The sequence below is a fragment of the Manis pentadactyla genome, chromosome 15 (assembly GCF_030020395.1).
Source record: "Manis pentadactyla isolate mManPen7 chromosome 15, mManPen7.hap1, whole genome shotgun sequence".
Lineage (NCBI taxonomy): Eukaryota > Metazoa > Chordata > Mammalia > Pholidota > Manidae > Manis > Manis pentadactyla.
The window spans coordinates 76,105,122-76,177,210 of record NC_080033.1 but is presented as its reverse complement, the minus strand read 5'-3'; positions in this window follow the sequence as shown (position 1 = coordinate 76,177,210).

Here is a 72,089-nt window from a genome sequence, read left to right as displayed (position 1 = left end):
CTCTATCTCTCCCTCTCTCTTTGTCTCGAAGCAGCTTAGCATTTCTCTCCCTCTCTCTCTCTCGCTCTCAACAGTGTCAACCTTCTCACTCTTTCTCTCTCCAAGGAGTAAATCGTCTCTCCCTCTCCCTCCCTCCCCGTCAAAGTGTACTAGCATCCCTTTCTCTCTCTCTCTAAAGGGATTCTAGGATCTCTATCTTTCTCCATCTCGATAAGATACCTACCATCACACTCGCTCTCTTTCAAAGGAGACTGGCATCTCTCTCTCTCTCTCAAAGGATTCTAGCATCTCTCTCTTTCTCACTCTCACTAAGAAGACTAGCATCACACTCTCTCTCTTTCAAAAGAGCTTACCATCTCTCTGTCTAACTATCTCTCTTTTTCTCAAAGGAGACTAGAATCTCCGTCTTTTTTCTCTCTTTCTCTCAAAGGAGCCTAGCATCCCTCACTCTCTCTCTGTGTCTCTCAACGGAGCCTTGCATGTATCCCTTTATCTCTCTCATTCAAAGGAGCCGAGCATGTCTCTCTCACTCGAAGGAGCCTAGCATATCTCTGTTACTGTATATCTCTCTTTCTCTCAAAGTAGCCTAGAATATCTCTCCCTCTATCTCTCAAAGAAGCCAATCATCTCTCTCTCTGTCTCTCCCAAAGGAGCCTAGCAACTCCCTGTCTTTCTATCTCTCCTTCTCACAAAGGGGCCTATCATCTCTCAGTGTCTCTCTGTCTATCTCTCTCTCTAAGTTGTCTAGCATGTATCTCCCTCTCTCTCTCTCAAATGAGTCTAGTATCTCTCTCTCTTTCTCAAATGATCCTAGCATCTATCTCTTTCTCTCAAAGGTGTCTAGCATCTCTCTCTCTTTCTCACAGTAGTCTAGAATCTCTCTCTAAGAGTTGCATAGCATCTCTGTCTGTCTCTCTCTCTATAATAAGCCAAGCTTTTCTCTCTCTCTCTCAAATTAGTCTAGATACTCTCTCTTCACTGTCCCGCTGTCTCTCTCTGTAATGAGCCTAGCATCTCTCTCAAAGGAGCCTAGCATCTCTCTGTCTCTGTATATCTCTCTTACTCTCTAAGGAACCTAGAATCTCTCAATCCCCTCTCTCTCTCTCAGAGTGGCCTATTTTCCCTCTCTCTCTCTCACAAAAGAGCCTATCATCTCTCTCTGTGCATCTCTCTCTGTTTCTCTCTCTGTGAAAGGAGACTAGCATGTAACTCTCTCTCTCTTTCAAAAGAGACTAGCATCCCTCTCTCTCTCGAAGCATAGCATCTCTCTGTCTCTGTTTATCTCTCTTTTCTCAAAGGAGCCTAGATTCTCTCTCTCTCTCACTCTCTCTCTCAAAGGAGCCAACCATTACCCCCTCTCTCTCTCAAAGTAGACCAGCATCTCTCTCCCCCCTCTCTCTCTCAAAGAAGCCTAGCATATCTCTCTCTCTGTCCAAGGATTCTAGCATCTCACCCTTTATCTCTCTCCCTACGACGCCTAGACTCACACTCTCCCTCTTTCAAAAGAGCCTAACATCTCTCTCTCTCTCTTTCTCTAAAAGGAGACTATAATCTCCCTGTATTTCTATCTCTCTCACTTTACCTATTATCCCAGGTTCCTGGGAATATGTCCCCATGGGACCATCTATGGGATGTCCACATAGAAGGAATATTGGAAAAGCTTCCCACATACACCCAGAGAAATCTACCACTTCTCCCCAGAGTGGAGCTAAAGCCCCTGTGAGGAAGGAGCTATGGGGGAACACAAGGAGGGTAAAAATATCCACACTTTGGTTGGACGCCCAGGTTCTAAGTCTGTTCAAACTCACATTCGAATGTGGGGCTTGGTGTCATCCTTGATAACATAGCTGCCAGAAGAGTCATCCAGTTGATCTAGAAAACGCACAACAGAAAGCATCAAGAACACTGACTGGAAGTGATGCAGGATCCCCTTTTACCTGCTTTTGTAGAGCAGCTGAAAGCAGGGTTTCCAAGCTTGCAAGGACGGGAGCTCCCTCAGAACACTAACAGCAGAACTACCGTATGATCCAGCAACCACACTTGTGGTTATTGACCCAAAAGGACTAAAATCGGGCTCTCAACGAGACACCTGCACTCCATTGTTCACTGCAACGTGATTCTGAATAGCTAAGAGGTGGTAACAACCAAGATGCCCATCGACATATGAATGGGGAAAGAATATGTGGTTTATACATACAATGGAATCCAATTTATCCTTGAGAAAAGGAAATTTTGCAATATGCAACACCATGGATGAAACCCTTGAGAACATTAAATGAAACAAGCCAGTCACAGAAAGAGAAATACTGCATGAATACACTTAACATGTAGTATCTAAAGTAGTCAAATTCATATAACCAAATGGTGGAATGGTGTTGGCCAGGGTTAGGGTCATGGGAATTGTGGATTTACTAAACAAGGAGTGTAAAGTCTCAGTTAAGGAAGATGAATAAACTCTGGAGATCTGCTGTACGGCACTGCCAACAATACTACACTAAACACTAAAAAAAACATCTGGTAGACGGTAGGTCTTATGTTAACTCTTCTAGCCACAACAAATATTGTTTAAAAATCATGTGGAAGAGGACTGGGACTTCTAGAAAGACAAATTGTAAATCAACAAAGTAATAGGTAAAAATTACTTTTAAGGCCGTTATAGTCTCTAGAAGTTATCCTAAAGGTATACAGCATTTTAAGAAATATTCATTCAGGACAACTGAGTATTTGTCGGTAAGAATAGTGAGTTTGTGGCATCTGAGGCATGACTTGTAACCTTACCTACCAAACCCATGCACTGTGTATCAGAAGCTCTACTTGGAGTGCTCTACTCCTGGGAGGTGCAGGCAGGGACAAAGTGGGTACCTTTCCTCACAGCTCTCATACGTAAAGAGCTAAAGGAAGGTACAGTGAAAAAAGCTCATCAAAGAGAGAATACTATTGAGAGGTAGAAATTGTATTTTTTTAGAACCAAATGGAAATCTTGGAGTTAAGAACCATAACCAAAATGTGGATTTGAGCTGGCAGAAGTAACCAGCAGCCAACTTAAAGCGAGATCCATGGAGACTATGGATTTTGCAGAACAGAGAGAAAAATTAATGAGTGAAGCAAAACGAAGAGCCACAGAGAAATGTGGGGCATCAATAAGTGCAGCCACACGTGCATTGCGAATACAAGCAGGATTGGAGAAAGGAACAGAAAAATATTTAAAGTATTTAATGGCAGAAAATTCCCAAAATGTGACCAAAAAGCAATACATACATCCAAGAAACTCTATAAATTCCAAGTAGCATACACACAAAGAGCACTCCATCTGTGCACATCATAGGCAAAATACCGAAAGCCAAAGATAAAGATCTTATAGGCAAAAAGAGAAAAATAAAGTGATATACATGTACACTCCAGTAAGCTTAACAGCTGACTTCTCATCAGACATGATAGCAGTTGGAAGGCAGTGGGGACAACATGTTCTCATTGCTGGAAGTAAAAACTCAAACAAGAATCTTATATCCAGCAAATTACCTTTCACAGATGAAGGTGAAAAAAGACATCCTTAGGTAAATAAAAACTGAGGAAACTTGTTGCTAGCTGACATGTCTTACAAGGAACATTAAAGGGAGAGAATTATTCAGCCATGAGAAATATGAAGTTCTGATACACACAACATGGGTGAAACCCTAAGTTTTCATGCTAACTGGAGGAAAACACAAAGATTCACACATAGTATGATTCTCACTTATAGGAAATGTCCAGAAGAGCCGAGCCTACAGGACAGAAAGTAGATTCGTGATTACCTACGGCTAGGGACAGTTCTCCCTTGTGTCATAATGAAAATATCTGAAAATTGATGGTAGCAATGGTGGCACAGCTCTGCGAATATACCAGCCACCACTCTATTGTGTATTTTAAGGGGATGAATTGTATGACATGTGAATTACACCTACACAAGGAATATAAATGCTACAGGAATTTCTTCAGACTGAATAATTAAATTAAATGAGACAGCTATCTGAATCCAAACAAACAGAAAATACTGGGAAATGTACTTCTATAGGTAATTATAAAAGTCAGTATAATTGCATACTTTTTCTCTTTACTTAATTCTCTCAAAGAATCCTAGCATGTCTCTCTCAAAGGAGCCTATATCCTCTCTGTCTCTCTCTGTTTATCTCTCTCTCAAAGAGCCAGAATGTATTGCTCTCTCTCTCTCAAAGGAACCCAGAATCTCTATCTCTCTGTCTCACTCTGTCTCTCTCTCTCAGAGAAGCCTAGCATCTCTCTCTCTCTCTCTCTCTCTAAGATTCTAGCATCTCTCAAATTCTCTCTCTCCGTAAGAAGCCTAGCACCACACTCTCCCTCTTTCAAAGGAGCATAACATCTCTCTATCTCTCCCTCTTTCTCTCAAATAGACTAGAATCTCAGTCTTTCTATCTCTCTCTATTTCTCTCAAAGGATCCTAGCATCCCTCAACCTCTCTCTCTCTCTAAGGAGCCTATCTTCTCTCTCCCTCTCTCTCTGTCTCTCTGTTTATCTCTCTCTCAAGGAGCCAGCGTGTATTGCTCTCACTCTCTCAAAGGAACTTAGAATCTCTATCTCTCTGTCTCACTCTGACTCTCTCTCTCTCAAAGAAGCCTAGCATCTCTCTCTCTCTCTCAAAGGATTCTAGCATCGCTCTCTTTCTCTCTCTCCCTAAGAAGCCTAGCATCACACTGTCTGTCTTTCAAAGGAGCCTAATATCTATCGGTCTACATTTCTCTCTTCCTCCCAAAGCAGACTAGACACTCTCTCTCTCACTCTCTCTCTCAAAGAAGCCTACCATCTCTCTCTATCTCTATCTCAAAGGAGCCTACCAGCCCCCTCTCTCTCTCTCTCTTAAAGTAGATTAGCATCTCTCTCCCTCTCTCTCTGTCTCTCTCAAAGAAGTATAGTATATATACATATATACATATATATATATATATATATATATATATATATCAAAGGATATTAGCATCTCACTTTCTCTGTCTCCGTAAGAGACCTTGCATCACACTCTTTCTCTTTCAAATCTGCCCAGCATCTCTCTTTCTACCTTTCTCTCTTTCTCTCAAAGGAGACTAGAATCACTCTCCCTCACTCTGCCTCTCTCAAAGAATCCTTGCATATATAACTCTCTCTCTCTGAAAGGAGTCTAGCATCCCTATGTCTCTCACTCTCAAAGTAGAGTAGCATCTCTCTCTCTCTGTCCCTCAAAGGAGCTCAGCATCTCTCTCTCTCAATGGAGCCAAGCATCTCTCTCTCTTCCTCTCTCTCAATAAGATTTGCATATCTCTCTCTCTCTCTCTCTCTCTCTCTCAAAGGAGCCTACAATCTCCCTGTCTTTCTATCTCCCTCTTTCTCTCAAAAGAGCCGAGCATCCCTCACTCTCTCTCCCTCTCTCTAACGAGTCTTCCATCTCTCTCTGTCTGTCTCTCTCTCTCGCAACGGAACCTAGCATGTATCTCTCTCTGTCTCTCTTTCAAAGGAGTCTAGCATCACTCTCTCTATCAAAGTAGCCTGGAGTCTCTCTGTCTCTCTATATCTTTCTTTCTCTAAAAGGAGCCTAGCATCTCTCTCTCTGTCTCTCCCGGGCTCTCTCTCTCTCTCTCAAAGAAGCCTAGCAAATCTATCCCGCTTTCTCTCTCTAAGGAGCCTAGCATATCTCTCCCTCCCTCTCTCTCAAAGTAGCCTAGCATATCTCTATCTCTCCCTCTCTCTTTGTCTCGAAGCAGCTTAGCATTTCTCTCCCTCTCTCTCTCTCGCTCTCAACAGTGTCAACCTTCTCACTCTTTCTCTCTCCAAGGAATAAGTCGTCTCTCCCTCTCCCTCCCTCCCCGTCAAAGTGTACTAGCATCCCTTTCTCTCTCTCTCTAAAGGGATTCTAGGATCTCTATCTTTCTCCATCTCGATAAGATACCTACCATCACACTCGCTCTCTTTCAAAGGAGACTGGCATCTCTCTCTCTCTCTCAAAGGATTCTAGCATCTCTCTCTTTCTCACTCTCACTAAGAAGACTAGCATCACACTCTCTCTCTTTCAAAAGAGCTTACCATCTCTCTGTCTAACTATCTCTCTTTTTCTCAAAGGAGACTAGAATCTCCGTCTTTTTTCTCTCTTTCTCTCAAAGGAGCCTAGCATCCCTCACTCTCTCTCTGTGTCTCTCAACGGAGCCTTGCATGTATCCCTTTATCTCTCTCATTCAAAGGAGCCGAGCATGTCTCTCTCACTCGAAGGAGCCTAGCATATCTCTGTTACTGTATATCTCTCTTTCTCTCAAAGTAGCCTAGAATATCTCTCCCTCTATCTCTCAAAGAAGCCAATCATCTCTCTCTCTGTCTCTCCCAAAGGAGCCTAGCAACTCCCTGTCTTTCTATCTCTCCTTCTCACAAAGGGGCCTATCATCTCTCAGTGTCTCTCTGTCTATCTCTCTCTCTAAGTTGTCTAGCATGTATCTCCCTCTCTCTCTCTCAAATGAGTCTAGTATCTCTCTCTCTTTCTCAAATGATCCTAGCATCTATCTCTTTCTCTCAAAGGTGTCTAGCATCTCTCTCTCTTTCTCACAGTAGTCTAGAATCTCTCTCTAAGAGTTGCATAGCATCTCTGTCTGTCTCTCTCTCTATAATAAGCCAAGCTTTTCTCTCTCTCTCTCAAATTAGTCTAGATACTCTCTCTTCACTGTCCCGCTGTCTCTCTCTGTAATGAGCCTAGCATCTCTCTCAAAGGAGCCTAGCATCTCTCTGTCTCTGTATATCTCTCTTACTCTCTAAGGAACCTAGAATCTCTCAATCCCCTCTCTCTCTCTCAGAGTGGCCTATTTTCCCTCTCTCTCTCTCACAAAAGAGCCTATCATCTCTCTCTGTGCATCTCTCTCTGTTTCTCTCTCTGTGAAAGGAGACTAGCATGTAACACTCTCTCTCTTTCAAAAGAGACTAGCATCCCTCTCTCTCTCGAAGCATAGCATCTCTCTGTCTCTGTTTATCTCTCTTTTCTCAAAGGAGCCTAGATTCTCTCTCTCTCTCACTCTCTCTCTCAAAGGAGCCAACCATTACCCCCTCTCTCTCTCAAAGTAGACCAGCATCTCTCTCCCCCCTCTCTCTCTCAAAGAAGCCTAGCATATCTCTCTCTCTGTCCAAGGATTCTAGCATCTCACCCTTTATCTCTCTCCCTACGACGCCTAGACTCACACTCTCCCTCTTTCAAAGGAGCCTAACATCTCTCTCTCTCTCTTTCTCTAAAAGGAGACTATAATCTCCCTGTATTTCTATCTCTCTCACTTTACCTATTATCCCAGGTTCCTGGGAATATGTCCCCATGGGACCATCTATGGGATGTCCACATAGAAGGAATATTGGAAAAGCTTCCCACATACACCCAGAGAAATCTACCACTTCTCCCCAGAGTGGAGCTAAAGCCCCTGTGAGGAAGTAGCTATGGGGGAACACAAGGAGGGTAAAAATATCCACACTTTGGTTGGACGCCCAGGTTCTAAGTCTGTTCAAACTCACATTCGAATGTGGGGCTTGGTGTCATCCTTGATAACATAGCTGCCAGAAGAGTCATCCAGTTGATCTAGAAAACGCACAACAGAAAGCATCAAGAACACTGACTGGAAGTGATGCAGGATCCCCTTTTACCTGCTTTTGTAGAGCAGCTGAAAGCAGGGTTTCCAAGCTTGCAAGGACGGGAGCTCCCTCAGAACACTAACAGCAGAACTACCGTATGATCCAGCAACCACACTTGTGGTTATTGACCCAAAAGGACTAAAATCGGGCTCTCAACGAGACACCTGCACTCCATTGTTCACTGCAACGTGATTCTGAATAGCTAAGAGGTGGTAACAACCAAGATGCCCATCGACATATGAATGGGGAAAGAATATGTGGTTTATACATACAATGGAATCCAATTTATCCTTGAGAAAAGGAAATTTTGCAATATGCAACACCATGGATGAAACCCTTGAGAACATTAAATGAAACAAGCCAGTCACAGAAAGAGAAATACTGCATGAATACACTTAACATGTAGTATCTAAAGTAGTCAAATTCATATAACCAAATGGTGGAATGGTGTTGGCCAGGGTTAGGGTCATGGGAATTGTGGATTTACTAAACAAGGAGTGTAAAGTCTCAGTTAAGGAAGATGAATAAACTCTGGAGATCTGCTGTACGGCACTGCCAACAATACTACACTAAACACTAAAAAAAACATCTGGTAGACGGTAGGTCTTATGTTAACTCTTCTAGCCACAACAAATATTGTTTAAAAATCATGTGGAAGAGGACTGGGACTTCTAGAAAGACAAATTGTAAATCAACAAAGTAATAGGTAAAAATTACTTTTAAGGCCGTTATAGTCTCTAGAAGTTATCCTAAAGGTATACAGCATTTTAAGAAATATTCATTCAGGACAACTGAGTATTTGTCGGTAAGAATAGTGAGTTTGTGGCATCTGAGGCATGACTTGTAACCTTACCTACCAAACCCATGCACTGTGTATCAGAAGCTCTACTTGGAGTGCTCTACTCCTGGGAGGTGCAGGCAGGGACAAAGTGGGTACCTTTCCTCACAGCTCTCATACGTAAAGAGCTAAAGGAAGGTACAGTGAAAAAAGCTCATCAAAGAGAGAATACTATTGAGAGGTAGAAATTGTATTTTTTTAGAACCAAATGGAAATCTTGGAGTTAAGAACCATAACCAAAATGTGGATTTGAGCTGGCAGAAGTAACCAGCAGCCAACTTAAAGCGAGATCCATGGAGACTATGGATTTTGCAGAACAGAGAGAAAAATTAATGAGTGAAGCAAAACGAAGAGCCACAGAGAAATGTGGGGCATCAATAAGTGCAGCCACACGTGCATTGCGAATACAAGCAGGATTGGAGAAAGGAACAGAAAAATATTTAAAGTATTTAATGGCAGAAAATTCCCAAAATGTGACCAAAAAGCAATACATACATCCAAGAAACTCTATAAATTCCAAGTAGCATACACACAAAGAGCACTCCATCTGGGCACATCATAGGCAAAATACCGAAAGCCAAAGATAAAGATCTTATAGGCAAAAAGAGAAAAATAAAGTGATATACATGTACACTCCAGTAAGCTTAACAGCTGACTTCTCATCAGACATGATAGCAGTTGGAAGGCAGTGGGGACAACATGTTCTCATTGCTGGAAGTAAAAACTCAAACAAGAATCTTATATCCAGCAAATTACCTTTCACAGATGAAGGTGAAAAAAGACATCCTTAGGTAAATAAAAACTGAGGAAACTTGTTGCTAGCTGACATGTCTTACAAGGAACATTAAAGGGAGAGAATTATTCAGCCATGAGAAATATGAAGTTCTGATACACACAACATGGGTGAAACCCTAAGTTTTCATGCTAACTGGAGGAAAACACAAAGATTCACACATTGTATGATTCTCACTTATAGGAAATGTCCAGAAGAGCCGAGCCTACAGGACAGAAAGTAGATTCGTGATTACCTACGGCTAGGGACAGTTCTCCCTTGTGTCATAATGAAAATATCTGAAAATTGATGGTAGCAATGGTGGCACAGCTCTGCGAATATACCAGCCACCACTCTATTGTGTATTTTAAGGGGATGAATTGTATGACATGTGAATTACACCTACACAAGGAATATAAATGCTACAGGAATTTCTTCAGACTGAATAATTAAATTAAATGAGACAGCTATCTGAATCCAAACAAACAGAAAATACTGGGAAATGTACTTCTATAGGTAATTATAAAAGTCAGTATAATTGCATACTTTTTCTCTTTACTTAATTCTCTCAAAGAATCCTAGCATGTCTCTCTCAAAGGAGCCTATATCCTCTCTGTCTCTCTCTGTTTATCTCTCTCTCAAAGAGCCAGAATGTATTACTCTCTCTCTCTCAAAGGAACCCAGAATCTCTATCTCTCTGTCTCACTCTGTCTCTCTCACTCAGAGAAGCCTAGCATCTCTCTCTCTCTCTCTCTCTCTAAGATTCTAGCATCTCTCAAATTCTCTCTCTCCGTAAGAAGCCTAGCACCACACTCTCCCTCTTTCAAAGGAGCATAACATCTCTCTATCTCTCCCTCTTTCTCTCAAATAGACTAGAATCTCAGTCTTTCTATCTCTCTCTATTTCTCTCAAAGGATCCTAGCATCCCTCAACCTCTCTCTCTCTCTAAGGAGCCTATCTTCTCTCTCCCTCTCTCTCTGTCTCTCTGTTTATCTCTCTCTCAAGGAGCCAGCGTGTATTGCTCTCACTCTCTCAAAGGAACTTAGAATCTCTATCTCTCTGTCTCACTCTGACTCTCTCTCTCTCAAAGAAGCCTAGCATCTCTCTCTCTCTCTCAAAGGATTCTAGCATCGCTCTCTTTTTCTCTCTCCCTAAGAAGCCTAGCATCACACTGTCTGTCTTTCAAAGGAGCCTAATATCTATCGGTCTACATTTCTCTCTTCCTCCCAAAGCAGACTAGACACTCTCTCTCTCACTCTCTCTCTCAAAGAAGCCTACCATCTCTCTCTATCTCTATCTCAAAGGAGCCTACCAGCCCCCTCTCTCTCTCTCTCTTAAAGTAGATTAGCATCTCTCTCCCTCTCTCTCTGTCTCTCTCAAAGAAGTATAGTATATATACATATATACATATATATATATATATATATATATCAAAGGATATTAGCATCTCACTTTCTCTGTCTCCGTAAGAGACCTTGCATCACACTCTTTCTCTTTCAAATCTGCCCAGCATCTCTCTTTCTACCTTTCTCTCTTTCTCTCAAAGGAGACTAGAATCACTCTCCCTCACTCTGCCTCTCTCAAAGAATCCTTGCATATATAACTCTCTCTCTCTGAAAGGAGTCTAGCATCCCTATGTCTCTCACTCTCAAAGTAGAGTAGCATCTCTCTCTCTCTGTCCCTCAAAGGAGCTCAGCATCTCTCTCTCTCAATGGAGCCAAGCATCTCTCTCTCTTCCACTCTCTCAAGAAGATTTGCATATCTCTCTCTCTCTCTCTCTCTCTCTCTCTCCCTCTCTCTCTCAAAGGAGCCTACAATCTCCCTGTCTTTCTATCTCCCTCTTTCTCTCAAAAGCGCCGAGCATCCCTCACTCTCTCTCCCTCTCTCTAACGAGTCTTCCATCTCTCTCTGTCTGTCTCTCTCTCTCGCAACGGAACCTAGCATGTATCTCTCTCTGTCTCTCTTTCAAAGGAGTCTAGCATCACTCTCTCTATCAATGTAGCCTGGAGTCTCTCTGTCTCTCTATATCTTTCTTTCTCTAAAAGGAGCCTAGGATCTCTCTCTCTGTCTCTCCCGGGCTCTCTCTCTCTCTCTCAAAGAAGCCTAGCAAATTTATCCCGCTTTCTCTCTCTAAGGAGCCTAGCATATCTCTCCCTCCCTCTCTCTCAAAGTAGCCTAGCATATCTCTATCTCTCCCTCTCTCTTTGTCTCGAAGCAGCTTAGCATTTCTCTCCCTCTCTCTCTCTCGCTCTCAACAGTGTCAACCTTCTCACTCTTTCTCTCTCCAAGGAGTAAATCGTCTCTCCCTCTCCCTCCCTCCCCGTCAAATTGTACTAGCATCCCTTTCTCTCTCTCTCTAAAGGGATTCTAGGATCTCTATCTTTCTCCATCTCGATATGATACCTACCATCACACTCGCTCTCTTTCAAAGGAGACTGGCATCTCTCTCTCTCTCTCAAAGGATTCTAGCATCTCTCTCTTTCTCACTCTCACTAAGAAGACTAGCATCACACTCTCTCTCTTTCAAAAGAGCTTACCATCTCTCTGTCTAACTATCTCTCTTTTTCTCAAAGGAGACTAGAATCTCCGTCTTTTTTCTCTCTTTCTCTCAAAGGAGCCTAGCATCCCTCACTCTCTCTCTGTGTCTCTCAACGGAGCCTTGCATGTATCCCTTTATCTCTCTCATTCAAAGGAGCCGAGCATGTCTCTCTCACTCGAAGGAGCCTAGCATATCTCTGTTACTGTATATCTCTCTTTCTCTCAAAGTAGCCTAGAATATCTCTCCCTCTATCTCTCAAAGAAGCCAATCATCTCTCTCTCTGTCTCTCCCAAAGGAGCCTAGCAACTCCCTGTCTTTCTATCTCTCCTTCTCACAAAGGGGCCTATCATCTCTCAGTGTCTCTCTGTCTATATCTCTCTAAGTTGTCTAGCATGTATCTCCCTCTCTCTCTCTCAAATGAGTCTAGTATCTCTCTCTCTTTCTCAAATGATCCTAGCATCTATCTCTTTCTCTCAAAGGTGTCTAGCATCTCTCTCTCTTTCTCACAGTAGTCTAGAATCTCTCTCTAATAGTTGCATAGCATCTCTGTCTGTCTCTCTCTCTATAATAAGCCAAGCTTTTCTCTCTCTCTCTCAAATTAGTCTAGATACTCTCTCTTCACTGTCCCGCTGTCTCTCTCTGTAATGAGCCTAGCATCTCTCTCAAAGGAGCCTAGCATCTCTCTGTCTCTGTATATCTCTCTTACTCTCTAAGAAACCTAGAATCTCTCAATCCCCTCTCTCTCTCTCAGAGTGGCCTATTTTCTCTCTCTCTCTCTCACAAAAGAGCCTATCATCTCTCTCTGTGCATCTCTCTCTGTTTCTCTCTCTGTGAAAGGAGACTAGCATGTAATTCTCTCTCTCTTTCAAAAGAGACTAGCATCCCTCTCTCTCTCGAAGCATAGCATCTCTCTGTCTCTGTTTATCTCTCTTTTCTCAAAGGAGCCTAGATTCTCTCTCTCTCTCACTCTCTCTCTCAAATGAGCCAACCATTACCCCCTCTCTCTCTCAAAGTAGACCAGCATCTCTCTCCCCCCTCTCTCTCTCAAAGAAGCCTAGCATATCTCTCTCTCTGTCCAAGGATTCTAGCATCTCACCCTTTATCTCTCTCCCTACGACGCCTAGACTCACACTCTCCCTCTTTCAAAGGAGCCTAACATCTCTCTCTCTCTCTTTCTCTAAAAGGAGACTATAATCTCCCTGTATTTCTATCTCTCTCACTTTACCTATTATCCCAGGTTCCTGGGAATATGTCCCCATGGGACCATCTATGGGATGTCCACATAGAAGGAATATTGGAAAAGCTTCCCACATACACCCAGAGAAATCTACCACTTCTCCCCAGAGTGGAGCTAAAGCCCCTGTGAGGAAGTAGCTATGGGGGAACACAAGGAGGGTAAAAATATCCACACTTTGGTTGGACGCCCAGGTTCTAAGTCTGTTCAAACTCACATTCGAATGTGGGGCTTGGTGTCATCCTTGATAACATAGCTGCCAGAAGAGTCATCCAGTTGATCTAGAAAACGCACAACAGAAAGCATCAAGAACACTGACTGGAAGTGATGCAGGATCCCCTTTTACCTGCTTTTGTAGAGCAGCTGAAAGCAGGGTTTCCAAGCTTGCAAGGACGGGAGCTCCCTCAGAACACTAACAGCAGAACTACCGTATGATCCAGCAACCACACTTGTGGTTATTGACCCAAAAGGACTAAAATCGGGCTCTCAACGAGACACCTGCACTCCATTGTTCACTGCAACGTGATTCTGAATAGCTAAGAGGTGGTAACAACCAAGATGCCCATCGACATATGAATGGGGAAAGAATATGTGGTTTATACATACAATGGAATCCAATTTATCCTTGAGAAAAGGAAATTTTGCAATATGCAACACCATGGATGAAACCCTTGAGAACATTAAGTGAAACAAGCCAGTCACAGAAAGAGAAATACTGCATGAATACACTTAACATGTAGTATCTAAAGTAGTCAAATTCATATAACCAAATGGTGGAATGGTGTTGGCCAGGGTTAGGGTCATGGGAATTGTGGATTTACTAAACAAGGAGTGTAAAGTCTCAGTTAAGGAAGATGAATAAACTCTGGAGATCTGCTGTACGGCACTGCCAACAATACTACACTAAACACTAAAAAAAACATCTGGTAGACGGTAGGTCTTATGTTAACTCTTCTAGCCACAACAAATATTGTTTAAAAATCATGTGGAAGAGGACTGGGACTTCTAGAAAGACAAATTGTAAATCAACAAAGTAATAGGTAAAAATTACTTTTAAGGCCGTTATAGTCTCTAGAAGTTATCCTAAACGTATACAGCATTTTAAGAAATATTCATTCAGGACAACTGAGTATTTGTCGGTAAGAATAGTGAGTTTGTGGCATCTGAGGCATGACTTGTAACCTTACCTACCAAACCCATGCACTGTGTATCAGAAGCTCTACTTGGAGTGCTCTACTCCTGGGAGGTGCAGGCAGGGACAAAGTGGGTACCTTTCCTCACAGCTCTCATACGTAAAGAGCTAAAGGAAGGTACAGTGAAAAAAGCTCATCAAAGAGAGAATACTATTGAGAGGTAGAAATTGTATTTTTTTAGAACCAAATGGAAATCTTGGAGTTAAGAACCATAACCAAAATGTGGATTTGAGCTGGCAGAAGTAACCAGCAGCCAACTTAAAGCGAGATCCATGGAGACTATGGATTTTGCAGAACAGAGAGAAAAATTAATGAGTGAAGCAAAACGAAGAGCCACAGAGAAATGTGGGGCATCAATAAGTGCAGCCACACGTGCATTGCGAATACAAGCAGGATTGGAGAAAGGAACAGAAAAATATTTAAAGTATTTAATGGCAGAAAATTCCCAAAATGTGACCAAAAAGCAATACATACATCCAAGAAACTCTATAAATTCCAAGTAGCATACACACAAAGAGCACTCCATCTGGGCACATCATAGGCAAAATACCGAAAGCCAAAGATAAAGATCTTATAGGCAAAAAGAGAAAAATAAAGTGATATACATGTACACTCCAGTAAGCTTAACAGCTGACTTCTCATCAGACATGATAGCAGTTGGAAGGCAGTGGGGACAACATGTTCTCATTGCTGGAAGTAAAAACTCAAACAAGAATCTTATATCCAGCAAATTACCTTTCACAGATGAAGGTGAAAAAAGACATCCTTAGGTAAATAAAAACTGAGGAAACTTGTTGCTAGCTGACATGTCTTACAAGGAACATTAAAGGGAGAGAATTATTCAGCCATGAGAAATATGAAGTTCTGATACACACAACATGGGTGAAACCCTAAGTTTTCATGCTAACTGGAGGAAAACACAAAGATTCACACATTGTATGATTCTCACTTATAGGAAATGTCCAGAAGAGCCGAGCCTACAGGACAGAAAGTAGATTCGTGATTACCTACGGCTAGGGACAGTTCTCCCTTGTGTCATAATGAAAATATCTGAAAATTGATGGTAGCAATGGTGGCACAGCTCTGCGAATATACCAGCCACCACTCTATTGTGTATTTTAAGGGGATGAACTGTATGACATGTGAATTACACCTACACAAGGAATATAAATGCTACAGGAATTTCTTCAGACTGAATAATTAAATTAAATGAGACAGCTATCTGAATCCAAACAAACAGAAAATACTGGGAAATGTACTTCTATAGGTAATTATAAAAGTCAGTATAATTGCATACTTTTTCTCTTTACTTAATTCTCTCAAAGAATCCTAGCATGTCTCTCTCAAAGGAGCCTATATCCTCTCTGTCTCTCTCTGTTTATCTCTCTCTCAAAGAGCCAGAATGTATTGCTCTCTCTCTCTCAAAGGAACCCAGAATCTCTATCTCTCTGTCTCACTCTGTCTCTCTCTCTCAGAGAAGCCTAGCATCTCTCTCTCTCTCTCTCTCTCTAAGATTCTAGCATCTCTCAAATTCTCTCTCTCCGTAAGAAGCCTAGCACCACACTCTCCCTCTTTCAAAGGAGCATAACATCTCTCTATCTCTCCCTCTTTCTCTCAAATAGACTAGAATCTCAGTCTTTCTATCTCTCTCTATTTCTCTCAAAGGATCCTAGCATCCCTCAACCTCTCTCTCTCTCTAAGGAGCCTATCTTCTCTCTCCCTCTCTCTCTGTCTCTCTGTTTATCTCTCTCTCAAGGAGCCAGCGTGTATTGCTCTCACTCTCTCAAAGGAACTTAGAATCTCTATCTCTCTGTCTCACTCTGACTCTCTCTCTCTCAAAGAAGCCTAGCATCTCTCTCTCTCTCTCAAAGGATTCTAGCATCGCTCTCTTTCTCTCTCTCCCTAAGAAGCCTAGCATCACACTGTCTGTCTTTCAAAGGAGCCTAATATCTATCGGTCTACATTTCTCTCTTCCTCCCAAAGCAGACTAGACACTCTCTCTCTCACTCTCTCTCTCAAAGAAGCCTACCATCTCTCTCTATCCCTATCTCAAAGTAGCCTACCAGCCCCCTCTCTCTCTCTCTCTTAAAGTAGATTAGCATCTCTCTCCCTCTCTCTCTGTCTCTCTCAAAGAAGTATAGTATATATACATATATACATATATATATATATATATCAAAGGATATTAGCATCTCACTTTCTCTGTCTCCGTAAGAGACCTTGCATCACACTCTTTCTCTTTCAAATCTGCCCAGCATCTCTCTTTCTACCTTTCTCTCTTTCTCTCAAAGGAGACTAGAATCACTCTCCCTCACTCTGCCTCTCTCAAAGAATCCTTGCATATATAACTCTCTCTCTCTGAAAGGAGTCTAGCATCCCTATGTCTCTCACTCTCAAAGTAGAGTAGCATCTCTTTCTCTCTGTCCCTCAAAGGAGCTCAGCATCTCTCTCTCTCAATGGAGCCAAGCATCTCTCTCTCTTCCTCTCTCTCAAGAAGATTTCCATCTCTCTCTCTCTCTCTCTCTTTCTCTCTCTCTCTCTCTCTCTCAAAGGAGCCTACAATCTCCCTGTCTTTCTATCTCCCTCTTTCTCTCAAAAGCGCCGAGCATCCCTCACTCTCTCTCCCTCTCTCTAACGAGTCTTCCATCTCTCTCTGTCTGTCTCTCTCTCTCGCAACGGAACCTAGCATGTATCTCTCTCTGTCTCTCTTTCAAAGGAGTCTAGCATCACTCTCTCTATCAAAGTAGCCTGGAGTCTCTCTGTCTCTCTATATCTTTCTTTCTCTAAAAGGAGCCTAGCATCTCTCTCTCTGTCTCTCCCGGGCTCTCTCTCTCTCTCTCAAAGAAGCCTAGCAAATCTATCCCGCTTTCTCTCTCTAAGGAGCCTAGCATATCTCTCCCTCCCTCTCTCTCAAAGTAGCCTAGCATATCTCTATCTCTCCCTCTCTCTTTGTCTCGAAGCAGCTTAGCATTTCTCTCCCTCTCTCTCTCTCGCTCTCAACAGTGTCAACCTTCTCACTCTTTCTCTCTCCAAGGAGTAAATCGTCTCTCCCTCTCCCTCCCTCCCCGTCAAAGTGTACTAGCATCCCTTTCTCTCTCTCTCTAAAGGGATTCTAGGATCTCTATCTTTCTCCATCTCGATAAGATACCTACCATCACACTCGCTCTCTTTCAAAGGAGACTGGCATCTCTCTCTCTCTCTCAAAGGATTCTAGCATCTCTCTCTTTCTCACTCTCACTAAGAAGACTAGCATCACACTCTCTCTCTTTCAAAAGAGCTTACCATCTCTCTGTCTAACTATCTCTCTTTTTCTCAAAGGAGACTAGAATCTCCGTCTTTTTTCTCTCTTTCTCTCAAAGGAGCCTAGCATCCCTCACTCTCTCTCTGTGTCTCTCAACGGAGCCTTGCATGTATCCCTTTATCTCTCTCATTCAAAGGAGCCGAGCATGTCTCTCTCACTCGAAGGAGCCTAGCATATCTCTGTTACTGTATATCTCTCTTTCTCTCAAAGTAGCCTAGAATATCTCTCCCTCTATCTCTCAAAGAAGCCAATCATCTCTCTCTCTGTCTCTCCCAAAGGAGCCTAGCAACTCCCTGTCTTTCTATCTCTCCTTCTCACAAAGGGGCCTATCATCTCTCAGTGTCTCTCTGTCTATATCTCTCTAAGTTGTCTAACATGTATCTCCCTCTATCTCTCTCAAATGAGTCTAGTATCTCTCTCTCTTTCTCAAATGATCCTAGCATCTATCTCTTTCTCTCAAAGGTGTCTAGCATCTCTCTCTCTTTCTCACAGTAGTCTAGAATCTCTCTCTAAGAGTTGCATAGCATCTCTGTCTGTCTCTCTCTCTATAATAAGCCAAGCTTTTCTCTCTCTCTCTCAAATTAGTCTAGATACTCTCTCTTCACTGTCCCGCTGTCTCTCTCTGTAATGAGCCTAGCATCTCTCTCAAAGGAGCCTAGCATCTCTCTGTCTCTGTATATCTCTCTTACTCTCTAAGAAACCTAGAATCTCTCAACCCCCCTCTCTCTCTCTCAGAGTGGCCTATTATCGCTCTCTCTCTCTCACAAAAGAGCCTATCATCTCTCTCTGTGCATCTCTCTCTGTTTCTCTCTCTGTGAAAGGAGACTAGCATGTAACTCTCTCTCTCTTTCAAAAGAGACTAGCATCCCTCTCTCTCTCGAAGCATAGCATCTCTCTGTCTCTGTTTATCTCTCTTTTCTCAAAGGAGCCTAGATTCTCTCTCTCTCTCACTCTCTCTCTCAAAGGAGCCAACCATTACCCCCTCTCTCTCTCAAAGTAGACCAGCATCTCTCTCCCCCCTCTCTCTCTCAAAGAAGCCTAGCATATCTCTCTCTCTGTCCAAGGATTCTAGCATCTCACCCTTTATCTCTCTCCCTACGACGCCTAGACTCACACTCTCCCTCTTTCAAAGGAGCCTAACATCTCTCTCTCTCTCTTTCTCTAAAAGGAGACTATAATCTCCCTGTATTTCTATCTCTCTCACTTTACCTATTATCCCAGGTTCCTGGGAATATGTCCCCATGGGACCATCTATGGGATGTCCACATAGAAGGAATATTGGAAAAGCTTCCCACATACACCCAGAGAAATCTACCACTTCTCCCCAGAGTGGAGCTAAAGCCCCTGTGAGGAAGGAGCTATGGGGGAACACAAGGAGGGTAAAAATATCCACACTTTGGTTGGACGCCCAGGTTCTAAGTCTGTTCAAACTCACATTCGAATGTGGGGCTTGGTGTCATCCTTGATAACATAGCTGCCAGAAGAGTCATCCAGTTGATCTAGAAAACGCACAACAGAAAGCATCAAGAACACTGACTGGAAGTGATGCAGGATCCCCTTTTACCTGCTTTTGTAGAGCAGCTGAAAGCAGGGTTTCCAAGCTTGCAAGGACGGGAGCTCCCTCAGAACACTAACAGCAGAACTACCGTATGATCCAGCAACCACACTTGTGGGTATTGACCCAAAAGGACTAAAATCGGGCTCTCAACGAGACACCTGCACTCCATTGTTCACTGCAACGTGATTCTGAATAGCTAAGAGGTGGTAACAACCAAGATGCCCATCGACATATGAATGGGGAAAGAATATGTGGTTTATACATACAATGGAATCCAATTTATCCTTGAGAAAAGGAAATTTTGCAATATGCAACAACATGGATCAAACCCTTGAGAACATTAAATGAAACAAGCCAGTCACAGAAAGAGAAATACTGCATGAATACACTTAACATGTAGTATCTAAAGTAGTCAAATTCATATAACCAAATGGTGGAATGGTGTTGGCCAGGGTTAGGGTCATGGGAATTGCGGATTTACTAAACAAGGAGTGTAAAGTCTCAGTTAAGGAAGATGAATAAACTCTGGAGATCTGCTGTACGGCACTGCCAACAATACTACACTAAACACTAAAAAAAACATCTGGTAGATGGTAGGTCTTATGTTAACTCTTCTAGCCACAACAAATATTGTTTAAAAATCATGTGGAAGAGGACTGGGACTTCTAGAAAGACAAATTGTAAATCAACAAAGTAATAGGTAAAAATTACTTTTAAGGCCGTTATAGTCTCTAGAAGTTATCCTAAAGGTATACAGCATTTTAAGAAATATTCATTCAGGACAACTGAGTATTTGTCGGTAAGAATAGTGAGTTTGTGGCATCTGAGGCATGACTTGTAACCTTACCTACCAAACCCATGCACTGTGTATCAGAAGCTCTACTTGGAGTGCTCTACTCCTGGGAGGTGCAGGCAGGGACAAAGTGGGTACCTTTCCTCACAGCTCTCATACGTAAAGAGCTAAAGGAAGGTACAGTGAAAAAAGCTCATCAAAGAGAGAATACTATTGAGAGGTAGAAATTGTATTTTTTTAGAACCAAATGGAAATCTTGGAGTTAAGAACCATAAACAAAATGTGGATTTGAGCTGGCAGAAGTAACCAGCAGCCAACTTAAAGCGAGATCCATGGAGACTATGGATTTTGCAGAACAGAGAGAAAAATTAATGAGTGAAGCAAAACGAAGAGCCACAGAGAAATGTGGGGCATCAATAAGTGCAGCCACACGTGCATTGCGAATACAAGCAGGATTGGAGAAAGGAACAGAAAAATATTTAAAGTATTTAATGGCAGAAAATTCCCAAAATGTGACCAAAAAGCAATACATACATCCAAGAAACTCTATAAATTCCAAGTAGCATACACACAAAGAGCACTCCATCTGGGCACATCATAGGCAAAATACCGAAAGCCAAAGATAAAGATCTTATAGGCAAAAAGAGAAAAATAAAGTGATATACATGTACACTCCAGTAAGCTTAACAGCTGACTTCTCATCAGACATGATAGCAGTTGGAAGGCAGTGGGGACAACATGTTCTCATTGCTGGAAGTAAAAACTCAAACAAGAATCTTATATCCAGCAAATTACCTTTCACAGATGAAGGTGAAAAAAGACATCCTTAGGTAAATAAAAACTGAGGAAACTTGTTGCTAGCTGACATGTCTTACAAGGAACATTAAAGGGAGAGAATTATTCAGCCATGAGAAATATGAAGTTCTGATACACACAACATGGGTGAAACCCTAAGTTTTCATGCTAACTGGAGGAAAACACAAAGATTCACACATTGTATGATTCTCACTTATAGGAAATGTCCAGAAGAGCCGAGCCTACAGGACAGAAAGTAGATTCGTGATTACCTACGGCTAGGGACAGTTCTCCCTTGTGTCATAATGAAAATATCTGAAAATTGATGGTAGCAATGGTGGCACAGCTCTGCGAATATACCAGCCACCACTCTATTGTGTATTTTAAGGGGATGAACTGTATGACATGTGAATTACACCTACACAAGGAATATAAATGCTACAGGAATTTCTTCAGACTGAATAATTAAATTAAATGAGACAGCTATCTGAATCCAAACAAACAGAAAATACTGGGAAATGTACTTCTATAGGTAATTATAAAAGTCAGTATAATTGCATACTTTTTCTCTTTACTTAATTCTCTCAAAGAATCCTAGCATGTCTCTCTCAAAGGAGCCTATATCCTCTCTGTCTCTCTCTGTTTATCTCTCTCTCAAAGAGCCAGCATGTATTGCTCTCTCTCTCTCAAAGGAACCCAGAATCTCTATCTCTCTGTCTCACTCTGTCTCTCTCTCTCAGAGAAGCCTAGCATCTCTCTCTCTCTCTCTCTCTCTAAGATTCTAGCATCTCTCAAATTCTCTCTCTCCCTAAGAAGCCTAGCACCACACTCTCCCTCTTTCAAAGGAGCATAACATCTCTCTATCTCTCCCTCTTTCTCTCAAATAGACTAGAATCTCAGTCTTTCTATCTCTCTCTATTTCTCTCAAAGGATCCTAGCATCCCTCAACCTCTCTCTCTCTCTAAGGAGCCTATCTTCTCTCTCCCTCTCTCTCTGTCTCTCTGTTTATCTCTCTCTCAAGGAGCCAGCGTGTATTGCTCTCACTCTCTCAAAGGAACTTAGAATCTCTATCTCTCTGTCTCACTCTGACTCTCTCTCTCTCAAAGAAGCCTAGCATCTCTCTCTCTCTCTCAAAGGATTCTAGCATCGCTCTCTTTCTCTCTCTCCCTAAGAAGCCTAGCATCACACTGTCTGTCTTTCAAAGGAGCCTAATATCTATCGGTCTACATTTCTCTCTTCCTCCCAAAGCAGACTAGACACTCTCTCTCTCACTCTCTCTCTCAAAGAAGCCTACCATCTCTCTCTATCCCTATCTCAAAGGAGCCTACCAGCCCCCTCTCTCTCTCTCTCTTAAAGTAGATTAGCATCTCTCTCCCTCTCTCTCTGTCTCTCTCAAAGAAGTATAGTATATATACATATATACATATATATATATATATATATATATATATATCAAAGGGTATTAGCATCTCACTTTCTCTGTCTCCGTAAGAGACCTTGCATCACACTCTTTCTCTTTCAAATCTGCCCAGCATCTCTCTTTCTACCTTTCTCTCTTTCTCTCAAAGGAGACTAGAATCACTCTCCCTCACTCTGCCTCTCTCAAAGAATCCTTGCATATATAACTCTCTCTCTCTGAAAGGAGTCTAGCATCCCTATGTCTCTCACTCTCAAAGTAGAGTAGCATCTCTCTCTCTCTGTCCCTCAAAGGAGCTCAGCATCTCTCTCTCTCAATGGAGCCAAGCATCTCTCTCTCTTCCTCTCTCTCAAGAAGATTTGCATCTCTCTCTCTCTCTCTCTCTCTCTCTCTCTCTCTCAAAGGAGCCTACAATCTCCCTGTCTTTCTATCTCCCTCTTTCTCTCAAAAGCGCCGAGCATCCCTCACTCTCTCTCCCTCTCTCTAACGAGTCTTCCATCTCTCTCTGTCTGTCTCTCTCTCTCGCAACGGAACCTAGCATGTATCTCTCTCTGTCTCTCTTTCAAAGGAGTCTAGCATCACTCTCTCTATCAAAGTAGCCTGGAGTCTCTCTGTCTCTCTATATCTTTCTTTCTCTAAAAGGAGCCTAGCATCTCTCTCTCTGTCTCTCCCGGGCTCTCTCTCTCTCTCTCAAAGAAGCCTAGCAAATCTATCCCGCTTTCTCTCTCTAAGGAGCCTAGCATATCTCTCCCTCCCTCTCTCTCAAAGTAGCCTAGCATATCTCTATCTCTCCCTCTCTCTTTGTCTCGAAGCAGCTTAGCATTTCTCTCCCTCTCTCTCTCTCGCTCTCAACAGTGTCAACCTTCTCACTCTTTCTCTCTCCAAGGAGTAAATCGTCTCTCCCTCTCCCTCCCTCCCCGTCAAAGTGTACTAGCATCCCTTTCTCTCTCTCTCTAAAGGGATTCTAGGATCTCTATCTTTCTCCATCTCGATAAGATACCTACCATCACACTCGCTCTCTTTCAAAGGAGACTGGCATCTCTCTCTCTCTCTCAAAGGATTCTAGCATCTCTCTCTTTCTCACTCTCACTAAGAAGACTAGCATCACACTCTCTCTCTTTCAAAAGAGCTTACCATCTCTCTGTCTAACTATCTCTCTTTTTCTCAAAGGAGACTAGAATCTCCGTCTTTTTTCTCTCTTTCTCTCAAAGGAGCCTAGCATCCCTCACTCTCTCTCTGTGTCTCTCAACGGAGCCTTGCATGTATCCCTTTATCTCTCTCATTCAAAGGAGCCGAGCATGTCTCTCTCACTCGAAGGAGCCTAGCATATCTCTGTTACTGTATATCTCTCTTTCTCTCAAAGTAGCCTAGAATATCTCTCCCTCTATCTCTCAAAGAAGCCAATCATCTCTCTCTCTGTCTCTCCCAAAGGAGCCTAGCAACTCCCTGTCTTTCTATCTCTCCTTCTCACAAAGGGGCCTATCATCTCTCAGTGTCTCTCTGTCTATCTCTCTCTAAGTTGTCTAGCATGTATCTCCCTCTCTCTCTCTCAAATGAGTCTAGTATCTCTCTCTCTTTCTCAAATGATCCTAGCATCTATCTCTTTCTCTCAAAGGTGTCTAGCATCTCTCTCTCTTTCTCACAGTAGTCTAGAATCTCTCTCTAAGAGTTGCATAGCATCTCTGTCTGTCTCTCTCTCTATAATAAGCCAAGCTTTTCTCTCTCTCTCTCAAATTAGTCTAGATACTCTCTCTTCACTGTCCCGCTGTCTCTCTCTGTAATGAGCCTAGCATCTCTCTCAAAGGAGCCTAGCATCTCTCTGTCTCTGTATATCTCTCTTACTCTCTAAGAAACCTAGAATCTCTCAATCCCCTCTCTCTCTCTCAGAGTGGCCTATTTTCCCTCTCTCTCTCTCACAAAAGAGCCTATCATCTCTCTCTGTGCATCTCTCTCTGTTTCTCTCTCTGTGAAAGGAGACTAGCATGTAACTCTCTCTCTCTTTCAAAAGAGACTAGCATCCCTCTCTCTCTCGAAGCATAGCATCTCTCTGTCTCTGTTTATCTCTCTTTTCTCAAAGGAGCCTAGATTCTCTCTCTCTCTCACTCTCTCTCTCAAAGGAGCCAACCATTACCCCCTCTCTCTCTCAAAGTAGACCAGCATCTCTCTCCCCCCTCTCTCTCTCAAAGAAGCCTAGCATATCTCTCTCTCTGTCCAAGGATTCTAGCATCTCACCCTTTATCTCTCTCCCTACGACGCCTAGACTCACACTCTCCCTCTTTCAAAGGAGCCTAACATCTCTCTCTCTCTCTTTCTCTAAAAGGAGACTATAATCTCCCTGTATTTCTATCTCTCTCACTTTACCTATTATCCCAGGTTCCTGGGAATATGTCCCCATGGGACCATCTATGGGATGTCTACATAGAAGGAATATTGGAAAAGCTTCAGACATACACCCAGAGAAATCTACCACTTCTCCCCAGAGTGGAGCTAAAGCCCCTGTGAGGAAGGAGCTATGGGGGAACACAAGGAGGGTAAAAATATCCACACTTTGGTTGGACGCCCAGGTTCTAAGTCTGTTCAAACTCACATTCGAATGTGGGGCTTGGTGTCATCCTTGATAACATAGCTGCCAGAAGAGTCATCCAGTTGATCTAGAAAACGCACAACAGAAAGCATCAAGAACACTGACTGGAAGTGATGCAGGATCCCCTTTTACCTGCTTTTGTAGAGCAGCTGAAAGCAGGGTTTCCAAGCTTGCAAGGACGGGAGCTCCCCCAGAACACTAACAGCAGAACTACCGTATGATCCAGCAACCACACTTGTGGTTATTGACCCAAAAGGACTAAAATCGGGCTCTCAACGAGACACCTGCACTCCATTGTTCACTGCAACGTGATTCTGAATAGCTAAGAGGTGGTAACAACCAAGATGCCCATCGACATATGAATGGGGAAAGAATATGTGGTTTATACATACAATGGAATCCAATTTATCCTTGAGAAAAGGAAATTTTGCAATATGCAACACCATGGATCAAACCCTTGAGAACATTAAATGAAACAAGCCAGTCACAGAAAGAGAAATACTGCATGAATACACTTAACATGTAGTATCTAAAGTAGTCAAATTCATATAACCAAATGGTGGAATGGTGTTGGCCAGGGTTAGGGTCATGGGAATTGCGGATTTACTAAACAAGGAGTGTAAAGTCTCAGTTAAGGAAGATGAATAAACTCTGGAGATCTGCTGTACGGCACTGCCAACAATACTACACTAAACACTAAAAAAAACATCTGGTAGACGGTAGGTCTTATGTTAACTCTTCTAGCCACAACAAATATTGTTTAAAAATCATGTGGAAGAGGACTGGGACTTCTAGAAAGACAAATTGTAAATCAACAAAGTAATAGGTAAAAATTACTTTTAAGGCCGTTATAGTCTCTAGAAGTTATCCTAAAGGTATACAGCATTTTAAGAAATATTCATTCAGGACAACTGAGTATTTGTCGGTAAGAATAGTGAGTTTGTGGCATCTGAGGCATGACTTGTAACCTTACCTACCAAACCCATGCACTGTGTATCAGAAGCTCTACTTGGAGTGCTCTACTCCTGGGAGGTGCAGGCTGGGACAAAGTGGGTACCTTTCCTCACAGCTCTCATACGTAAAGAGCTAAAGGAAGGTACAGTGAAAAAAGCTCATCAAAGAGAGAATACTATTGAGAGGTAGAAATTGTATTTTTTTAGAACCAAATGGAAATCTTGGAGTTAAGAACCATAACCAAAATGTGGATTTGAGCTGGCAGAAGTAACCAGCAGCCAACTTAAAGCGAGATCCATGGAGACTATGGATTTTGCAGAACAGAGAGAAAAATTAATGAGTGAAGCAAAACGAAGAGCCACAGAGAAATGTGGGGCATCAATAAGTGCAGCCACACGTGCATTGCGAATACAAGCAGGATTGGAGAAAGGAACAGAAAAATATTTAAAGTATTTAATGGCAGAAAATTCCCAAAATGTGACCAAAAAGCAATACATACATCCAAGAAACTCTATAAATTCCAAGTAGCATACACACAAAGAGCACTCCATCTGGGCACATCATAGGCAAAATACCGAAAGCCAAAGATAAAGATCTTATAGGCAAAAAGAGAAAAATAAAGTGATATACATGTACACTCCAGTAAGCTTAACAGCTGACTTCTCATCAGACATGATAGCAGTTGGAAGGCAGTGGGGACAACATGTTCTCATTGCTGGAAGTAAAAACTCAAACAAGAATCTTATATCCAGCAAATTACCTTTCACAGATGAAGGTGAAAAAAGACATCCTTAGGTAAATAAAAACTGAGGAAACTTGTTGCTAGCTGACATGTCTTACAAGGAACATTAAAGGGAGAGAATTATTCAGCCATGAGAAATATGAAGTTCTGATACACACAACATGGGTGAAACCCTAAGTTTTCATGCTAACTGGAGGAAAACACAAAGATTCACACATTGTATGATTCTCACTTATAGGAAATGTCCAGAAGAGCCGAGCCTACAGGACAGAAAGTAGATTCGTGATTACCTACGGCTAGGGACAGTTCTCCCTTGTGTCATAATGAAAATATCTGAAAATTGATGGTAGCAATGGTGGCACAGCTCTGCGAATATACCAGCCACCACTCTATTGTGTATTTTAAGGGGATGAACTGTATGACATGTGAATTACACCTACACAAGGAATATAAATGCTACAGGAATTTCTTCAGACTGAATAATTAAATTAAATGAGACAGCTATCTGAATCCAAACAAACAGAAAATACTGGGAAATGTACTTCTATAGGTAATTATAAAAGTCAGTATAATTGCATACTTTTTCTCTTTACTTAATTCTCTCAAAGAATCCTAGCATGTCTCTCTCAAAGGAGCCTATATCCTCTCTGTCTCTCTCTGTTTATCTCTCTCTCAAAGAGCCAGCATGTATTGCTCTCTCTCTCTCAAAGGAACCCAGAATCTCTATCTCTCTGTCTCACTCTGTCTCTCTCAGAGAAGCCTAGCATCTCTCTCTCTCTCTCTCTAAGATTCTAGCATCTCTCAAATTCTCTCTCTCCGTAAGAAGCCTAGCACCACACTCTCCCTCTTTCAAAGGAGCATAACATCTCTCTATCTCTCCCTCTTTCTCTCAAATAGACTAGTATCTCAGTCTTTCTATCTCTCTCTATTTCTCTCAAAGGAGCCTAGCGTCCCTCAACCTCTCTCTCTCTCTAAGGAGCCTATCTTCTCTCTCCCTCTCTCTCTGTCTCTCTGTTTATCTCTCTCTCAAGGAGCCAGCGTGTATTGCTCTCACTCTCTCAAAGGAACTTAGAATCTCTATCTCTCTGTCTCACTCTGACTCTCTCTCTCTCAAAGAAGCCTAGCATCTCTCTCTCTCTCTCTCAAAGGATTCTAGCATCGCTCTCTTTCTCTCTCTCCCTAAGAAGCCTAGCATCACACTGTCTGTCTTTCAAAGGAGCCTAATATCTATCCGTCTACATTTCTCTCTTCCTCCCAAAGCAGACTAGACACTCTCTCTCTCACTCTCTCTCTCAAAGAAGCCTACCATCTCTCTCTATCTCTATCTCAAAGGAGCCTACCAGCCCTCTCTCTCTCTCTCTCTTAAAGTAGAATAGCATCTCTCTCCCTCTCTCTCTGTCTCACTCAAAGAAGTATAGTATATATACATATATATATATCAAAGGATATTAGCATCTCACTTTCTCTGTCTCCGTAAGAGACCTTGCATCACACTCTTTCTCTTTCAAATCTGCCCAGCATCTCTCTTTCTACCTTTCTCTCTTTCTCTCAAAGGAGACTAGAATCACTCTCCCTCACTCTGCCTCTCTCAAAGAATCCTTGCATATATAACTCTCTCTCTCTGAAAGGAGTCTAGCATCCCTATGTCTCTCACTCTCAAAGTAGAGTAGCATCTCTCTCTCTCTGTCCCTCAAAGGAGCTCAGCATCTCTCTCTCTCAATGGAGCCAAGCATCTCTCTCTCTTCCTCTCTCTCAAGAAGATTTGCATATCTCTCTCTCTCTCTCTCTCTCTCTCTCTCTCTCAAAGGAGCCTACAATCTCCCTGTCTTTCTATCTCCCTCTTTCTCTCAAAAGCGCCGAGCATCCCTCACTCTCTCTCCCTCTCTCTAACGAGTCTTCCATCTCTCTCTGTCTGTCTCTCTCTCTCGCAACGGAACCTAGCATGTATCTCTCTCTGTCTCTCTTTCAAAGGAGTCTAGCATCACTCTCTCTATCAAAGTAGCCTGGAGTCTCTCTGTCTCTCTATATCTTTCTTTCTCTAAAAGGAGCCTAGCATCTCTCTCTCTGTCTCTCCCGGGCTCTCTCTCTCTCTCTCAAAGAAGCCTAGCAAATCTATCCCGCTTTCTCTCTCTAAGGAGCCTAGCATATCTCTCCCTCCCTCTCTCTCAAAGTAGCCTAGCATATCTCTATCTCTCCCTCTCTCTTTGTCTCGAAGCAGCTTAGCATTTCTCTCCCTCTCTCTCTCTCGCTCTCAACAGTGTCAACCTTCTCACTCTTTCTCTCTCCAAGGAGTAAATCGTCTCTCCCTCTCCCTCCCTCCCCGTCAAAGTGTACTAGCATCCCTTTCTCTCTCTCTCTAAAGGGATTCTAGGATCTCTATCTTTCTCCATCTCGATAAGATACCTACCATCACACTCGCTCTCTTTCAAAGGAGACTGGCATCTCTCTCTCTCTCTCAAAGGATTCTAGCATCTCTCTCTTTCTCACTCTCACTAAGAAGACTAGCATCACACTCTCTCTCTTTCAAAAGAGCTTACCATCTCTCTGTCTAACTATCTCTCTTTTTCTCAAAGGAGACTAGAATCTCCGTCTTTTTTCTCTCTTTCTCTCAAAGGAGCCTAGCATCCCTCACTCTCTCTCTGTGTCTCTCAACGGAGCCTTGCATGTATCCCTTTATCTCTCTCATTCAAAGGAGCCGAGCATGTCTCTCTCTCTCGAAGGAGCCTAGCATATCTCTGTTACTGTATATCTCTCTTTCTCTCAAAGTAGCCTAGACTATCTCTCCCTCTCTCTCTTAAAGAAGCCAATCATCTCTCTCTCTGTCTCTCCCAAAGGAGCCTAGCAACTCCCTGTCTTTCTATCTCTCCTTCACACAAAGGGGCCTATCATCTCTCAGTGTCTCTCTGTCTATCTCTCTCTCTAAGTTGTCTAGCATGTATCTCCCTCTCTCTCTCTCAAATGAGTCTAGTATCTCTCTCTCTTTCTCAAATGATCCTAGCATCTATCTCTTTCTCTCAAAGGTGTCTAGCATCTCTCTCTCTTTCTCACAGTAGTCTAGAATCTCTCTCTAAGAGTTGCATAGCATCTCTGTCTGTCTCTCTCTCTATAATAAGCCAAGCTTTTCTCTCTCTCTCTCAAATTAGTCTAGATACTCTCTCTTCACTGTCCCGCTGTCTCTCTCTGTAATGAGCCTAGCATCTCTCTCAAAGGAGCCTAGCATCTCTCTGTCTCTGTATATCTCTCTTACTCTCTAAGGAACCTAGAATCTCTCAACCCCCCCCTCTCTCTCTCAGAGTGGCCTATTATCCCTCTCTCTCTCTCACAAAAGAGCCTATCATCTCTCTCTGTGCATCTCTCTCTGTTTCTCTCTCTGTGAAAGGAGACTAGCATGTAACTCTCTCTCTCTTTCAAAAGAGACTAACATCCCTCTCTCTCTCGAAGCATAGCATCTCTCTGTCTCTGTATATCTCTCTTTTTTCAAAGGAGCCTAGATTCTCTCTCTCTCTCACTCTCTCTCTCAAAGGAGCCAACCATTACCCCCTCTCTCTCTCAAAGTAGACCAGCATCTCTCTCCCCCCTCTCTCTCTCAAAGAAGCCTAGCATATCTCTCTCTCTGTCCAAGGATTCTAGCATCTCACCCTTTATCTCTCTCCCTACGAAGCCTAGACTCACACTCTCCCTCTTTCAAAGGAGCCTAACATCTTTCTCTCTCTCTTTCTCTAAAAGGAGACTATAATCTCCCTGTATTTCTATCTCTCTCACTTTACCTATTATCCCAGGTTCCTGGGAATATGTCCCCATGGGACCATCTATGGGATGTCCAGATAGAAGGAATATTGGAAAAGCTTCCCACATACACCCAGAGAAATCTACCACTTCTCCCCAGAGTGGAGCTAAAGCCCCTGTGAGGAAGGAGCTATGGGGGAACACAAGGAGGGTAAAAATATCCACACTTTGGTTGGACGCCCAGGTTCTAAGTCTGTTCAAACTCACATTCGAATGTGGGGCTTGGTGTCATCCTTGATAACATAGCTGCCAGAAGAGTCATCCAGTTGATCTAGAAAACGCACAACAGAAAGCATCAAGAACACTGACTGGAAGTGATGCAGGATCCCCTTTTACCTGCTTTTGTAGAGCAGCTGAAAGCAGGGTTTCCAAGCTTGAAGGACGGGAGCTCCCTCAGAACACTAACAGCAGAACTACCGTATGATCCAGCAACCACACTTGTGGTTATTGACCCAAAAGGACTAAAATCGGGCTCTCAACGAGACACCTGCACTCCATTGTTCACTGCAACGTGATTCTGAATAGCTAAGAGGTGGTAACAACCAAGATGCCCATCGACATATGAATGGGCAAAGAATATGTGGTTTATACATACAATGGAATCCAATTTATCCTTGAGAAAAGGAAATTTTGCAATATGCAACAACATGGATGAACCCCTTGAGAACATTAAATGAAACAAGCCAGTCACAGAAAGAGAAATACTGCATGAATACACTTAACATGTAGTATCTAAAGTAGTCAAATTCATATAACCAAATGGTGGAATGGTGTTGGCCAGGGTTAGGGTCATGGGAATTGCGGATTTACTAAACAAGGAGTGTAAAGTCTCAGTTAAGGAAGATGAATAAACTCTGGAGATCTGCTGTACGGCACTGCCAACAATACTACACTAAACACTAAAAAAAACATCTGGTAGACGGTAGGTCTTATGTTAACTCTTCTAGCCACAACAAATATTGTTTAAAAATCATGTGGAAGAGGACTGGGACTTCTAGAAAGTCAAATTGTAAATCAACAAAGTAATAGGTAAAAATTACTTTTAAGGCCGTTATAGTCTCTAGAAGTTATCCTAAAGGTATACAGCATTTTAAGAAATATTCATTCAGGACAACTGAGTATTTGTCGGTAAGAATAGTGAGTTTGTGGCATCTGAGGCATGACTTGTAACCTTACCTACCAAACCCATGCACTGTGTATCAGAAGCTCTACGTGGAGTGCTCTACTCCTGGGAGGTGCAGGCAGGGACAAAGTGGGTACCTTTCCTCACAGCTCTCATACGTAAAGAGCTAAAGGAAGGTACAGTGAAAAAAGCTCATCAAAGAGAGAATACTATTGAGAGGTAGAAATTGTATTTTTTTAGAACCAAATGGAAATCTTGGAGTTAAGAACCATAAACAAAATGTAGATTTGAGCTGGCAGAAGTAACCAGCAGCCAACTTAAAGCGAGATCCATGGAGACTATGTATTTTGCAGAACAGAGAGAAAAATTAATGAGTGAAGCAAAACGAAGAGCCACAGAGAAATGTGGGGCATCAATAAGTGCAGCCACACGTGCATTGCGAATACAAGCAGGATTGGAGAAAGGAACAGAAAAATATTTAAAGTATTTAATGGCAGAAAATTCCCAAAATGTGACCAAAAAGCAATACATACATCCAAGAAACTCTATAAATTCCAAGTAGCATACACACAAAGAGCACTCCATCTGGGCACATCATAGGCAAAATACCGAAAGCCAAAGATAAAGATCTTATAGGCAAAAAGAGAAAAATAAAGTGATATACATGTACACTCCAGTAAGCTTAACAGCTGACTTCTCATCAGACATGATAGCAGTTGGAAGGCAGTGGGGACAACATGTTCTCATTGCTGGAAGTAAAAACTCAAACAAGAATCTTATATCCAGAAAATTACCTTTCACAGATGAAGGTGAAAAAAGACATCCTTAGGTAAATAAAAACTGAGGAAACTTGTTGCTAGCTGACATGTCTTACAAGGAACATTAAAGGGAGAGAATTATTCAGCCATGAGAAATATGAAGTTCTGATACACACAACATGGGTGAAACCCTAAGTTTTCATGCTAACTGGAGGAAAACACAAAGATTCACACATTGTATGATTCTCACTTATAGGAAATGTCCAGAAGAGCCGAGCCTACAGGACAGAAAGTAGATTCGTGATTACCTACGGCTAGGGACAGTTCTCCCTTGTGTCATAATGAAAATATCTGAAAATTGATGGTAGCAATGGTGGCACAGCTCTGCGAATATACCAGCCACCACTCTATTGTGTATTTTAAGGGGATGAACTGTATGACATGTGAATTACACCTACACAAGGAATATAAATGCTACAGGAATTTCTTCAGACTGAATAATTAAATTAAATGAGACAGCTATCTGAATCCAAACAAACAGAAAACACTGGGAAATGTACTTCTATAGGTAATTATAAAAGTCAGTATAATTGCATACTTTTTCTCTTTACTTAATTCTCTCAAAGAATCCTAGCATCTCTCTCTCAAAGGAGCCTATATCCTCTCTGTCTCTCTCTGTTTATCTCTCTCTCAAAGAGCCAGCATGTATTGCTCTCTCTCTCTCAAAGGAACCCAGAATCTCTATCTCTCTGTCTCACTCTGTCTCTCTCTCAGAGAAGCCTAGCATCTCTCTCTCTCTCTCCCTCTCTCTCTCTCTCTCTAAGATTCTAGCATCTCTCAAATTCTCTCTCTCCCTAAGAAGCCTAGCACCACACTCTCCCTCTTTCAAAGGAGCATAACATCTCTCTATCTCTCCCTCTTTCTCTCAAATAGACTAGAATCTCAGTCTTTCTATCTCTCTCTATTTCTCTCAAAGGAGCCTAGCATCCCTCAACCTCTCTCTCTCTCTAAGGAGCCTATCTTCTCTCTCCCTCTCTCTCTGTCTCTCTGTTTATCTCTCTCTCAAGGAGCCAGCGTGTATTGCTCTCACTCTCTCAAAGGAACTTAGAATCTCTATCTCTCTGTCTCACTCTGACTCTCTCTCTCTCAAAGAAGCATAGCATCTCTCTCTCTCAAAGGATTCTAGCATCGCTCTCTTTCTCTCTCTCCCTAAGAAGCCTAGCATCACACTGTCTGTCTTTCAAAGGAGCCTAATATCTATCCGTCTACATTTCTCTCTTCCTCCCAAAGCAGACTAGACACTCTCTCTCTCACTCTCTCTCTCAAAGAAGCCTACCATCTCTCTCTATCTCTATCTCAAAGGAGCCTACCAGCCCTCTCTCTCTCTCTCTCTTAAAGTAGAATAGCATCTCTCTCCCTCTCTCTCTGTCTCTCTCAAAGAAGTATAGTATATATACATATATATACATATATATATATCAAAGGATATTAGCATCTCACTTTCTCTGTCTCCGTAAGAGACCTTGCATCACACTCTTTCTCTTTCAAATCTGCCCAGCATCTCTCTTTCTACCTTTCTCTCTTTCTCTCAAAGGAGACTAGAATCACTCTCCTTCACTCTGCCTCTCTCAAAGAATCCTTGCATATATAACTCTCTCTCTCTGAAAGGAGTCTAGCATCCCTATGTCTCTCACTCTCAAAGTAGAGTAGCATCTCTCTCTCTCTGTCCCTCAAAGGAGCTCAGCATCTCTCTCTCTCAATGGAGCCAAGCATCTCTCTCTCTTCCTCTCTCTCAAGAAGATTTGCATCTCTCTCTCTCTCTCTCTCTCTCTCTCTCAAAGGAGCCTACAATCTCCCTGTCTTTCTATCTCCCTCTTTCTCTCAAAAGAGCCGAGCATCCCTCACTCTCTCTCCCTCTCTCTAACGAGTCTTCCATCTCTCTCTGTCTGTCTCTCTCTCTCGCAACGGAACCTAGCATGTATCTCTCTCTGTCTCTCTTTCAAAGGAGTCTAGCATCACTCTCTCTATCAAAGTAGCCTGGAGTCTCTCTGTCTCTCTATATCTTTCTTTCTCTAAAAGGAGCCTAGCATCTCTCTCTCTGTCTCTCCCGGGCTCTCTCTCTCTCTCTCAAAGAAGCCTAGCAAATCTATCCCGCTTTCTCTCTCTAAGGAGCCTAGCATATCTCTCCCTCCCTCTCTCTCAAAGTAGCCTAGCATATCTCTATCTCTCCCTCTCTCTTTGTGTCGAAGCAGCTTAGCATTTCTCTCCCTCTCTCTCTCTCGCTCTCAACAGTGTCAACCTTCTCACTCTTTCTCTCTCCAAGGAGTAAATCGTCTCTCCCTCTCCCTCCCTCCCCGTCAAAGTGTACTAGCATCCCTTTCTCTCTCTCTCTAAAGGGATTCTAGGATCTCTATCTTTCTCCATCTCGATAAGATACCTACCATCACACTCGCTCTCTTTCAAAGGAGACTAGCATCTCTCTCTCTCTCTCTCAAAGGATTCTAGCATCTCTCTCTTTCTCACTCTCAGTAAGAAGTCTAGCATCACACTCTCTCTCTTTCAAAAGAGCTTACCATCTCTCTGTCTAACTATCTCTCTTTTTCTCAAAGGAGACTAGAATCTCCATCTTTTTTCTCTCTTTCTCTCCAAGGAGCCTAGCATCCCTCACTCTCTCTCTGTGTCTCTCAACGGAGCCTTGCATGTATCCCTTTATCTCTCTCATTCAAAGGAGCCGAGCATGTCTCTCTCACTCGAAGGAGCCTAGCATATCTCTGTTACTGTATATCTCTCTTTCTCTCAAAGTAGCCTAGAATATCTCTCCCTCTCTCTCTCAAAGAAGCCAATCATCTCTCTCTCTGTCTCTCCCAAAGGAGCCTAGCAACTCCCTGTCTTTCTATCTCTCCTTCTCACAAAGGGGCCTATCATCTCTCAGTGTCTCTCTGTCTATCTCTCTCTCTAAGTTGTCTAGCATGTATCTACCTCTCTCTCTCTCAAATGAGTCTAGTATCTCTCTCTCTTTCTCAAATGATCCTAGCATCTATCTCTTTCTCTCAAAGGTGTCTAGCATCTCTCTCTCTTTCTCACAGTAGTCTAGAATCTCTCTCTAAGAGTTGCATAGCATCTCTGTCTGTCTCTCTCTCTCTAATAAGCCAAGCTTTTCTCTCTCTCTCTCAAATTAGTCTAGATACTCTCTCTTCACTGTCCCGCTGTCTCTCTCTGTAATGAGCCTAGCATCTCTCTCAAAGGAGCCTAGCATCTCTCTGTCTCTGTATATCTCTCTTACTCTCTAAGGAACCTAGAATCTCTCAACCCCCCACTCTCTCTCTCAGAGTGGCCTATTATCCCTCTCTCTCTCACACAAAAGAGCCTATCATCTCTCTCTGTGCATCTCTCTCTGTTTCTCTCTCTGTGAAAGGAGACTAGCATGTAACTCTCTCTCTCTTTCAAAAGAGACTAGCATCCCTCTCTCTCTCGAAGCATAGCATCTCTCTGTCTCTGTATATCTCTCTTTTTTCAAAGGAGCCTAGATTCTCTCTCTCTCTCACTCTCTCTCTCAAAGGAGCCAACCATTACCCCCTCTCTCTCTCAAAGTAGACCAGCATCTCTCTACACCCTCTCTCTCAAAGAAGCCTAGCATATCTCTCTCTCTGTCCAAGGATTCTAGCATCTCACCCTTTATCTCCCTCCCTACGAAGCCTAGACTCACACTCTCCCTCTTTCAAAGGAGCCTAACATCTCTCTCTCTCTCTTTCTCTCAAAGGAGACTATAATCTCCCTGTATTTCTATCTCTCTCACTTTACCTATTATCCCAGGTTCCTGGGAATATGTCCCCATGGGACCATCTATGGGATGCCCACATAGAAGGAATATTGGAAAAGCTTCCCACATACACCCAGAGAAATCTACCAGTTCTCCCCAGAGTGGAGCTAAAGCCCCTGTGAAGAAGGAGCTATGGGGGAACACAAGGAGGGTAAAAATATCCACAATTTGGTTGGACGCCCAGGTTCTAAGTCTGTTCAAACTCACATTCGAATGTGGGGCTTGGTGTCATCCTTGATAACATAGCTGCCAGAAGAGTCATCCAGTTGATCTAGAAAACGCACAACAGAATGCATCAAGAACACTGACTGGAAGTGATGCAGGATCCCCTTTTACCTGCTTTTGTAGAGCAGCTGAAAGCAGGGTTTCCAAGCTTGCAAGGACGGGAGCTCCCTCAGAACACTAACAGCAGAACTACCGTATGATCCAGCAACCACACTTGTGGTTATTGACCCAAAAGGACTAAAATCGGGCTCTCAACGAGACACTTGCACTCCATTGTTCACTGCAACGTGATTCTGAATAGCTAAGAGGTGGTAACAACCAAGATGCCCATCGACATATGAATGGGGAAAGAATATGTGGTTTATACATACAATGGAATCCAATTTATCCTTGAGAAAAGGAAATTTTGCAATATGCAACAACATGGATGAACCCCTTGAGAACATTAAATGAAACAAGCCAGTCACAGAAAGAGAAATACTGCATGAATACACTTAACATGTAGTATCTAAAGTAGTCAAATTCATATAACCAAATGGTGGAATGGTGTTGGCCAGGGTTAGGGTCATGGGAATTGCGGATTTACTAAACAAGGAGTGTAAAGTCTCAGTTAAGGAAGATGAATAAACTCTGGAGATCTGCTGTACGGCACTGCCAACAATACTACATTAAACACTAAAAAAAACATCTGGTAGACGGTAGGTCTTATGTTAACTCTTCTAGCCACAACAAATATTGTTTAAAAATCATGTGGAAGAGGACTGGGACTTCTAGAAAGACAAATTGTAAATCAACAAAGTAATAGGTAAAAATTATTTTTAAGGCCGTTATAGTCTCTAGAAGTTATCCTAAAGGTATACAGCATTTTAAGAAATATTCATTCAGGACAACTGAGTATTTGTCGGTAAGAATAGTGAGTTTGTGGCATCTGAGGCATGACTTGTAACCTTACCTACCAAACCCATGCACTGTGTATCAGAAGCTCTACTTGGAGTGCTCTACTCCTGGGAGGTGCAGGCAGGGACAAAGTGGGTACCTTTCCTCACAGCTCTCATTCGTAAAGAGCTAAAGGAAGGTACAGTGAAAAAATCTCATCAAAGAGAGAATACTATTGAGAGGTAGAAATTGTATTTTTTTAGAACCAAATGGAAATCTTGGAGTTAAGAACCATAACCAAAATGTAGATTTGAGCTGGCAGAAGTAACCAGCAGCCAACTTAAAGCGAGATCCATGGAGACTATGGATTTTGCAGAACAGAGAGAAAAATTAATGAGTGAAGCAAAACGAAGAGCCACAGAGAAATGTGGGGCATCAATAAGTGCAGCCACACGTGCATTGCGAATACCAGCAGGATTGGAGAAAGGAACAGAAAAATATTTAAAGTATTTAATGGCAGAAAATTCCCAAAATGTGACCAAAAAGCAATACAGACATCCAAGAAACTCTATAAATTCCAAGTAGCATACACACAAAGAGCACTCCATCTGGGCACATCATAGGCAAAATACCGAAAGCCAAAGATAAAGATCTTATAGGCAAAAAGAGAAAAATAAAGTGATATACATGTACACTCCAGTAAGCTTAACAGCTGACTTCTCATCAGACATGATAGCAGTTGGAAGGCAGTGGGGACATGTTCTCATTGCTGGAAGTAAAAACTCAAACAAGAATCTTATATCCAGCAAATTACCTTTCACAGATGAAGGTGAAAAAAGACATCCTTAGGTAAATAAAAACTGAGGAAACTTGTTGCTAGCTGACATGTCTTACAAGGAACATTAAAGGGAGAGAATTATTCAGCCATGAGAAATATGAAGTTCTGATACACACAACATGGGTGAAACCCTAAGTTTTCATGCTAACTGGAGGAAAACACAAAGATTCACACATTGTATGATTCTCACTTATAGGAAATGTCCAGAAGAGCCGAGCCTACAGGACAGAAAGTAGATTCGTGATTACCTACGGCTAGGGACAGTTCTCCCTTGTGTCATAATGAAAATATCTGAAAATTGATGGTAGCAATGGTGGCACAGCTCTGCGAATATACCAGCCACCACTCTATTGTGTATTTTAAGGGGATGAATTGTATGACATGTGAATTACACCTACACAAGGAATATAAATGCTACAGGAATTTCTTCAGACTGAATAATTAAATTAAATGAGACAGCTATCTGAATCCAAACAAACAGAAAACACAGGGAAATGTACTTCTATAGGTAATTATAAAAGTCAGTATATTGCATACTTTTTCTCTTTACTTAATTCTCTCAAAGAATCCTAGCATCTCTCTCTCAAAGGAGCCTATATCCTCTCTGTCTCTCTCTGTTTATCTCTCTCTCAAAGAGCCAGCATGTATTGCTCTCTCTCTCTCAAAGGAACCCAGAATCTCTATCTCTCTGTCTCACTCTGTCTCTCTCTCAGAGAAGCCTAGCATCTCTCTCTCTCTCTCTCTTTCTAAGATTCTAGCATCTCTCTAATTCTCTCTCTCCCTAAGAAGCCTAGCACCACACTCTCTCTCTTTCAAAGGAGCATAACATCTCTCTATCTCTCCCTCTTTCTCTCAAATAGACTAGAATCTCAGTCTTTCTATCTCTCTCTATTTCTCTCAAAGGAGCCTAGCATCCCTCAACCTCTCTCTCTCTCTAAGGAGCCTATCTTCTCTCTCCCTCTCTCTCTGTCTCTCTGTTTATCTCTCTCTCAAGGAGCCAGCGTGTATTGCTCTCACTCTCTCAAAGGAACTTAGAATCTCTATCTCTCTGTCTCACTCTGACTCTCTCTCTCTCAAAGAAGCCTAGCATCTCTCTCTCTCTCTCAAAGGATTCTAGCATCGCTCTCTTTCTCTCTCTCCCTAAGAAGCCTAGCATCACACTGTCTGTCTTTCAAAGGAGCCTAATATCTATCCGTCTACATTTCTCTCTTCCTCCCAAATCAGACTAGACACTCTCTCTCTCACTCTCTCTCTCAAAGAAGCCTACCATCTCTCTCTATCTCTATCTCAAAGGAGCCTACCAGCCCTCTCTCTCTCTCTCTCTTAAAGTAGAATAGCATCTCTCTCCCTCTCTCTCTGTCTCTCTCAAAGAAGTATAATATATATACATATATATACATATATATATATCAAAGGATATTAGCATCTCACTTTCTCTGTCTCCGTAAGAGACCTTGCATCACACTCTTTCTCTTTCAAATTTGCCCAGCATCTCTCTTTCTACCTTTCTCTCTTTCTCTCAAAGGAGACTAGAATCACTCTCCCTCACTCTGCCTCTCTCAAAGAATCCTTGCATATATAACTCTCTCTCTCTGAAAGGAGTCTAGCATACCTATGTCTCTCACTCTCAAAGTAGAGTAGCATCTCTCTCTCTCTGTCTCTCAAAGGAGCTCAGCATCTCTCTCTCTCAATGGAGCCAAGCATCTCTCTCTCTTCCTCTCTCTCAAGAAGATTTGCATCTCTCTCTCTCTCTCTCTCTCAAAGGAGCCTACAATCTCCCTGTCTTTCTATCTCCCTCTTTCTCTCAAAAGCGCCGAGCATCCCTCACTCTCTCTCCCTCTCTCTAACGAGTCTTTCATCTCTCTCTGTCTGTCTCTCTCTCTCGCAACGGAACCTAGCATGTATCTCTCTCTGTCTCTCTTTCAAAGGAGTCTAGCATCACTCTCTCTATCAAAGTAGCCTGGAGTCTCTCTGTCTCTCTATATCTTTCTTTCTCTAAAAGGAGCCTAGCATCTCTCTCTCTGTCTCTCCCGGGCTCTCTCTCTCTCTCTCAAAGAAGCCTAGCAAATCTATCCCGCTTTCTCTCTCTAAGGAGCCTAGCATATCTCTCCCTCCTTCTCTCTCAAAGTAGCCTAGCATATCTCTATCTCTCCCTCTCTCTTTGTCTCGAAGCAGCTTAGCATTTCTCTCCCTCTCTCTCTCGCTCTCAACAGTGTCAACCTTCTCACTCTTTCTCTCTCCAAGGAGTAAATCGTCTCTCCCTCTCCCTCACTCCCCGTCAAAGTGTACTAGCATCCCTTTCTCTCTCTCTCTAAAGGGAATCTAGGATCTCTATCTTTCTCCATCTCGATAAGATACCTACCATCACACTCGCTCTCTTTCAAAGGAGACTAGCATCTCTCTCTCTCTCTCAAAGGATTCTAGCATCTCTCTCTTTCTCACTCTCACTAAGAAGACTAGCATCACACTCTCTCTCTTTCAAAAGAGCTTACCATCTCTCTGTCTAACTATCTCTCTTTTTCTCAAAGGAGACTAGAATCTCCGTCTTTTTTCTCTCTTTCTCTCCAAGGAGCCTAGCATCCCTCACTCTCTCTCTGTGTCTCTCAACGGAGCCTTGCATGTATCCCTTTATCTCTCTCATTCAAAGGAGCCGAGCATGTCTCTCTCACTCGAAGGAGCCTAGCATATCTCTGTTACTGTATATCTCTCTTTCTCTCAAAGTAGCCTAGAATATCTCTCCCTCTCTCTCTCAAAGAAGCCAATCATCTCTCTCTCTGTCTCTCCCAAAGGAGCCTAGCAACTCCCTGTCTTTCTATCTCTCCTTCTCACAAAGGGGCCTATCATCTCTCAGTGTCTCTCTGTCTATCTCTCTCTCTCTAAGTTGTCTAGCATGTATCTCCCTCTCTCTCTCTCAAATGAGTATAGTATCTCTCTCTCTTTCTCAAATGATCCTAGCATCTATCTCTTTCTCTCAAAGGTGTCTAGCATCTCTCTCTCTTTCTCACAGTAGTCTAGAATCTCTCTCTAATAGTTGCATAGCATCTCTGTCTGTCTCTCTCTCTATAATAAGCCAAGCATTTCTCTCTCTCTCTCAAATTAGTCTAGATACTCTCTCTTCACTGTCCCGCTGTCTCTCTCTGTAATGAGCCTAGCATCTCTCTCAAAGGAGCCTAGCATCTCTCTGTCTCTGTATATCTCTCTTACTCTCTAAGGAACCTAGAATCTCTCAACCCCCCTCTCTCTCTCTCAGAGTGGCCTATTATCCCTCTCTCTCTCTCACAAAAGAGCCTATCATCTCTCTCTGTGCATCTCTCTCTGTTTCTCTCTCTGTGAAAGGAAACTAGCATGTAACTCTCTCTCTCTTTCAAAAGAGACTAGCATCCCTCTCTCTCTCGAAGCATAGCATCTCTCTGTCTCTGTATATCTCTCTTTTCTCAAAGGAGCCTACATTCTCTCTCTCTCTCACTCTCTCTCTCAAAGGAGCCAACCATTACCCCCTCTCTCTCTCAAAGAAGACCAGCATCTCTCTCCCCCCTCTCTCTCTCAAAGAAGCCTAGCATATCTCTCTCTCTGTCCAAGGATTCTAGCATCTCACCCTTTATCTCTCTCCCTACGAAGCCTAGACTCACACTCTCCCTCTTTCAAAGGAGCCTAACATCTTTCTCTCTATCTTTCTCTCAAAGGAGACTATAATCTCCCTGTATTTCTATCTCTCTCACTTTACCTATTATCCCAGGTTCCTGGGAATATGTCCCCATGGGACCATCTATGGGATGTCCAGATAGAAGGAATATTGGAAAAGCTTCCCACATACACCCAGAGAAATCTACCACTTCTCCCCAGAGTGGAGCTAAAGCCCCTGTGAGGAAGGAGCTATGGGGGAACACAAGGAGGGTAAAAATATCCACACTTTGGTTGGACGCCCAGGTTCTAAGTCTGTTCAAACTCACATTCGAATGTGGGGCTTGGTGTCATCCTTGATAACATAGCTGCCAGAAGAGTCATCCAGTTGATCTAGAAAACGCACAACAGAAAGCATCAAGAACACTGACTGGAAGTGATGCAGGATCCCCTTTTACCTGCTTTTGTAGAGCAGCTGAAAACAGGGTTTCCAAGCTTGAAGGACGGGAGCTCCCTCAGAACACTAACAGCAGAACTACCGTATGATCCAGCAACCACACTTGTGGTTATTGACCCAAAAGGACTAAAATCGGGCTCTCAACGAGACACCTGCACTCCATTGTTCACTGCAACGTGATTCTGAATAGCTAAGAGGTGGTAACAACCAAGATGCCCATCGACATATGAATGGGCAAAGAATATGTGGTTTATACATACAATGGAATCCAATTTATCCTTGAGAAAAGGAAATTTTGCAATATGCAACAACATGGATGAAACCCTTGAGAACATTAAATGAAACAAGCCAGTCACAGAAAGAGAAATACTGCATGAATACACTTAACATGTAGTATCTAAAGTAGTCAAATTCATATAACCAAATGGTGGAATGGTGTTGGCCAGGGTTAGGGTCATGGGAATTGCGGATTTACTAAACAAGGAGTGTAAAGTCTCAGTTAAGGAAGATGAATAAACTCTGGAGATCTGCTGTACGGCACTGCCAACAATACTACACTAAACACTAAAAAAAACATCTGGTAGACGGTAGGTCTTATGTTAACTCTTCTAGCCACAACAAATATTGTTTAAAAATCATGTGGAAGAGGACTGGGACTTCTAGAAAGACAAATTGTAAATCAACAAAGTAATAGGTAAAAATTACTTTTAAGGCCGTTATAGTCTCTAGAAGTTATCCTAAAGGTATACAGCATTTTAAGAAATATTCATTCAGGACAACTGAGTATTTGTCGGTAAGAATAGTGAGTTTGTGGCATCTGAGGCATGACTTGTAACCTTACCTACCAAACCCATGCACTGTGTATCAGAAGCTCTACTTGGAGTGCTCTACTCCTGGGAGGTGCAGGCAGGGACAAAGTGGGTACCTTTCCTCACAGCTCTCATATGTAAAGAGCTAAAGGAAGGTACAGTGAAAAAAGCTCATCAAAGAGAGAATACTATTGAGAGGTAGAAATTGTATTTTTTTAGAACCAAATGGAAATCTTGGAGTTAAGAACCATAAACAAAATGTAGATTTGAGCTGGCAGAAGTAACCAGCAGCCAACTTAAAGCGAGATCCATGGAGACTATGTATTTTGCAGAACAGAGAGAAAAATTAATGAGTGAAGCAAAACGAAGAGCCACAGAGAAATGTGGGGCATCAATAAGTGCAGCCACACGTGCATTCCGAATACAAGCAGGATTGGAGAAAGGAACAGAAAAATATTTAAAGTATTTAATGGCAGAAAATTCCCAAAATGTGACCAAAAAGCAATACATACATCCAAGAAACTCTATAAATTCCAAGTAGCATACACACAAAGAGCACTCCATCTGGGCACATCATAGGCAAAATACCGAAAGCCAAAGATAAAGATCTTATAGGCAAAAAGAGAAAAATAAAGTGATATACATGTACACTCCAGTAAGCTTAACAGCTGACTTCTCATCAGACATGATAGCAGTTGGAAGGCAGTGGGGACAACATGTTCTCATTGCTGGAAGTAAAAACTCAAACAAGAATCTTATATCCAGCAAATTACCTTTCACAGATGAAGGTGAAAAAAGACATCCTTAGGTAAATAAAAACTGAGGAAACTTGTTGCTAGCTGACATGTCTTACAAGGAACATTAAAGGGAGAGAATTATTCAGCCATGAGAAATATGAAGTTCTGATACACACAACATGGGTGAAACCCTAAGTTTTCATGCTAACTGGAGGAAAACACAAAGATTCACACATTGTATGATTCTCACTTATAGGAAATGTCCAGAAGAGCCGAGCCTACAGGACAGAAAGTAGATTCGTGATTACCTACGGCTAGGGACAGTTCTCCCTTGTGTCATAATGAAAATATCTGAAAATTGATGGTAGCAATGGTGGCACAGCTCTGCGAATATACCAGCCACCACTCTATTGTGTATTTTAAGGGGATGAACTGTATGACATGTGAATTACACCTACACAAGGAATATAAATGCTACAGGAATTTCTTCAGACTGAATAATTAAATTAAATGAGACAGCTATCTGAATCCAAACAAACAGAAAACACTGGGAAATGTACTTCTATAGGTAATTATAAAAGTCAGTATAATTGCATACTTTTTCTCTTTACTTAATTCTCTCAAAGAATCCTAGCATCTCTCTCTCAAAGGAGCCTATATCCTCTCTGTCTCTCTCTGTTTATCTCTCTCTCAAAGAGCCAGCATGTATTGCTCTCTCTCTCTCAAAGGAACCCAGAATCTCTATCTCTCTGTCTCACTCTGTCTCTCTCTCAGAGAAGCCTAGCATCTCTCTCTCTCTCTCCCTCTCTCTCTCTCTCTCTAAGATTCTAGCATCTCTCAAATTCTCTCTCTCCCTAAGAAGCCTAGCACCACACTCTCCCTCTTTCAAAGGAGCATAACATCTCTCTATCTCTCCCTCTTTCTCTCAAATAGACTAGAATCTCAGTCTTTCTATCTCTCTCTATTTCTCTCAAAGGAGCCTAGCATCCCTCAACCTCTCTCTCTCTCTAAGGAGCCTATCTTCTCTCTCCCTCTCTCTCTGTCTCTCTGTTTATCTCTCTCTCAAGGAGCCAGCGTGTATTGCTCTCACTCTCTCAAAGGAACTTAGAATCTCTATCTCTCTGTCTCACTCTGACTCTCTCTCTCTCAAAGAAGCATAACATCTCTCTCTCTCAAAGGATTCTAGCATCGCTCTCTTTCTCTCTCTCCCTAAGAAGCCTAGCATCACACTGTCTGTCTTTCAAAGGAGCCTAATATCTATCCGTCTACATTTCTCTCTTCCTCCCAAAGCAGACTAGACACTCTCTCTCTCACTCTCTCTCTCAAAGAAGCCTACCATCTCTCTCTATCTCTATCTCAAAGGAGCCTACCAGCCCTCTCCCTCTCTCTCTCTTAAAGTAGAATAGCATCTCTCTCCCTCTCTCTCTGTCTCTCTCAAAGAAGTATAGTATATATACATATATATATATATATATATATAATATATATATATATATATATATATATATATATATATCAAAGGATATTAGCATCTCACTTTCTCTGTCTCCGTAAGTGACCTTGCATCACACTCTTTCTCTTTCAAATCTGCCCAGCATCTCTCTTTCTACCTTTCTCTCTTTCTCTCAAAGGAGACTAGAATCACTCTCCCTCACTCTGCCTCTCTCAAAGAATCCTTGCATATATAACTCTCTCTCTCTGAAAGGAGTCTAGCATCCCTATGTCTCTCACTCTCAAAGTAGAGTAGCATCTCTCTCTCTCTGTCTCTCAAAGGAGCTCAGCATCTCTCTCTCTCAATTTAGCCAAGCATCTCTCTCTCTTCCTCTCTCTCAAGAAGATTTGCATCTCTCTCTCTCTCTCTCTCGCTCTCTCTCTCTCTCTCTCTCTCTCTCTCTCTCTCTCTCAAAGGAGCCTACAATCTCCCTGTCTTTCTATCTCCCTCTTTCTCTCAAAAGCGCCGAGCATCCCTCACTCTCTCTCCCTCTCTCTAACGAGTCTTTCATCTCTCTCTGTCTGTCTCTCTCTCTCGCAACGGAACCTAGCATGTATCTCTCTCTGTCTCTCTTTCAAAGGAGTCTAGCATCACTCTCTCTATCAAAGTAGCCTGAAGTCTCTCTGTCTCTCTATATCTTTCTTTCTCTAAAAGGAGCCTAGCATCTCTCTCTCTGTCTCTCCCGGGCTCTCTCTCTCTCTCTCTCAAAGAAGCCTAGCAAATCTATCCCGCTTTCTCTCTCTAAGGAGCCTAGCATATCTCTCCCTCCCTCTCTCTCAAAGTAGCCTAGCATATCTCTATCTCTCCCTCTCTCTTTGTGTCGAAGCAGCTTAGCATTTCTCTCCCTCTCTCTCTCTCGCTCTCAACAGTGTCAACCTTCTCACTCTTTCTCTCTCCAAGGAGTAAATCGTCTCTCCCTCTCCCTCCCTCCCCATCAAAGTGTACTAGCATCCCTTTCTCTCTCTCTCTAAAGGGATTCTAGGATCTCTATCTTTCTCCATCTCGATAAGATACCTACCATCACACTCGCTCTCTTTCAAAGGAGACTAGCATCTCTCTCTCTCTCTCTCAAAGGATTCTAGCATCTCTCTCTTTCTCACTCTCAGTAAGAAGTCTAGCATCACACTCTCTCTCTTTCAAAAGAGCTTACCATCTCTCTGTCTAACTATCTCTCTTTTTCTCAAAGGAGACTAGAATCTCCATCTTTTTTCTCTCTTTCTCTCCAAGGAGCCTAGCATCCCTCACTCTCTCTCTGTGTCTCTCAACGGAGCCTTGCATGTATCCCTTTATCTCTCTCATTCAAAGGAGCCGAGCATGTCTCTCTCACTCGAAGGAGCCTAGCATATCTCTGTTACTGTATATCTCTCTTTCTCTCAAAGTAGCCTAGAATATCTCTCCCTCTCTCTCTCAAAGAAGCCAATCATCTCTCTCTCTGTCTCTCCCAAAGGAGCCTAGCAACTCCCTGTCTTTCTATCTCTCCTTCTCACAAAGGGGCCTATCATCTCTCAGTGTCTCTCTGTCTATCTCTCTCTCTAAGTTGTCTAGCATGTATCTACCTCTCTCTCTCTCAAATGAGTCTAGTATCTCTCTCTCTTTCTCAAATGATCCTAGCATCTATCTCTTTCTCTCAAAGGTGTCTAGCATCTCTCTCTCTTTCTCACAGTAGTCTAGAATCTCTCTCTAAGAGTTGCATAGCATCTCTGTCTGTCTCTCTCTCTCTAATAAGCCAAGCTTTTCTCTCTCTCTCTCAAATTAGTCTAGATACTCTCTCTTCACTGTCCCGCTGTCTCTCTCTGTAATGAGCCTAGCATCTCTCTCAAAGGAGCCTAGCATCTCTCTGTCTCTGTATATCTCTCTTACTCTCTAAGGAACCTAGAATCTCTCAACCCCCCACTCTCTCTCTCAGAGTGGCCTATTATCCCTCTCTCTCTCACACAAAAGAGCCTATCATCTCTCTCTGTGCATCTCTCTCTGTTTCTCTCTCTGTGAAAGGAGACTAGCATGTAACTCTCTCTCTCTTTCAAAAGAGACTAGCATCCCTCTCTCTCTCGAAGCATAGCATCTCTCTGTCTCTGTATATCTCTCTTTTTTCAAAGGAGCCTAGATTCTCTCTCTCTCTCACTCTCTCTCTCAAAGGAGCCAACCATTACCCCCTCTCTCTCTCAAAGTAGACCAGCATCTCTCTACACCCTCTCTCTCAAAGAAGCCTAGCATATCTCTCTCTCTGTCCAAGGATTCTAGCATCTCACCCTTTATCTCCCTCCCTACGAAGCCTAGACTCACACTCTCCCTCTTTCAAAGGAGCCTAACATCTCTCTCTCTCTCTTTCTCTCAAAGGAGACTATAATCTCCCTGTATTTCTATCTCTCTCACTTTACCTATTATCCCAGGTTCCTGGGAATATGTCCCCATGGGACCATCTATGGGATGCCCACATAGAAGGAATATTGGAAAAGCTTCCCACATACACCCAGAGAAATCTACCAGTTCTCCCCAGAGTGGAGCTAAAGCCCCTGTGAAGAAGGAGCTATGGGGGAACACAAGGAGGGTAAAAATATCCACACTTTGGTTGGACGCCCAGGTTCTAAGTCTGTTCAAACTCACATTCGAATGTGGGGCTTGGTGTCATCCTTGATAACATAGCTGCCAGAAGAGTCATCCAGTTGATCTAGAAAACGCACAACAGAATGCATCAAGAACACTGACTGGAAGTGATGCAGGATCCCCTTTTACCTGCTTTTGTAGAGCAGCTGAAAGCAGGGTTTCCAAGCTTGCAAGGACGGGAGCTCCCTCAGAACACTAACAGCAGAACTACCGTATGATCCAGCAACCACACTTGTGGTTATTGACCCAAAAGGACTAAAATCGGGCTCTCAACGAGACACTTGCACTCCATTGTTCACTGCAACGTGATTCTGAATAGCTAAGAGGTGGTAACAACCAAGATGCCCATCGACATATGAATGGGGAAAGAATATGTGGTTTATACATACAATGGAATCCAATTTATCCTTGAGAAAAGGAAATTTTGCAATATGCAACAACATGGATGAACCCCTTGAGAACATTAAATGAAACAAGCCAGTCACAGAAAGAGAAATACTGCATGAATACACTTAACATGTAGTATCTAAAGTAGTCAAATTCATATAACCAAATGGTGGAATGGTGTTGGCCAGGGTTAGGGTCATGGGAATTGCGGATTTACTAAACAAGGAGTGTAAAGTCTCAGTTAAGGAAGATGAATAAACTCTGGAGATCTGCTGTACGGCACTGCCAACAATACTACATTAAACACTAAAAAAAACATCTGGTAGACGGTAGGTCTTATGTTAACTCTTCTAGCCACAACAAATATTGTTTAAAAATCATGTGGAAGAGGACTGGGACTTCTAGAAAGACAAATTGTAAATCAACAAAGTAATAGGTAAAAATTATTTTTAAGGCCGTTATAGTCTCTAGAAGTTATCCTAAAGGTATACAGCATTTTAAGAAATATTCATTCAGGACAACTGAGTATTTGTCGGTAAGAATAGTGAGTTTGTGGCATCTGAGGCATGACTTGTAACCTTACCTACCAAACCCATGCACTGTGTATCAGAAGCTCTACTTGGAGTGCTCTACTCCTGGGAGGTGCAGGCAGGGACAAAGTGGGTACCTTTCCTCACAGCTCTCATTCGTAAAGAGCTAAAGGAAGGTACAGTGAAAAAATCTCATCAAAGAGAGAATACTATTGAGAGGTAGAAATTGTATTTTTTTAGAACCAAATGGAAATCTTGGAGTTAAGAACCATAACCAAAATGTAGATTTGAGCTGGCAGAAGTAACCAGCAGCCAACTTAAAGCGAGATCCATGGAGACTATGGATTTTGCAGAACAGAGAGAAAAATTAATGAGTGAAGCAAAACGAAGAGCCACAGAGAAATGTGGGGCATCAATAAGTGCAGCCACACGTGCATTCCGAATACAAGCAGGATTGGAGAAAGGAACAGAAAAATATTTAAAGTATTTAATGGCAGAAAATTCCCAAAATGTGACCAAAAAGCAATACATACATCCAAGAAACTCTATAAATTCCAAGTAGCATACACACAAAGAGCACTCCATCTGGGCACATCATAGGCAAAATACCGAAAGCCAAAGATAAAGATCTTATAGGCAAAAAGAGAAAAATAAAGTGATATACATGTACACTCCAGTAAGCTTAACAGCTGACTTCTCATCAGACATGATAGCAGTTGGAAGGCAGTGGGGACAACATGTTCTCATTGCTGGAAGTAAAAACTCAAACAAGAATCTTATATCCAGCAAATTACCTTTCACAGATGAAGGTGAAAAAAGACATCCTTAGGTAAATAAAAACTGAGGAAACTTGTTGCTAGCTGACATGTCTTACAAGGAACATTAAAGGGAGAGAATTATTCAGCCATGAGAAATATGAAGTTCTGATACACACAACATGGGTGAAACCCTAAGTTTTCATGCTAACTGGAGGAAAACACAAAGATTCACACATTGTATGATTCTCACTTATAGGAAATGTCCAGAAGAGCCGAGCCTACAGGACAGAAAGTAGATTCGTGATTACCTACGGCTAGGGACAGTTCTCCCTTGTGTCATAATGAAAATATCTGAAAATTGATGGTAGCAATGGTGGCACAGCTCTGCGAATATACCAGCCACCACTCTATTGTGTATTTTAAGGGGATGAATTGTATGACATGTGAATTACACCTACACAAGGAATATAAATGCTACAGGAATTTCTTCAGACTGAATAATTAAATTAAATGAGACAGCTATCTGAATCCAAACAAACAGAAAACACAGGGAAATGTACTTCTATAGGTAATTATAAAAGTCAGTATATTGCATACTTTTTCTCTTTACTTAATTCTCTCAAAGAATCCTAGCATCTCTCTCTCAAAGGAGCCTATATCCTCTCTGTCTCTCTCTGTTTATCTCTCTCTCAAAGAGCCAGCATGTATTGCTCTCTCTCTCTCAAAGGAACCCAGAATCTCTATCTCTCTGTCTCACTCTGTCTCTCTCTCAGAGAAGCCTAGCATCTCTCTCTCTCTCTCTCTTTCTAAGATTCTAGCATCTCTCTAATTCTCTCTCTCCCTAAGAAGCCTAGCACCACACTCTCTCTCTTTCAAAGGAGCATAACATCTCTCTATCTCTCCCTCTTTCTCTCAAATAGACTAGAATCTCAGTCTTTCTATCTCTCTCTATTTCTCTCAAAGGAGCCTAGCATCCCTCAACCTCTCTCTCTCTCTAAGGAGCCTATCTTCTCTCTCCCTCTCTCTCTGTCTCTCTGTTTATCTCTCTCTCAAGGAGCCAGCGTGTATTGCTCTCACTCTCTCAAAGGAACTTAGAATCTCTATCTCTCTGTCTCACTCTGACTCTCTCTCTCTCAAAGAAGCCTAGCATCTCTCTCTCTCTCTCAAAGGATTCTAGCATCGCTCTCTTTCTCTCTCTCCCTAAGAAGCCTAGCATCACACTGTCTGTCTTTCAAAGGAGCCTAATATCTATCCGTCTACATTTCTCTCTTCCTCCCAAATCAGACTAGACACTCTCTCTCTCACTCTCTCTCTCAAAGAAGCCTACCATCTCTCTCTATCTCTAACTCAAAGGAGCCTACCAGCCCTCTCTCTCTCTCTCTCTCTTAAAGTAGAATAGCATCTCTCTCCCTCTCTCTCTGTCTTTCTCAAAGAAGTATAATATATATACATATATATACATATATATATATCAAAGGATATTAGCATCTCACTTTCTCTGTCTCCGTAAGAGACCTTGCATCACACTCTTTCTCTTTCAAATCTGCCCAGCATCTCTCTTTCTACCTTTCTCTCTTTCTCTCAAAGGAGACTAGAATCACTCTCCTTCACTCTGCCTCTCTCAAAGAATCCTTGCATATATAACTCTCTCTCTCTGAAAGGAGTCTAGCATCCCTATGTCTCTCACTCTCAAAGTAGAGTAGCATCTCTCTCTCTCTGTCTCTCAAAGGAGCTCAGCATCTCTCTCTCTCAATGGAGCCAAGCATCTCTCTCTCTTCCTCTCTCTCAAGAAGATTTGCATCTCTCTCTCTCTCTCTCTCTCTCTCAAAGGAGCCTACAATTTCCCTGTCTTTCTATCTCCCTCTTTCTCTCAAAAGCGCCGAGCATCCCTCACTCTCTCTCCCTCTCTCTAACGAGTCTTTCATCTCTCTCTGTCTGTCTCTCTCTCTCGCAACGGAACCTAGCATGTATCTCTCTCTGTCTCTCTTTCAAAGGTGTCTAGCATCACTCTCTCTATCAAAGTAGCCTGGAGTCTCTCTGTCTCTCTATATCTTTCTTTCTCTAAAAGGAGCCTAGCATCTCTCTCTCTGTCTCTCCCGGGCTCTCTCTCTCTCTCTCAAAGAAGCCTAGCAAATCTATCCCGCTTTCTCTCTCTAAGGAGCCTAGCATATCTCTCCCTCCTTCTCTCTCAAAGTAGCCTAGCATATCTCTATCTCTCCCTCTCTCTTTGTCTCGAAGCAGCTTAGCATTTCTCTCCCTCTCTCTCTCGCTCTCAACAGTGTCAACCTTCTCACTCTTTCTCTCTCCAAGGAGTAAATCGTCTCTCCCTCTCCCTCCCTCCCCGTCAAAGTGTACTAGCATCCCTTTCTCTCTCTCTCTAAAGGGATTCTAGGATCTCTATCTTTCTCCATCTCGATAAGATACCTACCATCACACTCGCTCTCTTTCAAAGGAGAGTAGCATCTCTCTCTCTCTCTCAAAGGATTCTAGCATCTCTCTCTTTCTCACTCTCACTAAGAAGACTAGCATCACACTCTCTCTCTTTCAAAAGAGCTTACCATCTCTCTGTCTAACTATCTCTCTTTTTCTCAAAGGAGACTAGAATCTCCGTCTTTTTTCTCTCTTTCTCTCCAAGGAGCCTAGCATCCCTCACTCTCTCTCTGTGTCTCTCAACGGAGCCTTGCATGTATCCCTTTATCTCTCTCATTCAAAGGAGCCGAGCATGTCTCTCTCACTCGAAGGAGCCTAGCATATCTCTGTTACTGTATATCTCTCTTTCTCTCAAAGTAGCCTAGAATATCTCTCCCTCTCTCTCTCAAAGAAGCCAATCATCTCTCTCTCTGTCTCTCCCAAAGGAGCCTAGCAACTCCCTGTCTTTCTATCTCTCCTTCTCACAAAGGGGCCTATCATCTCTCAGTGTCTCTCTGTCTATCTCTCTCTCTCTAAGTTGTCTAGCATGTATCTCCCTCTCTCTCTCTCAAATGAGTCTTGTATCTCTCTCTCTTTCTCAAATGATCCTAGCATCTATCTCTTTCTCTCAAAGGTGTCTAGCATCTCTCTCTCTTTCTCACAGTAGTCTAGAATCTCTCTCTAAGAGTTGCATAGCATCTCTGTCTGTCTCTCTCTCTATAATAAGCCAAGCATTTCTCTCTCTCTCTCAAATTAGTCTAGATACTCTCTCTTCACTGTCCCGCTGTCTCTCTCTGTAATGAGCCTAGCATCTCTCTCAAAGGAGCCTAGCATCTCTCTGTCTCTGTATATCTCTCTTACTCTCTAAGGAACCTAGAATCTCTCAACCCCCCTCTCTCTCTCTCAGAGTGGCCTATTATCCCTCTCTCTCTCTCACAAAAGAGCCTATCATCTCTCTCTGTGCATCTCTCTCTGTTTCTCTCTCTGTGAAAGGAGACTAGCATGTAACTCTCTCTCTCTTTCAAAAGAGACTAGCATCCCTCTCTCTCTCGAAGCATAGCATCTCTCTGTCTCTGTATATCTCTCTTTTCTCAAAGGAGCCTACATTCTCTCTCTCTCTCACTCTCTCTCTCAAAGGAGCCAACCATTACCCCCTCTCTCTCTCAAAGTAGACCAGCATCTCTCTACCCCCTCTCTCTCTCAAAGAAGCCTAGCATATCTCTCTCTCTGTCCAAGGATTCTAGCATCTCACCCTTTATCTCTCTCCCTACGAAGCCTAGACTCACACTCTCCCTCTTTCAAAGGAGCCTAACATCTCTCTCTCTCTCTTTCTCTCAAAGGAGACTATAATCTCCCTGTATTTCTATCTCTCTCACTTTACCTATTATCCCAGGTTCCTGGGAATATGTCCCCATGGGACCATCTATGGGATGTCCAGATAGAAGGAATATTGGAACAGCTTCCCACATACACCCAGAGAAATCTACCACTTCTCCCCAGAGTGGAGCTAAAGCCCCTGTGAGGAAGGAGCTATGGGGGAACACAAGGAGGGTAAAAATATCCACACTTTGGTTGGACGCCCAGGTTCTAAGTCTGTTCAAACTCACATTCGAATGTGGGGCTTGGTGTCATCCTTGATAACATAGCTGCCAGAAGAGTCATCCAGTTGATCTAGAAAACGCACAACAGAAAGCATCAAGAACACTGACTGGAAGTGATGCAGGATCCCCTTTTACCTGCTTTTGTAGAGCAGCTGAAAGCAGGGTTTCCAAGCTTGCAAGGACGGGAGCTCCCTCAGAACACTAACAGCAGAACTACCGTATGATCCAGCAACCACACTTGTGGGTATTGACCCAAAAGGACTAAAATCGGGCTCTCAACGAGACACCTGCACTCCATTGTTCACTGCAACGTGATTCTGAATAGCTAAGAGGTGGTAACAACCAAGATGCCCATCGACATATGAATGGGGAAAGAATATGTGGTTTATACATACAATGGAATCCAATTTATCCTTGAGAAAAGGAAATTTTGCAATATGCAACAACATGGATGAACCCCTTGAGAACATTAAATGAAACAAGCCAGTCACAGAAAGAGAAATACTGCATGAATACACGTAACATGTAGTATCTAAAGTAGTCAAATTCATATAACCAAATGGTGGAATGGTGTTGGCCAGGGTTAGGGTCATGGGAAATGCGGAGTTACTAAACAAGGAGTGTAAAGTCTCAGTTAAGGAAGATGAATAAACTCTGGAGATCTGCTGTACGGCACTGCCAACAATACTACATTAAACACTAAAAAAAACATCTGGTAGACGGTAGGTCTTATGTTAACTCTTCAAGCCACAACAAATATTGTTTAAAAATCATGTGGAAGAGGACTGGGACTTCTAGAAAGACAAATTGTAAATCAACAAAGTAATAGGTAAAAATTATTTTTAAGGCCGTTATAGTCTCTAGAAGTTATCCTAAAGGTATACAGCATTTTAAGAAATATTCATTCAGGACAACTGAGTATTTGTCGGTAAGAATAGTGAGTTTGTGGCATCTGAGGCATGACTTGTAACCTTACCTACCAAACCCATGCACTGTGTATCAGAAGCTCTACTTGGAGTGCTCTACTCCTGGGAGGTGCAGGCAGGGACAAAGTGGGTACCTTTCCTCACAGCTCTCATACGTAAAGAGCTAAAGGAAGGTACAGTGAAAAAAGCTCATCAAAGAGAGAATACTATTGAGAGGTAGAAATTGTATTTTTTTAGAACCAAATGGAAATCTTGGAGTTAAGAACCATAACCAAAATGTAGATTTGAGCTGGCAGAAGTAACCAGCAGCCAACTTAAAGCGAGATCCATGGAGACTATGGATTTTGCAGAACAGAGAGAAAAATTAATGAGTGAAGCAAAACGAAGAGCCACAGAGAAATGTGGGGCATCAATAAGTGCAGCCACACGTGCATTGCGAATACAAGCAGGATTGGAGAAAGGAACAGAAAAATATTTAAAGTATTTCATGGCAGAAAATTCCCAAAATGTGACCAAAAAGCAATACATACATCCAAGAAACTCTATAAATTCCAAGTAGCATACACACAAAGAGCACTCCATCTGGGCACATCATAGGCAAAATACCGAAAGCCAAAGATAAAGATCTTATAGGCAAAAAGAGAAAAATAACGTGATATACATGTACACTCCAGTAAGCTTAACAGCTGACTTCTCATCAGACATGATAGCAGTTGGAAGGCAGTGGGGACAACATGTTCTCATTGCTGGAAGTAAAAACTCAAACAAGAATCTTATATCCAGCAAATTACCTTTCACAGATGAAGGTGAAAAAAGACATCCTTAGGTAAATAAAAACTGAGGAAACTTGTTGCTAGCTGACATGTCTTACAAGGAACATTAAAGGGAGAGAATTATTCAGCCATGAGAAATATGAAGTTCTGATACACACAACATGGGTGAAACCCTAAGTTTTCATGCTAACTGGAGGAAAACACAAAGATTCACACATTGTATGATTCTCACTTATAGGAAATGTCCAGAAGAGCCGAGCCTACAGGACAGAAAGTAGATTCGTGATTACCTACGGCTAGGGACAGTTCTCCCTTGTGTCATAATGAAAATATCTGAAAATTGATGGTAGCAATGGTGGCACAGCTCTGCGAATATACCAGCCACCACTCTATTGTGTATTTTAAGGGGATGAATTGTATGACATGTGAATTACACCTACACAAGGAATATAAATGCTACAGGAATTTCTTCAGACTGAATAATTAAATTAAATGAGACAGCTATCTGAATCCAAACAAACAGAAAACACAGGGAAATGTACTTCTATAGGTAATTATAAAAGTCAGTATAATTGCATACTTTTTCTCTTTACTTAATTCTCTCAAAGAATCCTAGCATCTCTCTCTCAAAGGAGCCTATATCCTCTCTGTCTCTCTCTGTTTATCTCTCTCTCAAAGAGCCAGCATGTATTGCTCTCTCTCTCTCAAAGGAACCCAGAATCTCTATCTCTCTGTCTCACTCTGTCTCTCTCTCAGAGAAGCCTAGCATCTCTCTCTCTCTCTCTCTAAGATTCTAGCATCTCTCTAATTCTCTCTCTCCCTAAGAAGCCTAGCACCACACTCTCCCTCTTTCAAAGGAGCATAACATCTCTCTATCTCTCCCTCTTTCTCTCAAATAGACTAGAATCTCAGTCTTTCTATCTCTCTCTATTTCTCTCAAAGGAGCCTAGCATCCGTCAACCTCTCTCTCTCTCTAAGGAGCCTATCTTCTCTCTCCCTCTCTCTCTGTCTCTCTGTTTATCTCTCTCTCAAGGAGCCAGCGTGTATTGCTCTCACTCTCTCAAAGGAACTTAGAATCTCTATCTCTCTGTCTCACTCTGACTCTCTCTCTCTCAAAGAAGCCTAGCATCTCTCTCTCTCTCTCAAAGGATTCTAGCATCGCTCTCTTTCTCTCTCTCCCTAAGAAGCATAGCATCACACTGTCTGTCTTTCAAAGGAGCCTAATATCTATCCGTCTACATTTCTCTCTTCCTCCCAAATCAGACTAGACACACTCTCTCTCACTCTCTCTCTCAAAGAAGCCTACCATCTCTCTCTATCTCTATCTCAAGGGAGCCTACCAGCCCTCTCTCTCTCTCTCTCTTAAAGTAGAATAGCATCTCTCTCCCTCTCTCTCTGTCTCTCACAAAGAAGTATAGTATACATACATATATATACATATATATATATAACAAAGGATATTAGCATCTCACTTTCTCTGTCTCCGTAAGAGACCTTGCATCACACTCTTTCTCTTTCAAATCTGCCCAGCATCTCTCTTTCTACCTTTCTCTCTTTCTCTCAAAGGAGACTAGAATCACTCTCCCTCACTCTGCCTCTCTCAAAGAATCCTTGCATATATAACTCTCTCTCTCTGAAAGGAGTCTAGCATCCCTATGTCTCTCACTCTCAAAGTAGAGTAGCATCTCTCTCTCTCTGTCTCTCAAAGGAGCTCAGCATCTCTCTCTCTCAATGGAGCCAAGCATCTCTCTCTCTTCCTCTCTCTCAAGAAGATTTGCATCTCTCTCTCTCTCTCTCTCGCTCTCTCAAAGGAGCCTACAATCTCCCTGTCTTTCTATCTCCCTCTTTCTCTCAAAAGCGCCGAGCATCCCTCACTCTCTCTCCCTCTCTCTAACGAGTCTTTCATCTCTCTCTGTCTGTCTCTCTCTCTCGCAACGGAACCTAGCATGTATCTCTCTCTGTCTCTCTTTCAAAGGAGTCTAGCATCACTCTCTCTATCAAAGTAGCCTGGAGTCTCTCTGTCTCTCTATATCTTTCTTTCTCTAAAAGGAGCCTAGCATCTCTCTCTCTGTCTCTCCCGGGCTCTCTCTCTCTCTCTCAAAGAAGCCTAGCAAATCTATCCCGCTTTCTCTCTCTAAGGAGCCTAGCATATCTCTCCCTCCTTCTCTCTCAAAGTAGCCTAGCATATCTCTATCTCTCCCTCTCTCTTTGTCTCGAAGCAGCTTAGCATTTCTCTCCCTCTCTCTCTCGCTCTCAACAGTGTCAACCTTCTCACTCTTTCTCTCTCCAAGGAGTAAATCGTCTCTCCCTCTCCCTCCCTCCCCGTCAAAGTGTACTAGCATCCCTTTCTCTCTCTCTCTAAAGGGAATCTAGGATCTCTATCTTTCTCCATCTCGATAAGATACCTACCATCACACTCGCTCTCTTTCAAAGGAGACTAGCATCTCTCTCTCTCTCTCAAAGGATTCTAGCATCTCTCTCTTTCTCACTCTCACTAAGAAGACTAGCATCACACTCTCTCTCTTTCAAAAGAGCTTACCATCTCTCTGTCTAACTATCTCTCTTTTTCTCAAAGGAGACTAGAATCTCCGTCTTTTTTCTCTCTTTCTCTCCAAGGAGCCTAGCATCCCTCACTCTCTCTCTGTGTCTCTCAACGGAGCCTTGCATGTATCCCTTTATCTCTCTCATTCAAAGGAGCCGAGCATGTCTCTCTCACTCGAAGGAGCCTAGCATATCTCTGTTACTGTATATCTCTCTTTCTCTCAAAGTAGCCTAGAATATCTCTCCCTCTCTCTCTCAAAGAAGCCAATCATCTCTCTCTCTGTCTCTCCTAAAGGAGCCTAGCAACTCCCTGTCTTTCTATCTCTCCTTCTCACAAAGGGGCCTATCATCTCTCAGTGTCTCTCTGTATATATCTCTCTCTCTAAGTTGTCTAGCATGTATCTCCCTCTCTCTCTCTCAAATGAGTCTAGTATCTCTCTCTCTTTCTCAAATGATCCTAGCATCTATCTCTTTCTCTCAAAGGTGTCTAGCATCGCTCTCTCTTCTCACATTAGTCTAGAATCTCTCTCTAAGAGTTGCATAGCATCTCTGTCTGTCTCTCTCTCTATAATAAGCCAAGCATTTCTCTCTCTCTCTCAAATTAGTCTAGATACTCTCTCTTCACTGTCCCGCTGTCTCTCTCTGTAATGAGCCTAGCATCTCTCTCAAAGGAGCCTAGCATCTCTCTGTCTCTGTATATCTCTCTTACTCTCTAAGGAACCTAGAATCTCTCAACCCCCCTCTCTCTCTCTCAGAGTGGCCTATTATCCCTCTCTCTCTCTCACAAAAGAGCCTATCATCTCTCTCTGTGCATCTCTCTCTGTTTCTCTCTCTGTGAAAGGAGACTAGCATGTAACTCTCTCTCTCTTTCAAAAGAGACTAGCATCCCTCTCTCTCTCGAAGCATAGCATCTCTCTGTCTCTGTATATCTCTCTTTTCTCAAAGGAGCCTAGATTCTCTCTCTCTCTCACTCTCTCTCTCAAAGGAGCCAACCATTACCCCCTCTCTCTCTCAAAGTAGACCAGCATCTCTCTACCCCCTCTCTCTCTCAAAGAAGCCTAGCATATCTCTCTCTCTCTCCAAGGATTCTAGCATCTCACCCTTTATCTCTCTCCCTACGAAGCCTAGACTCACACTCTCCCTCTTTCAAAGGAGCCTAACATCTCTCTCTCTCTCTTTCTCTCAAAGGAGACTATAATCTCCCTGTATTTCTATCTCTCTCACTTTACCTATTATCCCAGGTTCCTGGGAATATGTCCCCATGGGACCATCTATGGGATGTCCAGATAGAAGGAATATTGGAAAAGCTTCCCACATACACCCAGAGAAATCTACCACTTCTCCCCAGAGTGGAGCTAAAGCCCCTGTGAGGAAGGAGCTATGGGGGAACACAAGGAGGGTAAAAATATCCACACTTTGGTTGGACGCCCAGGTTCTAAGTCTGTTCAAACTCACATTCGAATGTGGGGCTTGGTGTCATCCTTGATAACATAGCTGCCAGAAGAGTCATCCAGTTGATCTAGAAAACGCACAACAGAAAGCATCAAGAACACTGACTGGAAGTGATGCAGGATCCCCTTTTACCTGCTTTTGTAGAGCAGCTGAAAGCAGGGTTTCCAAGCTTGCAAGGACGGGAGCTCCCTCAGAACACTAACAGCAGAACTACCGTATGATCCAGCAACCACACTTGTGGGTATTGACCCAAAAGGACTAAAATCGGGCTCTCAACGAGACACCTGCTCTCCATTGTTCACTGCAACGTGATTCTGAATAGCTAAGAGGTGGTAACAACCAAGATGCCCATCGACATATGAATGGGGAAAGAATATGTGGTTTATACATACAATGGAATCCAATTTATCCTTGAGAAAAGGAAATTTTGCAATATGCAACAACATGGATGAACCCCTTGAGAACATTAAATGAAACAAGCCAGTCACAGAAAGAGAAATACTGCATGAATACACGTAACATGTAGTATCTAAAGTAGTCAAATTCATATAACCAAATGGTGGAATGGTGTTGGCCAGGGTTAGGGTCATGGGAAATGCGGAGTTACTAAACAAGGAGTGTAAAGTCTCAGTTAAGGAAGATGAATAAACTCTGGAGATCTGCTGTACGGCACTGCCAACAATACTACATTAAACACTAAAAAAAACATCTGGTAGACGGTAGGTCTTATGTTAACTCTTCTAGCCACAACAAATATTGTTTAAAAATCATGTGGAAGAGGACTGGGACTTCTAGAAAGACAAATTGTAAATCAACAAAGTAATAGGTAAAAATTATTTTTAAGGCCGTTATAGTCTCTAGAAGTTATCCTAAAGGTATACAGCATTTTAAGAAATATTCATTCAGGACAACTGAGTATTTGTCGGTAAGAATAGTGAGTTTGTGGCATCTGAGGCATGACTTGTAACCTTACCTACCAAACCCATGCACTGTGTATCAGAAGCTCTACTTGGAGTGCTCTACTCCTGGGAGGTGCAGGCAGGGACAAAGTGGGTACCTTTCCTCACAGCTCTCATACGTAAAGAGCTAAAGGAAGGTACAGTGAAAAAAGCTCATCAAAGAGAGAATACTATTGAGAGGTAGAAATTGTATTTTTTTAGAACCAAATGGAAATCTTGGAGTTAAGAACCATAACCAAAATGTAGATTTGAGCTGGCAGAAGTAACCAGCAGCCAACTTAAAGCGAGATCCATGGAGACTATGGATTTTGCAGAACAGAGAGAAAAATTAATGAGTGAAGCAAAACGAAGAGCCACAGAGAAATGTGGGGCATCAATAAGTGCAGCCACACGTGCATTGCGAATACAAGCAGGATTGGAGAAAGGAACAGAAAAATATTTAAAGTATTTAATGGCAGAAAATTCCCAAAATGTGACCAAAAAGCAATACATACATCCAAGAAACTCTATAAATTCCAAGTAGCATACACACAAAGAGCACTCCATCTGGGCACATCATAGGCAAAATACCGAAAGCCAAAGATAAAGATCTTATAGGCAAAAAGAGAAAAATAACGTGATATACATGTACACTCCAGTAAGCTTAACAGCTGACTTCTCATCAGACATGATAGCAGTTGGAAGGCAGTGGGGACAACATGTTCTCATTGCTGGAAGTAAAAACTCAAACAAGAATCTTATATCCAGCAAATTACCTTTCACAGATGAAGGTGAAAAAAGACATCCTTAGGTAAATAAAAACTGAGGAAACTTGTTGCTAGCTGACATGTCTTACAAGGAACATTAAAGGGAGAGAATTATTCAGCCATGAGAAATATGAAGTTCTGATACACACAACATGGGTGAAACCCTAAGTTTTCATGCTAACTGGAGGAAAACACAAAGATTCCCACATTGTATGATTCTCACTTATAGGAAATGTCCAGAAGAGCCGAGGCTACAGGACAGAAAGTAGATTCGTGATTACCTACGGCTAGGGACAGTTCTCCCTTGTGTCATAATGAAAATATCTGAAAATTGATGGTAGCAATGGTGGCACAGCTCTGCGAATATACCAGCCACCACTCTATTGTGTATTTTAAGGGGATGAATTGTATGACATGTGAATTACACCTACACAAGGAATATAAATGCTACAGGAATTTCTTCAGACTGAATAATTAAATTAAATGAGACAGCTATCTGAATCCAAACAAACAGAAAACACAGGGAAATGTACTTCTATAGGTAATTATAAAAGTCAGTATAATTGCATACTTTTTCTCTTTACTTAATTCTCTCAAAGAATCCTAGCATCTCTCTCTCAAAGGAGCCTATATCCTCTCTGTCTCTCTCTGTTTATCTCTCTCTCAAAGAGCCAGCATGTATTGCTCTCTCTCTCTCAAAGGAACCCAGAATCTCTATCTCTCTGTCTCACTCTGTCTCTCTCTCAGAGAAGCCTAGCATCTCTCTCTCTCTCTCTCTCTCTAAGATTCTAGCATCTCTCTAATTCTCTCTCTCCCTAAGAAGCCTAGCACCACACTCTCCCTCTTTCAAAGGAGCATAACATCTCTCTATCTCTCCCTCTTTCTCTCAAATAGACTAGAATCTCAGTCTTTCTATCTCTCTCTATTTCTCTCAAAGGAGCCTAGCATCCGTCAACCTCTCTCTCTCTCTAAGGAGCCTATCTTCTCTCTCCCTCTCTCTCTGTCTCTCTGTTTATCTCTCTCTCATGGAGCCAGCGTGTATTGCTCTCACTCTCTCAAAGGAACTTAGAATCTCTATCTCTCTGTCTCACTCTGACTCTCTCTCTCTCAAAGAAGCCTAGCATCTCTCTCTCTCTCTCAAAGGATTCTAGCATCGCTCTCTTTCTCTCTCTCCCTAAGAAGCCTAGCATCACACTGTCTGTCTTTCAAAGGAGCCTAATATCTATCCGTCTACATTTCTCTCTTCCTCCCAAATCAGACTAGACACTCTCTCTCTCACTCTCTCTCTCAAAGAAGCCTACCATCTCTCTCTCTCTCTATCTCAAAGGAGCCTACCAGCCCTCTCTCTCTCTCTCTCTTAAAGTAGAATAGCATCTCTCTCCCTCTCTCTCTGTCTCTCTCAAAGAAGTATAGTATATATACATATATATACATATATATATATCAAAGGATATTAGCATCTCACTTTCTCTGTCTCCGTAAGAGACCTTGCATCACACTCTTTCTCTTTCAAATCTGCCCAGCATCTCTCTTTCTACCTTTCTCTCTTTCTCTCAAAGGAGACTAGAATCACTCTCCCTCACTCTGCCTCTCTCAAAGAATCCTTGCATATATAACTCTCTCTCTCTGAAAGGAGTCTAGCATCCCTATGTCTCTCACTCTCAAAGTAGAGTAGCATCTCTCTCTCTCTGTCTCTCAAAGGAGCTCAGCATCTCTCTCTCTCAATGGAGCCAAGCATCTCTCTCTCTTCCTCTCTCTCAAGAAGATTTGCATCTCTCTCTCTCTCTCTCTCTCTCTCAAAGGAGCCTACAATCTCCCTGTCTTTCTATCTCCCTCTTTCTCTCAAAAGCGCCGAGCATCCCTCACTCTCTCTCCCTCTCTCTAACGAGTCTTTCATCTCTCTCTGTCTGTCTCTCTCTCTCGCAACGGAACCTAGCATGTATCTCTCTCTGTCTCTCTTTCAAAGGAGTCTAGCATCACTCTCTCTATCAAAGTAGCCTGGAGTCTCTCTGTCTCTCTATATCTTTCTTTCTCTAAAAGGAGCCTAGCATCTCTCTCTCTGTCTCTCCCGGGCTCTCTCTCTCTCTCTCAAAGAAGCCTAGCAAATCTATCCCGCTTTCTCTCTCTAAGGAGCCTAGCATATCTCTCCCTCCTTCTCTCTCAAAGTAGCCTAGCATATCTCTATCTCTCCCTCTCTCTTTGTCTCGAAGCAGCTTAGCATTTCTCTCCCTCTCTCTCTCGCTCTCAACAGTGTCAACCTTCTCACTCTTTCTCTCTCCAAGGAGTAAATCGTCTCTCCCTCTCCCTCCCTCCCCGTCAAAGTGTACTAGCATCCCTTTCTCTCTCTCTCTAAAGGGATTCTAGGATCTCTATCTTTCTCCATCTCGATAAGATACCTACCATCACACTCGCTCTCTTTCAAAGGAGAGTAGCATCTCTCTCTCTCTCTCTCAAAGGATTCTAGCATCTCTCTCTTTCTCACTCTCACTAAGAAGACTAGCATCACACTCTCTCTCTTTCAAAAGAGCTTACCATCTCTCTGTCTAACTATCTCTCTTTTTCTCAAAGGAGACTAGAATCTCCGTCTTTTTTCTCTTTCTCTCCAAGGAGCCTAGCATCCCTCACTCTCTCTCTGTGTCTCTCAACGGAGCCTTGCATGTATCCCTTTATCTCTCTCATTCAAAGGAGCCGAGCATGTCTCTCTCACTCGAAGGAGCCTAGCATATCTCTGTTACTGTATATCTCTCTTTCTCTCAAAGTAGCCTAGAATATCTCTCCCTCTCTCTCTCAAAGAAGCCAATCATCTCTCTCTCTGTCTCTCCCAAAGGAGCCTAGCAACTCCCTGTCTTTCTATCTCTCCTTCTCACAAAGGGGCCTATCATCTCTCAGTGTCTCTCTGTCTATCTCTCTCTCTCTAAGTTGTCTAGCATGTATCTCCCTCTCTCTCTCTCAAATGAGTCTAGTATCTCTCTCTCTTTCTCAAATGATCCTAGCATCTATCTCTTTCTCTCAAAGGTGTCTAGCATCTCTCTCTCCTTCTCACAGTAGTCTAGAATCTCTCTCTAAGAGTTGCATAGCATCTCTGTCTGTCTCTCTCTCTATAATAAGCCAAGCATTTCTCTCTCTCTCTCAAATTAGTCTAGATACTCTCTCTTCACTGTCCCGCTGTCTCTCTCTGTAATGAGCCTAGCATCTCTCTAAAAGGAGCCTAGCATCTCTCTGTCTCTGTATATCTCTCTTACTCTCTAAGGAACCTAGAATCTCTCAACCCCCCTCTCTCTCTCTCAGAGTGGCCTATTATCCCTCTCTCTCTCTCACAAAAGAGCCTATCATCTCTCTCTGTGCATCTCTCTCTGTTTCTCTCTCTGTGAAAGGAGACTAGCATGTAACTCTCTCTCTCTTTCAAAAGAGACTAGCATCCCTCTCTCTCTCGAAGCATAGCATCTCTCTGTCTCTGTATATCTCTCTTTTCTCAAAGGAGCCTAGATTCTCTCTCTCTCTCACTCTCTCTCTCAAAGGAGCCAACCATTACCCCCTCTCTCTCTCAAAGTAGACCAGCATCTCTCTACCCCCTCTCTCTCTCAAAGAAGCCTAGCATATCTCTCTCTCTGTCCAAGGATTCTAGCATCTCACCCTTTATCTCTCTCCCTACGACGCCTAGACTCACACTCTCCCTCTTTCAAAGGAGCCTAACATCTCTCTCTCTCTCTTTCTCTCAAAGGAGACTATAATCTCCCTGTATTTCTATCTCTCTCACTTTACCTATTATCCCAGGTTCCTGGGAATATGTCCCCATGGGACCATCTATGGGATGTCCAGATAGAAGGAATATTGGAAAAGCTTCCCACATACACCCAGAGAAATCTACCACTTCTCCCCAGAGTGGAGCTAAAGCCCCTGTGAGGAAGGAGCTATGGGGGAACACAAGGAGGGTAAAAATATCCACACTTTGGTTGGACGCCCAGGTTCTAAGTCTGTTCAAACTCACATTCGAATGTGGGGCTTGGTGTCATCCTTGATAACATAGCTGCCAGAAGAGTCATCCAGTTGATCTAGAAAACGCACAACAGAAAGCATCAAGAACACTGACTGGAAGTGATGCAGGATCCCCTTTTACCTGCTTTTGTAGAGCAGCTGAAAGCAGGGTTTCCAAGCTTGCAAGGACGGGAGCTCCCTCAGAACACTAACAGCAGAACTACCGTATGATCCAGCAACCACACTTGTGGGTATTGACCCAAAAGGACTAAAATCGGGCTCTCAACGAGACACCTGCACTCCATTGTTCACTGCAACGTGATTCTGAATAGCTAAGAGGTGGTAACAACCAAGATGCCCATCGACATATGAATGGGGAAAGAATATGTGGTTTATACATACAATGGAATCCAATTTATCCTTGAGAAAAGGAAATTTTGCAATATGCAACAACATGGATGAACCCCTTGAGAACATTAAATGAAACAAGCCAGTCACAGAAAGAGAAATACTGCATGAATACACGTAACATGTAGTATCAAAAGTAGTCAAATTCATATAACCAAATGGTGGAATGGTGTTGGCCAGGGTTAGGGTCATGGGAAATGCGGAGTTACTAAACAAGGAGTGTAAAGTCTCAGTTAAGGAAGATGAATAAACTCTGGAGATCTGCTGTACGGCACTGCCAACAATACTACATTAAACACTAAAAAAAACATCTGGTAGACGGTAGGTCTTATGTTAACTCTTCTAGCCACAACAAATATTGTTTAAAAATCATGTGGAAGAGGACTGGGACTTCTAGAAAGACAAATTGTAAATCAACAAAGTAATAGGTAAAAATTATTTTTAAGGCCGTTATAGTCTCTAGAAGTTATCCTAAAGGTATACAGCATTTTAAGAAATATTCATTCAGGGCAACTGAGTATTTGTCGGTAAGAATAGTGAGTTTGTGGCATCTGAGGCATGACTTGTAACCTTACCTACCAAACCCATGCACTGTGTATCAGAAGCTCTACTTGGAGTGCTCTACTCCTGGGAGGTGCAGGCAGGGACAAAGTGGGTACCTTTCCTCACAGCTCTCATACGTAAAGAGCTAAAGGAAGGTACAGTGAAAAAAGCTCATCAAAGAGAGAATACTATTGAGAGGTAGAAATTGTATTTTTTTAGAACCAAATGGAAATCTTGGAGTTAAGAACCATAACCAAAATGTAGATTTGAGCTGGCAGAAGTAACCAGCAGCCAACTTAAAGCGAGATCCATGGAGACTATGGATTTTGCAGAACAGAGAGAAAAATTAATGAGTGAAGCAAAACGAAGAGCCACAGAGAAATGTGGGGCATCAATAAGTGCAGCCACACGTGCATTGCGAATACAAGCAGGATTGGAGAAAGGAACAGAAAAATATTTAAAGTATTTAATGGCAGAAAATTCCCAAAATGTGACCAAAAAGCAATACATACATCCAAGAAAATCTATAAATTCCAAGTAGCATACACACAAAGAGCACTCCATCTGGGCACATCATAGGCAAAATACCGAAAGCCAAAGATAAAGATCTTATAGGCAAAAAGAGAAAAATAACGTGATATACATGTACACTCCAGTAAGCTTAACAGCTGACTTCTCATCAGACATGATAGCAGTTGGAAGGCAGTGGGGACAACATGTTCTCATTGCTGGAAGTAAAAACTCAAACAAGAATCTTATATCCAGCAAATTACCTTTCACAGATGAAGGTGAAAAAAGACATCCTTAGGTAAATAAAAACTGAGGAAACTTGTTGCTAGCTGACATGTCTTACAAGGAACATTAAAGGGAGAGAATTATTCAGCCATGAGAAATATGAAGTTCTGATACACACAACATGGGTGAAACCCTAAGTTTTCATGCTAACTGGAGGAAAACACAAAGATTCACACATTGTATGATTCTCACTTATAGGAAATGTCCAGAAGAGCCGAGCCTACAGGACAGAAAGTAGATTCGTGATTACCTACGGCTAGGGACAGTTCTCCCTTGTGTCATAATGAAAATATCTGAAAATTGATGGTAGCAATGGTGGCACAGCTCTGCGAATATACCAGCCACCACTCTATTGTGTATTTTAAGGGGATGAATTGTATGACATGTGAATTACACCTACACAAGGAATATAAATGCTACAGGAATTTCTTCAGACTGAATAATTAAATTAAATGAGACAGCTATCTGAATCCAAACAAACAGAAAACACAGGGAAATGTACTTCTATAGGTAATTATAAAAGTCAGTATAATTGCATACTTTTTCTCTTTACTTAATTCTCTCAAAGAATCCTAGCATCTCTCTCTCAAAGGAGCCTATATCCTCTCTGTCTCTCTCTGTTTATCTCTCTCTCAAAGAGCCAGCATGTATTGCTCTCTCTCTCTCAAAGGAACCCAGAATCTCTATCTCTCTGTCTCACTCTGTCTCTCTCTCAGAGAAGCCTAGCATCTCTCTCTCTCTCTCTCTCTCTCTAAGATTCTAGCATCTCTCTAATTCTCTCTCTCCCTAAGAAGCCTAGCACCACACTCTCCCTCTTTCAAAGGAGCATAACATCTCTCTATCTCTCCCTCTTTCTCTCAAATAGACTAGAATCTCAGTCTTTCTATCTCTCTCTATTTCTCTCAAAGGAGCCTAGCATCCGTCAACCTCTCTCTCTCTCTAAGGAGCCTATCTTCTCTCTCCCTCTCTCTCTGTCTCTCTGTTTATCTCTCTCTCATGGAGCCAGCGTGTATTGCTCTCACTCTCTCAAAGGAACTTAGAATCTCTATCTCTCTGTCTCACTCTGACTCTCTCTCTCTCAAAGAAGCCTAGCATCTCTCTCTCTCTCTCAAAGGATTCTAGCATCGCTCTCTTTCTCTCTCTCCCTAAGAAGCCTAGCATCACACTGTCTGTCTTTCAAAGGAGCCTAATATCTATCCGTCTACATTTCTCTCTTCCTCCCAAATCAGACTAGACACTCTCTCTCTCACTCTCTCTCTCAAAGAAGCCTACCATCTCTCTCTCTCTCTATCTCAAAGGAGCCTACCAGCCCTCTCTCTCTCTCTCTCTTAAAGTAGAATAGCATCTCTCTCCCTCTCTCTCTGTCTCTCTCAAAGAAGTATAGTATATATACATATATATACATATATATATATCAAAGGATATTAGCATCTCACTTTCTCTGTCTCCATAAGAGACCTTGCATCACACTCTTTCTCTTTCAAATCTGCCCAGCATCTCTCTTTCTACCTTTCTCTCTTTCTCTCAAAGGAGACTAGAATCACTCTCCCTCACTCTGCCTCTCTCAAAGAATCCTTGCATATATAACTCTCTCTCTCTGAAAGGAGTCTAGCATCCCTATGTCTCTCACTCTCAAAGTAGAGTAGCATCTCTCTCTCTCTGTCTCTCAAAGGAGCTCAGCATCTCTCTCTCTCAATGGAGCCAAGCATCTCTCTCTCTTCCTCTCTCTCAAGAAGATTTGCATCTCTCTCTCTCTCTCTCTCTCTCTCTCAAAGGAGCCTACAATCTCCCTGTCTTTCTATCTCCCTCTTTCTCTCAAAAGCGCCGAGCATCCCTCACTCTCTCTCCCTCTCTCTAACGAGTCTTTCATCTCTCTCTGTCTGTCTCTCTCTCTCGCAACGGAACCTAGCATGTATCTCTCTCTGTCTCTCTTTCAAAGGAGTCTAGCATCACTCTCTCTATCAAAGTAGCCTGGAGTCTCTCTGTCTCTCTATATCTTTCTTTCTCTAAAAGGAGCCTAGCATCTCTCTCTCTGTCTCTCCCGGGCTCTCTCTCTCTCTCTCAAAGAAGCCTAGCAAATCTATCCCGCTTTCTCTCTCTAAGGAGCCTAGCATATCTCTCCCTCCTTCTCTCTCAAAGTAGCCTAGCATATCTCTATCTCTCCCTCTCTCTTTGTCTCGAAGCAGCTTAGCATTTCTCTCCCTCTCTCTCTCGCTCTCAACAGTGTCAACCTTCTCACTCTTTCTCTCTCCAAGGAGTAAATCGTCTCTCCCTCTCCCTCCCTCCCCGTCAAAGTGTACTAGCATCCCTTTCTCTCTCTCTCTAAAGGGATTCTAGGATCTCTATCTTTCTCCATCTCGATAAGATACCTACCATCACACTCGCTCTCTTTCAAAGGAGAGTAGCATCTCTCTCTCTCTCTCTCAAAGGATTCTAGCATCTCTCTCTTTCTCACTCTCACTAAGAAGACTAGCATCACACTCTCTCTCTTTCAAAAGAGCTTACCATCTCTCTGTCTAACTATCTCTCTTTTTCTCAAAGGAGACTAGAATCTCCGTCTTTTTTCTCTTTCTCTCCAAGGAGCCTAGCATCCCTCACTCTCTCTCTGTGTCTCTCAACGGAGCCTTGCATGTATCCCTTTATCTCTCTCATTCAAAGGAGCCGAGCATGTCTCTCTCACTCGAAGGAGCCTAGCATATCTCTGTTACTGTATATCTCTCTTTCTCTCAAAGTAGCCTAGAATATCTCTCCCTCTCTCTCTCAAAGAAGCCAATCATCTCTCTCTCTGTCTCTCCCAAAGGAGCCTAGCAACTCCCTGTCTTTCTATCTCTCCTTCTCACAAAGGGGCCTATCATCTCTCAGTGTCTCTCTGTCTATCTCTCTCTCTCTAAGTTGTCTAGCATGTATCTCCCTCTCTCTCTCTCAAATGAGTCTAGTATCTCTCTCTCTTTCTCAAATGATCCTAGCATCTATCTCTTTCTCTCAAAGGTGTCTAGCATCTCTCTCTCCTTCCCACAGTAGTCTAGAATCTCTCTCTAAGAGTTGCATAGCATCTCTGTCTGTCTCTCTCTCTATAATAAGCCAAGCATTTCTCTCTCTCTCTCAAATTAGTCTAGATACTCTCTCTTCACTGTCCCGCTGTCTCTCTCTGTAATGAGCCTAGCATCTCTCTAAAAGGAGCCTAGCATCTCTCTGTCTCTGTATATCTCTCTTACTCTCTAAGGAACCTAGAATCTCTCAACCCCCCTCTCTCTCTCTCAGAGTGGCCTATTATCCCTCTCTCTCTCTCACAAAAGAGCCTATCATCTCTCTCTGTGCATCTCTCTCTGTTTCTCTCTCTGTGAAAGGAGACTAGCATGTAACTCTCTCTCTCTTTCAAAAGAGACTAGCATCCCTCTCTCTCTCGAAGCATAGCATCTCTCTGTCTCTGTATATCTCTCTTTTCTCAAAGGAGCCTAGATTCTCTCTCTCTCACTCTCTCTCTCAAAGGAGCCAACCATTACCCCCTCTCTCTCTCAAAGTAGACCAGCATCTCTCTACCCCCTCTCTCTCTCAAAGAAGCCTAGCATATCTCTCTCTCTCTCCAAGGATTCTAGCATCTCTCCCTTTATCTCTATCCCTACGAAGCCTAGACTCACACTCTCCCTCTTTCAAAGGAGCCTAACATCTCTCTCTCTCTCTTTCTCTCAAAGGAGACTATAATCTCCCTGTATTTCTATCTCTCTCACTTTACCTATTATCCCAGGTTCCTGGGAATATGTCCCCATGGGACCATCTATGGGATGTCCAGATAGAAGGAATATTGGAAAAGCTTCCCACATACACCCAGAGAAATCTACCACTTCTCCCCAGAGTGGAGCTAAAGCCCCTGTGAGGAAGGAGCTATGGGGGAACACAAGGAGGGTAAAAATATCCACACTTTGGTTGGACGCCCAGGTTCTAAGTCTGTTCAAACTCACATTCGAATGTGGGGCTTGGTGTCATCCTTGATAACATAGCTGCCAGAAGAGTCATCCAGTTGATCTAGAAAACGCACAACAGAAAGCATCAAGAACACTGACTGGAAGTGATGCAGGATCCCCTTTTACCTGCTTTTGTAGAGCAGCTGAAAGCAGGGTTTCCAAGCTTGCAAGGACGGGAGCTCCCTCAGAACACTAACAGCAGAACTACCGTATGATCCAGCAACCACACTTGTGGGAATTGACCCAAAAGGACTAAAATCGGGCTCTCAACGAGACACCTGCACTCCATTGTTCACTGCAACGTGATTCTGAATAGCTAAGAGGTGGTAACAACCAAGATGCCCATCGACATATGAATGGGGAAAGAATATGTGGTTTATACATACAATGGAATCCAATTTATCCTTGAGAAAAGGAAATTTTGCAATATGCAACAACATGGATGAACCCCTTGAGAACATTAAATGAAACAAGCCAGTCACAGAAAGAGAAATACTGCATGAATACACGTAACATGTAGTATCAAAAGTAGTCAAATTCATATAACCAAATGGTGGAATGGTGTTGGCCAGGGTTAGGGTCATGGGAAATGCGGAGTTACTAAACAAGGAGTGTAAAGTCTCAGTTAAGGAAGATGAATAAACTCTGGAGATCTGCTGTACGGCACTGCCAACAATACTACATTAAACACTAAAAAAAACATCTGGTAGACGGTAGGTCTTATGTTAACTCTTCTAGCCACAACAAATATTGTTTAAAAATCATGTGGAAGAGGACTGGGACTTCTAGAAAGACAAATTGTAAATCAACAAAGTAATAGGTAAAAATTATTTTTAAGGCCGTTATAGTCTCTAGAAGTTATCCTAAAGGTATACAGCATTTTAAGAAATATTCATTCAGGACAACTGAGTATTTGTCGGTAAGAATAGTGAGTTTGTGGCATCTGAGGCATGACTTGTAACCTTACCTACCAAACCCATGCACTGTGTATCAGAAGCTCTACTTGGAGTGCTCTACTCCTGGGAGGTGCAGGCAGGGACAAAGTGGGTACCTTTCCTCACAGCTCTCATACGTAAAGAGCTAAAGGAAGGTACAGTGAAAAAAGCTCATCAAAGAGAGAATACTATTGAGAGGTAGAAATTGTATTTTTTTAGAACCAAATGGAAATCTTGGAGTTAAGAACCATAACCAAAATGTAGATTTGAGCTGGCAGAAGTAACCAGCAGCCAACTTAAAGCGAGATCCATGGAGACTATGGATTTTGCAGAACAGAGAGAAAAATTAATGAGTGAAGCAAAACGAAGAGCCACAGAGAAATGTGGGGCATCAATAAGTGCAGCCACACGTGCATTGCGAATACAAGCAGGATTGGAGAAAGGAACAGAAAAATATTTAAAGTATTTAATGGCAGAAAATTCCCAAAATGTGACCAAAAAGCAATACATACATCCAAGAAACTCTATAAATTCCAAGTAGCATACACACAAAGAGCACTCCATCTGGGCACATCATAGGCAAAATACCGAAAGCCAAAGATAAAGATCTTATAGGCAAAAAGAGAAAAATAACGTGATATACATGTACACTCCAGTAAGCTTAACAGCTGACTTCTCATCAGACATGATAGCAGTTGGAAGGCAGTGGGGACAACATGTTCTCATTGCTGGAAGTAAAAACTCAAACAAGAATCTTATATCCAGCAAATTACCTTTCACAGATGAAGGTGAAAAAAGACATCCTTAGGTAAATAAAAACTGAGGAAACTTGTTGCTAGCTGACATGTCTTACAAGGAACATTAAAGGGAGAGAATTATTCAGCC